The 69,531-nt window shown below is 47.0% G+C and overlaps 6 protein-coding genes and 2 long non-coding RNA genes across 11 annotated transcripts; 1 reads left to right on the top strand and 7 right to left on the bottom strand.

Moving 5' to 3' along the window:
* Positions 1-14,696: 14,696 nt before the first annotated feature.
* On the bottom strand, positions 14,697-16,873 carry LOC103635000 (cytochrome P450 71A1). Its single transcript, XM_008657573.3, has 2 exons — positions 15,592-16,873; positions 14,697-15,498 (listed from the first exon to the last, which is right to left on the bottom strand). The coding sequence occupies exons 1-2, from the start codon at positions 16,576-16,578 to the stop codon at positions 14,878-14,880; spliced, it is 1,608 nt and encodes a 535-aa protein (XP_008655795.1). The 5' UTR covers positions 16,579-16,873; the 3' UTR covers positions 14,697-14,877.
* LOC103636843 (cytochrome P450 71A1) lies at positions 16,765-24,040 on the bottom strand. Its single transcript, XM_020542861.3, has 3 exons — positions 22,896-24,040; positions 17,695-17,724; positions 16,765-17,576 (listed from the first exon to the last, which is right to left on the bottom strand). Exons 1-3 carry the CDS (start codon positions 23,919-23,921, stop codon positions 16,944-16,946), a joined length of 1,689 nt encoding a protein of 562 aa, XP_020398450.1. The 5' UTR covers positions 23,922-24,040; the 3' UTR covers positions 16,765-16,943.
* Positions 18,344-18,851, bottom strand: LOC118473090 (uncharacterized). The gene is made up of 3 exons (XR_004851929.1): positions 18,823-18,851; positions 18,611-18,733; positions 18,344-18,515 (listed from the first exon to the last, which is right to left on the bottom strand). It is a non-coding gene; the product is annotated as an uncharacterized lncRNA (long non-coding RNA).
* On the bottom strand, positions 18,906-19,444 carry LOC111589949 (uncharacterized). Its single transcript, XR_002749046.2, has 3 exons — positions 19,406-19,444; positions 19,201-19,313; positions 18,906-19,102 (listed from the first exon to the last, which is right to left on the bottom strand). It is a non-coding gene; the product is annotated as an uncharacterized lncRNA (long non-coding RNA).
* A 153-nt stretch (positions 24,041-24,193) lies between the features above and the next one.
* LOC100283666 (uncharacterized) lies at positions 24,194-27,518 on the bottom strand. The gene is given in 7 exon segments (NM_001156567.3): positions 24,194-24,616; positions 24,710-24,855; positions 24,937-25,017; positions 25,098-25,244; positions 26,896-26,995; positions 27,103-27,129; positions 27,260-27,518. Coding segments are annotated over 7 exon segments (624 nt in total). The 5' UTR covers positions 27,313-27,518; the 3' UTR covers positions 24,194-24,546.
* A 34-nt stretch (positions 27,519-27,552) lies between these two features.
* Positions 27,553-33,216, bottom strand: LOC100382473 (uncharacterized). Of its 3 annotated transcripts, none has more exons than XR_004851804.1 (9): positions 32,687-33,216; positions 32,188-32,569; positions 31,971-32,054; positions 31,798-31,863; positions 31,180-31,252; positions 30,172-30,563; positions 29,965-30,005; positions 29,169-29,316; positions 27,553-27,645 (listed from the first exon to the last, which is right to left on the bottom strand). XR_004851804.1 is itself a non-coding variant. In NM_001175213.1 (8 exons), exons 1-8 carry the CDS (start codon positions 32,908-32,910, stop codon positions 29,238-29,240), a joined length of 1,341 nt encoding a protein of 446 aa, NP_001168684.1. In that variant the 5' UTR covers positions 32,911-33,122; the 3' UTR covers positions 28,974-29,237. The 3 variants fall into 3 exon arrangements, 1 of the variants encoding a protein (NP_001168684.1); XR_556799.3 differs by lacking the exon at positions 27,553-27,645 and adding an exon at positions 28,579-28,804; NM_001175213.1 differs by lacking the exon at positions 27,553-27,645 and having other exon boundaries at positions 28,974-29,316; positions 32,687-33,122.
* An 828-nt stretch (positions 33,217-34,044) lies between these two features.
* On the top strand, positions 34,045-40,416 carry LOC103634999 (P-loop containing nucleoside triphosphate hydrolase superfamily protein). Of its 2 annotated transcripts, none has more exons than XM_008657571.4 (15): positions 34,045-34,631; positions 35,152-35,273; positions 35,357-35,445; positions 35,519-35,557; positions 35,797-35,890; positions 36,434-36,476; positions 36,586-36,686; positions 37,069-37,627; positions 37,699-37,786; positions 38,260-38,442; positions 38,557-39,125; positions 39,209-39,347; positions 39,515-39,583; positions 39,679-39,795; positions 39,926-40,416. In XM_008657571.4, exons 1-15 carry the CDS (start codon positions 34,417-34,419, stop codon positions 40,037-40,039), a joined length of 2,541 nt encoding a protein of 846 aa, XP_008655793.1. In that variant the 5' UTR covers positions 34,045-34,416; the 3' UTR covers positions 40,040-40,416. The 2 variants fall into 2 exon arrangements, 1 of the variants encoding a protein (XP_008655793.1); XR_557061.4 differs by having other exon boundaries at positions 34,190-34,631; positions 39,220-39,347.
* Positions 40,417-41,161: 745 nt separating this feature from the next.
* Positions 41,162-43,666, bottom strand: LOC101027215 (reticulon-like protein B1). Its single transcript, NM_001346553.1, has 5 exons — positions 43,295-43,666; positions 42,170-42,350; positions 41,910-42,051; positions 41,746-41,815; positions 41,162-41,646 (listed from the first exon to the last, which is right to left on the bottom strand). The coding sequence occupies exons 1-5, from the start codon at positions 43,572-43,574 to the stop codon at positions 41,480-41,482; spliced, it is 840 nt and encodes a 279-aa protein (NP_001333482.1). The 5' UTR covers positions 43,575-43,666; the 3' UTR covers positions 41,162-41,479.
* Positions 43,667-69,531: the final 25,865 nt, after the last annotated feature.

The following is a 69,531-nucleotide window of genomic DNA, read 5'->3' as shown; positions in this document are numbered from 1 at the left end:
CAAGGCAACGACGCGAGAATCCGCTCTTCGGGCGCAACCTGAACCCCGACTTCGCCCGAGCCATGAATACGCCGAGCGAAGTCGGAGGCGTCCTGGCCCGGATAGCTGACGGACTTCCTCGGACCCCCGACGCCGAGGGATACCGGCGCCTGTTCACTCAGGCAGCCAACCATCTTCTACCGCTCGCTCATCCGCCGAACGATCTGCGACACGCCATCAACAGTCGCCGAGACGCGCGAAGCTCTATCAATGCTTCGCGCGAACGGCGGCACGAGAACGAAATTCGCCGTCGAGAGGAGTATGATCGGGATCATGGCTTCCCGACCCAAAGCCAGGCCACCCGAACTGAGTCGGCAACAGCTTCAACTGGTGGAACCACCCGGGGACGGTCGAGGAGCCACCACCGCCACTCCCCTCCCCGGGACAGACGACATCCTCGACGACAGGAAGACACGTGCGGAGTATCCGCCCTTACTCCGCGCCTTAGGGCCATCCAATGGCCTCCCAACTTCAAGGTATCCAATGTCGACAAATATGAACCTAAGCAGGATCCGGGGGGCTGGTTAGCCGTCTACACCACCGCTGCTCGGGCCGCTGGGGCATCCGAGGACGTCATGACCGTGTATCTGCCCATCGTCCTCGGGCAAGACGCGCTGCAGTGGCTACGACATCTACCCCGACACTGCATCGACGACTGGGGAGACTTCAGTCGACGTTTCACCGCCAACTTCTAGTCTCTCTCCGACAAGCCAGCGCAACCATGGGACCTCAAATCCATCAAGCACCGAGGGGATGAGACTCTTAGGTCATACCTTAAAAGGTTCCAGACCATGAGAAACCGCATCCCCGAGGTCACGGAGGCGGCCGTAATCGAGGACTTCTACAGAGGATCTAACGACTCGGCTTTCGTCCGAGCCATACTGCAAAAGGCGCCGACTACCTCCGAGGAGCTGTTCCGGGAAGCCGACCTTTACATCACCGCTGACGAGCGGGCCCAGGACCTCATCGGGGGAGCAAAGCCCACACCGGCGGTACCACGACGCGACGCGAATCAGCCGCCCGACAAGCGCTGGGAGAAGAGGCCTCGCGAAGAGGTACACGCCGCCGGACCACCCGCCTCTCGCGCCCGAGGAGGACCTCGTGGAGGCGAACGCACGCTGGACGACATCCTCGACGCCCAGTGCCCGTACCACAAGGATATGCGCCACACTCTCCGCAACTGCCGGGACTTCAAGCACTCCGTCGGGCATGGCCGACCCTTCCAACCTCTACCACCTCCTCCGCCGAGAGGAGGACCAGATGAACCACGACAGCCCCATCGGCCGGAGGAGGGGGGAGGAGGAGCTTTCCCGCGTGTTGACAGGGAGGTCAACGTCATCTTCGGCGGACATGGGTCGCAGGAGAACAAGAGACAACAAAAGCTCAACGACCGCCAGATACTGGTGGCGACCACCGGCCCTCCCGCCCCGTACCGGTGGTCGGAGCACCCAATCACGTTCACTCGGGAGGATCAATGGCTCAACTTCGACCATCCAGGCAAATACCCGCTCCTCGTCGATCCGGTGATCCGAGAGAGCCGGGTGAAGAAGGTGCTAGTGGACGGGGGGAGCAGCATCAACGTCACCTTCCCCCGTACGCTTCAAGGCTTGGGAGTTCACCTCAAAGAGCTCCACGAGTCAGACACTCCTTTCTTCGGCATCGTGCCGACAGAAGGGGAGTATCCGCTGGGCCACATCTACATGCCGGTCACCTTCGGGACTCCGGATAATTACAGAACCGAATTCCTGAGGTTCGAGGTGGCGAACTTCGACTGCGGGTACAACGCCATCATCGGGAGGCCAGGGCTGGCCAAGTTCATGGCCATCCCACACTACACGTACATGATACTGAAGATGCCGGGACCACGAGGAATCATAACTGTACGCGCCGACTTCCAAGGCGCCGCAGAATGTTTCCGAGTGGCCATCCAAGCAGCCCTCACCACCAAGCCATCAGCGATTCCTTCTACACCGGCGAACTCTAAGCCTGATGAAGACCTCGCCGTGCCGGCAAACGAAGCTCAGGCCGCGACCTCTATGCGGCCGACTGAAGACACCAAGCGGATCAACCTGGGGTTCGCTGATGAGCGCAAGACGGCTATCATCAGCTCCAGTTTGAGTGACAAATAGGAAAGCGCGCTCGTCCAGTTCCTGCAAGATAACCGAGACGTATTCGCATGGCAACCTGCGGATATGCCGGGAGTCCCAAGAGAACTGGCTGAGCACAAATTGAAGGTCTATCCCCAGGCGAGGCCGATCCGGCAAAAGCTGCGTCGTTTCACGCCCGACAAGAGAGAGGCCATTCGTGCCGAGTTAGCTCGCTTGGTCGCGGCCGGATTTATTAGAGAAGTATTACACCCCGAGTGGTTAGCCAACCCTGTTCTTGTACTCAAAAAGAATAAAGTGGATTGGCGCATGTGCGTCGACTATACTGATCTCAACAAACACTGTCCGAAGGATCCCTTCGGGCTCCCGAGGATAGATCAGGTGGTGAATTCCACCGCTGGATGTTCGATGCTGTCTTTCTTAGATTGCTATTCCGGGTATCATCAGATTAGTTTGGCAAAAGAAGACGAGGAAAAAACGGCGTTCATCACCCCGTTTGGTGCTTTCTGTTATACCTCCATGCCGTTCGGCCTCAAAAACGCTGGAGCGACTTATCAGAGGGCTATTCAAACATGCTTAGCCGATCACTGGGGCAAGCGTGTGGAGGCTTACGTAGACGACGTGGTGATCAAAACTGAGAATCCAGAAAACTTCATCGAAGATTTACAGCTGGTTTTCAACAGCTTGAGAAGATATAGATGGAAGCTCAATCCTGAAAAATGCGTTTTCGGGGTACCAGCAGGAAAGTTGCTCGGATTTATCGTCAGCCACCGGGGAATTGAGGCTAATCCAGATAAGATTGAAGCTATCATGAAGATGGAAGCTCCTCGATCACAAAAGAAGGTTCAGCGACTCACAGGATGTATGGCAGCCCTGAGCAGATTCATATCCAGACTGGGAGAAAAAGGTCTGCCATTTTATAAACTGTTGAAAAAGGTGGATAAGTTTCAATGGACTTCAGAGGCACAAGAAGCTCTAGACGCACTGAAGAAATTCCTGACAACACCGCCAGTATTGAAACCGCCTCGGCGAACCACGCCGACTCAGCCGGCCGAAGATTTACTGCTATATATCTCTTGCACGACTCACGTGGTAAGCACTGCGTTGGTAGTCGAGCGAGTAGAAGAAGGGCATGCCCACCCGGTACAACATCCTGTCTACTTCATCAGTGAAGTTCTAGGCCCATCAAAGAAAAAATATCCTCAAGTTCAGAAGCTATTATATGCAGTACTTCTAACTGCCCGCAAGCTGCGTCACTACTTTGACGACCACAAAGTCATAGTAGTCACTGGTTTTCCAATAGGGGACATTCTTCACAACAAGGAAGCCATTGGCCGAATAGCCAAGTGGGCTTGCGAGTTGGGATCCCATGATATCGAGTTCCGACCTCGCACTGCCATCAAAACTCAAGCACTGGTCGATTTCGTATCAGAGTGGACAGAACAGCAAGTACCGGATAATCCAGAAACCGCAGAAGTATGGCGAATGTATTTTGATGGCTCGCTGAAACTGCAAGGAGCAGGAGCAGGAATTCTCTTCACTGCACCTGGAGGCGAGCACCTCAAGTATGCTCTCCAGCTGCTATTCCCGGCCTCTAACAACGCAGCTGAGTATGAAGCCTTGATACACGGACTAAACATCGCCATATCACTGGGCGTCAAGAGATTGATGGTATATGGAGACTCTCTGGTAGTCATTAGCCAGATAAACAAAGAATGGGATTGTTCAAGTGATTCAATGGGAAAATATTGCGCTGCCGTTCGAAAGCTGGAAGATAAGTTCGAGGGTCTAGAATTTCATCATGTGGAAAGGGATCGAAACACAGCAGCTGATACACTATCCAAGCTCGGATCCGGTCGAACTCAGGTCCCACCCGGAGTTTTCGTACAAGAAATTACACGGCCGAGTATCTCAATAGACCAAACAGAAGAGTGCAACATCGTAGATCAACCCGAGTCAGACTCTGATGACTGGAGGAGGCCGATCATTAAGTACATAAAGAACGAAGAAGAGCCAGACGACAAGAACTCAGCAGAGCGCATTGCCAGACAGTCAGCTCACTACACACTCATTGGGGAGATATTATACAGAAGGGGTGCATCAGGGGTTCTCATGAAGTGTATTCTCCCATCCACTGGGAAACAACTTCTGGAGGAAGTCCATGCAGGGCAATGTGGAATACATGCAGCCTCCAGAACGCTAGTCGGGAAGGTCTTCAGGTCAGGGTTCTATTGGCCGACAGCAAAGAGCGACGCAACCGAGTTAGTTCAGAGATGCGAAGCTTATCAATACCTGTCGAAGCAACAGCACATGCCAGCACAGCAGCTACAGACCATACCAGTAACTTGGCCTTTCGCATGCTGGGGTTTGGATATGATTGGACCTTTCAAGAAAGCTCAAGGAGGTTATACCCACATATTGGTAGCAATTGACAAATTCACTAAATGGATAGAGTTCAAGCCCATTGCTTCTTTAACCTCTGCTAAGGCCGTGGAATTCATACAGGATATAATATTCAGATTCGGGATACCAAACAGCATCATCACTGACTTAGGATCCAACTTCACCAGTTCAGAATTCTTTGACTTTTGCGAGCAAAAGAGCATTCAGATCAAATATGCATCTGTGGCGCATCCAAGAGCCAACGGGCAGGTTGAGCGAGCCAACGGAATGATATTGGAGGCACTCAGGAAAAGGGTCTTCGATAAAAACGAAAAATTCGCAGGAAAATGGATAAGAGAACTACCTTATGTCGTTTGGAGCCTGAGAACCCAACCTAGCCGAGCCCTGCATGGAAACACTCCTTTCTTCATGGTCTATGGGTCAGAGGCAGTGATACCTGCTGACCTCAAGTTTGGGGCACCAAGATTGATCTTCGAAAGCATAGCGGAAGCTGAGGCCACCAGGCTGGAGGATATTGATATACTCGAGGAAGAACGACTGAATACAGAAATCCAATCAGCACGGTACCAGCAGACTCTAAGGCGCTATCACGATAAGGCTGTGCGGCAAAGATCCTTTTCAGTAGGAGACCTCGTCCTCCGCCGAATTCTAACGGGGGAGGGACGGCACAAGCTATCACCCTTATGGGAAGGACCTTTCATAGTAGCAGAGGTCACTCGGCCCGGATCGTATCGCCTCACCCAGGCGGATGGTACAGAAGTCGGGAACTCTTGGAACATAGAGCACCTCAGAAAGTTTTACCCCTAGCTGTATTTCAAAACAGCCGGGGCGACCATGTACTCTGTAAAGTGGAAATATGTCATCAATAAAGATAGATTTCAAAGATACTCGGTTCGTTTATGATTGACTTGCATTCTTACTTAACTCGGGGTGACCACTATGCCCTACAAATGGAGCAATCGACTTAAGTCGGCAACGACTTAAGGCGGTGCAACATGCTCACGCTTACTTAACTCGGGGTGACCACTATGCCCTACAAACGGAGCAATCGACTTAAGTCGGCAACGACTTAAGGCGGTGCAACATGCTCACGCTTACTTAACTCGGGGTGACCACTATGCCCTACAAACGGAGCAATCGACTTAAGTCGGCAACGACTTAAGGCGGTGCAACATGCTCACGCTTACTTAACTCGGGGTGACCACTATGCCCTACAAACGGAGCAATCGACTTAAGTCGGCAACGACTTAAGGCGGTGCAACATGCTCACGCTTACTTAACTCGGGGTGACCACTATGCCCTACAAACGGAGCAATCGACTTAAGTCGGCAACGACTTAAGGCGGTGCAACATGCTCACGCTTACTTAACTCGGGGTGACCACTATGCCCTACAAACGGAGCAATCGACTTAAGTCGGCAACGACTTAAGGCGGTGCAACATGCTCACGCTTACTTAACTCGGGGTGACCACTATGCCCTACAAACGGAGCAATCAACTTAAGTCGGCAACGACTTAAGGCGGTGCAACATGCTCACGCTTACTTTACCTAGGGGGACCACTATACCTTACTAACGGAAATTACCGGCTAAAAGTCATTGGCAGCTTAAACCAGTACAGCATACTCGCGCTTATGCAGTTCAAGGAATGATCTCCATATCTCACAAACAAACTTCATAATCATCATGCAGCGTTACCACAAACTTGCAAACTAATAAATTCTGATACGATAAGAAAAGAAATCATAACATTCGAATGATAAGCTGATGTCCTCTAAATGAATGCTTGCTCATACTAACCGCGTGCTCATGGCACGCAAAGTGTTTCTCTATTTTCCAATATCTTTCTCAGGAATGACCGATGAAGAAGGGCGAATCGAAGAATCGGGGGTGGCATGCACATCAGCTTTTATATCATCAGGAACTACCACTCCGGGTCTCCTCATCAAGATTCGCCCCGCTCGAATAGCCTTGTCCAGGGCTTTATCGCGCTGGGCTTTGAAAGTAGCAGCAGTCTCTTCGGCGGTTTTAGCGGCCAGCTGAGCAGTTTCTAACTCCCGGGCAGTGGTTTTCTTGGAAGCTCGGAGTTCCTTGATGGTGGCATCCTTTGCTGATAGCAACCGTGTAAGGCGGGCCACTTCGTCTGAAGACTCTTGCAGTTGACGGCGCTGATTGTCAAGCTCCTCCATCGTAAAACGGTGGCTCCTCTCCAAGATGGTCAGCGAGTTACTGGAATCTCGGTACAATCTGTCCAAGTTGTCGCGAGAAGCAGCAAGGATACTTTTTTCTTCCTACAAGCAAAAATCAAACTCATTCAGAATCCAAGAGCATGATAAGGCGAAGTACAGGTCCGTAAGCTACCTTCTCAGAGTTAAGCTGAGCATGAAGAGAAGAGCTCAGAGCGTTGGCATCATCCAAAGCCGCAGAGACTTGACTCAACTCGATCTGACTTTGAGAATACTTTTCCTCGAAATCAGCGCATTGTCGAGCCATTTCAGCTTGATCTTGAGAGTGTTTTTCTTCAAGAACTGTGATCTGCCGAGTCATCCCTATCAGGAGGTATTCAAACAAAATAAGGTCAGAAGGTAAAACAACCTACGGACAAGAACAAAGAAGGAAAAGAAAGGACAATGACCAGCATTGGCGGCCTCTAACTCAGATACACGACGATGAAGCAACACTGGATTCCAACGCTCGAGAGATGACGCCACTTCTGGGGTAGAAGCACCCTGTGATTTCAGTTGACTGGCCAATCCATTCACCAAAGCCTGACGAGAAGAACAGATGAGCATAATGACAGCAATTTATGCAACATAGAGATCAAATTAAAGCACGGCACAGCACCTGGAGGTTGGAAAAGAACGAAGGGATCCCCAAGTCAGGAGAAATCAGCTGATAATCAGGTGTCAGACCACCACCCGAAGCAGCTTGAAGTAGACCAGCAGGAACGAGCTCAGTACATTCAGCAGAGTCTAACACCAGACCAGTGGGGATGCTGCCCTCTAAAGCGACCCCCTGATCTGGAGCTTGAGCCACTACCATGCCGCCAGAGTGTGGAGGTGAACCCACGTGAACATCCATGGAAGTGCAGGAGGGAGACCTCGCTCGGACACCCTCGGGGGCTGGGTCAAGGTTGGCACTACCCACTTGAGCCGGGTCACCCCCGGCGACACCCTCGGGGGCTGGGTAGTGGCCTACGCTCCTCACCCGAGCTGAGTCCTCCCCGGCAACACCCTCGGGGGCTGGGCACATGTCAGCACTATTCAAAGGATCCAAGCTCTCTGCCGTGACCACCTCTAAGGTCGACGGGCCTTCAGCTACTTCCACAGGATCAGGACGATCCAAGTCATCATCCCGGCCCTCGAGATCGTGCTCTAAGGTCGACGAGGCACGGGACGACCTCAACCCAGCGTCTGGCACGGCTGCACAAGTTTCTGTTGCATCAGCGTCTGCAGGTTCCAACAGCAAGTTCTCAGGGACCATATCCTCTAGAGCTTGATCAAAATTGGCCATGGACAGTTCTTGCAGACCAATAAGAGCAGACAAGGCAGGAGAAGGAACCCCACTACTACCACCGCTAGCAACGAACTGCCGACTGTTTTTCCGAGTTAATGGAGTTTCGTTCTCTTCCTCTTCATCTTCCACAGCAACAGCACAAACAGCACCCTCATTAGGGTCAGCAGCAGGCGGAGCACACCCATTGGGATCAATGTCAGCTAGGCCAGTTGCAGTCATTTCTTCAGCAGCAGGAGCTAAGGTGCTGGCATCCTCATCAAAGCTAGACACTCGCCGGAGGCGTCTTCTTTTCTTCTTCTGCTCATCAGCAGAAGGCTCGGGCTGACTGGTTCGGCTGGGGCGCCTCGGGCGAGTACTGACAGGTTTCGAGACGTCCAAGGCCACATCAACCTCTGGAAGCGGCACCACCGCCAATGTACCATCAGGAACAGTATCAGATGAATCCTCAGCTAGCAGATCGAGCATGTCATTTATGTCTGCGTCACTAGGGTTCAGGGGCACTTCAAAATAAATCTGCCGTTCATCATCAGGTATCTCCCCGAGCGAAGCAACTAAGGAACGGACCTCCTCGGCAGAAGGTTGCACTCTAAGACCCAAGTTGCTATCTGTCACGGGCGGATTGGACACAAGAAGAGTGAAATCTTTGGGAGAAGGCAAGTTCCAAGCCGAGTATGCTACTGGAGCTCCAACGTTTGAAACTTTACCCCTGAGGATCATCTCGAGTCGGCTCACCAAATCAACAGAAGGAATTCTCCTATTGGTAACTCGGGTTGAGTCGGCCAGCCCTCGGTAAAGATATGCCGGATAGGCCCTGTCCTTCAGCGGCTGAATGTTCTTGAAAACAAAATCTGTGACCACGGCTTCGGCAGTCAGACCTCTCTCTTTCAGTAATCCAACTTCAGTAAGCAACACGCCCGCTTCGGCTACTTCTTGGTCCGTGGGAGGTTCAGTCCAACTCGGAGTACGAACGTCTGCCTGTCTTCCCGAGCGGGAAGGGAGAGAATTTCCATAATTATCCATTATAAACCACTCCAGACGCCAACCTTTAATGCTGTCTTTAAGGGGTATCTCGAGATACTCAGTCTTCCGCCCCCGACGCATCTCTAAGCTGGCACCTCCGACCAATTGATGTTGCCCCCCGGCCATCCCAGGACGGCAGTGATACAGATACTTCCATAAGCCAAAATGCGGCAGCACGCCAAGATAAGCTTCGCAAAGGTGAACGAAAATAGAGATTTGGAGAATGGAGTTAGGGTTCAAGTGAGTCAGGTTGATATGATAAAAATCAAGGATGCCACGGAAAAAAGGAGATATGGGAAGGCCGAGGCCGCGAAGAAGGAAAGGAGTGTAAACCACTGATTCGTGGGTATCTTCGGTTGGGACAGTAGTCCCATGGCAAGAGCGCCAAGAACAGAGTTCCCGTGGAGGGAGAACCCCGAGGGAAACAAGGCGGAGAAGCTCAACTTCAGAAATCACGGACATATGGTTACCTGCGAAGGGTAACTGACTGTTGGGATCGATGGCGGGGATCACTGCAGCAGACGAGTTCGCGGTCTTCCTTTTGGGCGCCATCTTGCTTCTCGCTGGCGAAACAGAGCAGGAGGCGAGTGGCAGAGAAGACTCAGATGCGGAAATGCAAGAACTAGGGCACGGAAAGCAAAGGCGGCTGAAAGCGCGACACTTAAGGGATATTCTTGAGCCAGATACCTTTTCAAAAGTGCCCAGTCATCACCCGGCGGTCATCTCCGAAATCCCAGCATGCCACGTGGATATCTAACAGTTATTTCCAAGAAAGCCGATGTGCCACCTCATCACTCGGCCATTTTCCTCAAAGAAACTTGAAGAAGCTGGCTATCACTTGGCGCTGCCTCTAAAACGCCGACCACGTGTTCAATCGCTCGGCATTACTTCTAAAATGCCGACGCCGACCTTCAATCACTCGGCGCTGCCTCTAAAACGCCGACAATGTGTTCAATCGCTCGGCATTACTTCTAAAATGCCGACGCCGACCTTCAATCACTCGGCGCTGCCTCTAAAACGCCGACCACGCGTTCAATCGCTCGGCATTACTTCTAGAATGCCGACGCCGACCTTCAATCACTCGGCGCTGCCTCTAAAAACGCCGACAATGTGTTCAATCGCTCGGCATTACTTCTAAAATGCCAGCGCCGACCTTCAAATCACTTGGCGCTGCCTCTAAAAACGCCGACCATATGTTCAAACGCTCAGCATTACTTCTAAAATGCTGATGCCGATATTCTATCACTCGGTGTTATTTCTAAAATGCTGGCCCCGTATTTTGTCGCTTGGCATTATTTCTAAAATGCCGATGCCGACCTCCTATAATTCGGCATTGCCTCTAAAACGCTGGTCTTGTGTTCGATTGCTCAGTGCTACTTCTAAAACGCTGATGTCAATCTTCACATCGCTCGGCGCTGTTTCTACTATATCAAAAGAACCAGTTCAGCATTCAGCAAAAGCAGTGGCAAGTCATCAAAAAGAGGGGATAAAACGATATACTTCATTAAACGGAAGTTGACGAACTTACAAACCAACTCTTTATGAGTTGGTACTTCCCTAATTCTACTCTACATTACTACTACTACTAAACTACAATATACTACTCTACATTACCACTACTACTAAATTACACTAATTACTACTACATTATTCTAGCTATACTAAACTATACTAATATCTAAGAAGACCAGTGGCGTCTAGCCACTGGCCCTGCCCCTGCCGCCGCCGCCGCCCTTGGTGCTGCCCCTGCTGCTGCCCTTGGTGCTGCCCCTGCTGCTGCCGCCCTTGGTGCTGTCCCTGCTGCCGTCGCCGCCGCCCCTGCCACTGTCGTCGCCGTCGTCGTCGTCATCGTCGTCGTCGTCGTCGTCTTCACCCTCGTCGCCGCCGTCCGAGTCCTCCTCATCCGAGGAGTACTCCGACTCATCCGAGCCATCGAGCCCGGCGCGCTCGACGGCTCGGATGTACGTCCAGACCTCCGCGGCTATCCCCTGGGAGTCGTCCGAATCATCAGACGACGCCGGGGGAGAGACGAGAGCCGGAGACCCCTCGGGCTCGGAGGAGAACTCCTCCTCCGAGTATTCCGAGTCACCAAACTCCTCCGATGGAGGAGTCGGTTCACGCTTGCGCTTGTTGTTCTTGCTCATGGTTGAAGCTTTGGGAGAGAAGAAAGGGAAGAGGCAGTAAGGAGCAGCGAAGAGATATGAAGAAACCAGAGAAGCAAAGGAGTTATTTATAGAAGGGAAAGGCAACCGCTCGCTTCTAACCGCGGTCACTGAACAGTCGCAAGGCATTCAATAAGCACTTCCACCCACCCGAAGACACGTCAGACGGTGGACGCCGTTTTATGCAACACTACACCCATTGGGACTCCAGTCAACAGCGCAAAGGATATGATTACACTAGCCGTCCCATCGCATTACTACTCAGAGGCAACCGGCTAAAACACTCAGCGTACCAAGCCGTCCCTTGCCCACACCCATTGGGGGGGGACGCCCAGGAATTATCAGTATATTTTTCAAACGGTCACATCCGTGCAGGGCATGCAGTGAATACCTCGAGACAAAAATGAGATATCAACAAGAGTTAGAGGGAAGCCAAATATAGCCAGTAGAGTGCAAAATATGGTCGACAGAAATGACTTGAAGGCTAGACAGAGAACGTCCATCAACTGTCCAATCAGTCACAGAGCAAATAAATTACACTACCTAGCGAGATATGGATGGATTGCGAACTCGGCTGCAAAAGACAAAATACATGCTGACCTCTGAAGCATAATACTAATGACATAGCGCAGATGACATCATGCCAATTTTTTACAAGCAGAAAGGATAATTTTCAGCAAAAAGGACACAGAAGGAAGACCTTCGAGTGGATTATCCTCAAAAATCCACTTGAAGGTCGGGGGCTACACCCATTGGGTGCACCTTCGGTGCACCCCATGGATTATCATTCTAAATCAATATAGTGCCGACCTCTAAGGCGTGGAACAAGATTGGAAAGATCAATCCTCAACTGAGATACAGGAACGCGAATGGAGATAACCTTTGGAGAAGACCTTTGAGTAGATTATCTTCTAAAATCTACTCAAAGGTCGGGGGCTACACCCATTGGGTGCACCTCCGGTGCACCCAATGAAGTCTAGAGTCTGACAATCCGAAATGTCGACCTCTAAGGCACAAGCACAAAGCTAGACTTTGGTCGAACAAGTGATCAGAGCAAAAGAAAACAGCAGGGAATCATTTTTGGACCTTGGATCTTTGAGTTGATTACCTCCAAATCAACCCAAAGATCGGGGGCTTGTGGGAGATAGATATCCCCCGGGTCCACTAAAAGAGTAAAGGACCTCACGAAAGGCCCAAGGGCCCAATAAATCGTAAGGTCATTCTTTCGTGGGCCTGGGGAGAAACAACCGGCAAAACAGAACGACATGAAGCCGAATTGGTGCAAACCCGGACGGCCCACAGCGTCGAGCGAATGGCTGCAACAGAGATCCGACTTTCCCGCACTGGAGTCTCCATGCAACGAAGCCATGCGAGGATAAGTCGGCGAGGGTTACGTAGGGATAATCTCAAGAGGTTCACTATCTTTTAGCTACTTGTTGTTATCTTACCCACGTGTACTGCCCCACGGTCGAGTATATAAGGCCTAGGGGGCACCCCTTCAGATCGATCGACTCGGTTCTACTTAGCCACCCACAAAAACTCTCTGCGCCCTCTATCCAGAGAATCCTCTTGTAACCACGCTCATATACTCACCAGGACGTAGGGTGTTACGCACCTCTAAGCGGCCCGAACCTGAAAATCTTGTCCATAGTCCCTCGTGCGATCGGCACGAACCATTTTGCTACAGTCGTCGACACCGTCCTACTCCTAAAAACACCTTGAGGGGTAACCCCGGGTGTGCGGTCGGACCCAAAACACCGACATAGCCCGAGTCCGAGCCCTGGGGTCGGGCGGAGCGGAGTTCGCCGTCTTCCGGGTCTTAGCCCGAGTCCGAGCCCTGGGGTCGGGCGGAGCGGAGTTCGCCGTGGCGCCTTTGGCAAGGCCTGACTGCCTGTCAGACTTACTCTGTCGAGTGGCACTGCAGTCGGAGTGGCGCAGGCGGCGCTGTCCTTCTGTCAGACTGGCCAGTGGAGCGGTGGAGTGACGGCGGTCACCTCGGCTCTGCCGGGGGCGCGTGTCAGGATAGAGGTGTCAGGCCACCTTTGCGTTAAATGCCCCTGCAATTTGGTCAGTCGGTGTGGTGATTTAGTCAAGGTTGCTTCTGAGCGAAGCCAAGGCCTTGGGCGAGCCGGTGATGTGTCCGCCATAAAAAGGGGGCCTCGGGCGAGACGGAAGTCTCTCGAGGTCGGCTGCCTTTGGCCGAGGCTAGGCTCGGGTGAAGCGTGATCGAGTCACTCGTGTGGACTGATCCCTGACTTAATCGCGCCCATCAGGCCTTTGCAGCTTTATGCTGATGGGGGTTACCAGCTGAGAATTAGGCGCCTTGAGGGTACCCCTAATTATGGTCCCCGACAATAACATAGATCATGTAGCATGTCATGCTACAGGACTTAGAGCATCTCCAACAATATGACCTATAAAAATGCCCTATAATTTAAAAATAAATATATTTTGTAGAATTTAGGGCACCAACAAAACACCTCGCTCCAACAGCAAAGCCTCAAATCTAGATTATATGGGCAGCCCAATACGGTATAGTATATTTGAGGAACTTGAGACGGTGTCCTATAATTTTTGACCAAATTTTATGAAATGAGACACTGTTGGAGTAGTTTTTCCTGTGTAAAGCATCATATTTCAATTTGAGGGACTAGTTTGAGTCATTGTTGGAGATGCTCTTATAATAGAAGTTGATTGGTGAACGGTCACTCGCGAGAGATAGGTCATGGTTATACTGTCCTTGCAATCACCTGATGTTTTTTTAGATAATGGACTAGAATCCGGCTTTCACCTCTTTCGAGTGTAAGGCCAAGTTCACACAACATGAAACAAATACAACAGCTCACAAAAACAGGATAAAACTGTAAGCCTAAAAGACTTAATAGCTCCCCTACTCCTCACCGACTCAAACTCACTTAAAAAGTGACTTATTACAACTCAATCCTGTTTGAAAACCGCCAACCCTGATAAGCAAAAAATTGCATGGCCATCGACTCCAGATGACGACAAGCTTTTCTTAAAAGATCCGCTACTTCTTCACTTTTCTGTAGTTGCGTCCATAGTTGAGCCAATGAGTTCATCTGCATATAAGTCAACATATGTATTTTATTAAATATTAAATTATTTCTACTTATCTAAATAGCTCAGCACAGTACTGAGACACCTGCAATCACCTGATGTGGATTTGGATAATAAATGGAGACCAAGTGGGAAGTGGTTTTTTATGAGGCAATCAGGCATGGTGGCCCTGGGTGCTTTGTTACTTGTACCGCGTGAGCATGTCCTTTGGCCTTGTGTGGCGTTCGACTTTATCCTTACTCTAAGAAAGGATTTCTGAACATTGTTTTTGTTAACGTGGACCTTCGGTCAGGGTCTTTCTCCCCAACAGGATGTTCCAAGGCTAATCGGTATGGAGGGCCCACCCAGGGTAGTATGACAATGACACATGGGACCTAATTTAAGAAGTCTTAATATAAAGATAGTCCCAATATGATAGCTTAACAGATAACTACTACTCTCAATGATTTTCGCACTGCTTTATGCACACGAAGTACATATTATATATATAAGAGGATGTTACATCAACTTCACATGTGCACATGATGTTCCGTTTGAAGACATGGTGATCTTATTACTAAGGAGACCATGGCTTCGCAGTCAAGTGCAAGGTCGTCTTGAGCCGCACCGAAAGACCCTTGAGCTCGTCCATCTCTACCTTGGACGGCCCGCCGGCCGGCAGCTCCCAGTCAAAGTGGTACAGTAGGCTCGCCAGCGCCAGCTCCATGGCCGGCGCGGCGAACCCGACACCAGGGCACCCTCTCCTCCCCGCGCCGAACGGCACGAACCTGAAGTGATGGCCGAGCAGGTAGTCCGTCGCCTTCATGTCGTCGTCCGCGAAGCGCTCCGGCAAGAACTCGTCCGCGCGCTCCCACGCCGCAGGGTCCCGCGCGATGGCCCAGGCGTTGACAAGGACGCGGGTGCGCGCCGGGACGCGGTAGCCAAGGAGCTCCGTGTCCTCCGTCGTCTCGCGGGGCAGCAGGAGCGGCACCGGCGCGTGCAGCCGGAGCGTCTCCTTGATGACGCGCCTGTGGTAGCGCAGCTGCTCGAGGTGGTCCTCGGTGACGCCGCCGCCGCCGGCGACGGCCGCTCGGATCTCGTCCTGGAGCCTGCGAATCTCGTCCGGGTGGTTGATGAGCTCCGCCATGGCCCATACCAGCGTCGTGTACGTCGTGTCCGTGGCGGCGGAAAACATGTTCTGTATGTACACGCGCGCAGTCCATCTTCAGATTCGTAGCAGTCGTTGGTTGTTAAGAACATGAACATGTATGCGCGCATATGCGTCGTGTACCAAGATAATGCCCTTGATGGAGTCGTCGTCAAACAGGACTCCACGAGCGTCGTCGCCATCGTGCTCCGCCTCGTTCACGTCCAAGAGCACGTCGACGAAGTCCCGGTGATCATCGCCATCACCACCTTCACGGTGTCGTCCGGCACGGCGCCTCTGGCGGTGGTCCGCAATGACCCGCTCGAGGAAGGCGTCCATCTCCGCGGACGTGCGCGCCGCTTTGGCGTGTAGGCCCGTCAGCGTGTCGACCCACGCCAGCCACGGCAGCAGCTCCCCCACGGTCACCGTCCCAAGCAGCGCCTCGAAGTCGTCGAACAGCTTCGTGAGATTCTCGCCGGCGGCGCCGCCGCCTCCGTCGAGCCCGTAGGTCCGGACGTCGGCGACGCCGAGCGCGGCGCGGGAGATGATGCCGCTGCTGTAGGATATGAGGGCGGCGTTGAGGTTGACGGCGGCGGCGGCGGCGCGGGTGCGGCTGACGCGGGCGACCATCGCGGCGGCCTCCTGCTCCCGCGCGCGGCGGAAGAAGAGGACGCGGCGGTGGCTGAGGAGGTGGAGCACGGAGACGCGGCGCGCCTGGCGCCAGCGCTCTCCGTAGGGGGCGAAGGCCATGTCGCGGCCGTACAGGAGGCGCTCCGCCATGCGTAGCCTGGGGCGGCTCGCGTAGGCCAGGTCGCGGACCTTCATGACCTCCTGCGCCGCGGCCGCCGAGGAGGCCACCACCGTGGGCACGCGGCCCATGCGCAGGAGCACGACCGAGCCGTGCGAGGCCGCCATCGCCTGGAGGCGACGGTGCGGCAGGGAGCCGAGGAGGAGGGGCAGGTGGCCGAGGAGGGGAAGCCCCGGCGGCGACGGTGGCAGTCGGCGCCGGCCATCGTCGTCCCCACTGGACGGAGAACCACCCTTTGTCGTCCTTGTGGCGAGGACGAGGATGAGCCGGGAGAGGAGAGCGACCAGCAGCAGTGCAACAAGCGGTGAGAGTGAGACGTCCATGTCTGCAAGTGCGCTAGGGTCGCATCGCTCGCACCACAACCGTTGTGTGGATCACACGCCGGCCGGCCGGCCGGCCGGATATTTGTTAAAAATGAGCATGCATGTTGTTTCTTTCAGAAGATGAGAAGCGCACATTTTGCACATCACAATCATCGATCGCAAGTGGTGGCTCCAAATCAACCTCATCTACTACACACCAGAGGCTAGAGTACGTGGGGCACAATAATCAGCAGTATATTATAGACGGTCATACAAGTTAATTTCCCTTTCAGTGTAGAACCATCGAAAATTTGAATCTAGGAAATACAAACATTTTTCTAAAGAACAATCTCACTACCGACAAGACAAAGACACGCATGTTGATCTCACTGACGACACCATGGCTTAGCAACCAAACACAGGTTGGCCTTGAGGCGCACGGACAGCCCGTTCAGCTCGTCCATCTCCAGCCTCGACGGCCCTCGAGCCGGCAGCTCCCAGTCGAAGTGATAGAGCAAGCTCGCCAGCGCCAGCTCCATGGTCGGCACAGAGAATCCCACCCCAGGGCACCCTCTCCTCCCGGCGCCAAACGGCACGAACCTGAAGTCCTGCCCGAGCAACAAGTAGTCCGCCGCCTTGAGGTCGTCGCCGCCGGCAAACCGCTCCGGCACGAACTCGTCGGCGCGCTCCCACGCCGCGGCGTCCCGCGCGATGGCCCAGGCGTTGACGATGACGCGGGTGCCCGCTGGGACGTGGTAGCCGAGCAGCTCCGTGTCCACCGTCGTCTCCCGTGGTATGAGGAGCGGCAGCGGCATGTGCAGCCGGAGCGTCTCCTTGATCACGCACCTGAGGTAGCGCAGCTCCTCGAGGTGGTCCTCGGTGACGTGGTCGTCGTCGATGCCGACGGCGGCGCGGATCTCGTCCTGGACCCTGCGCATCTCGTGTGTGTGGTTGATGAGCTCCGCCATGGCCCATACCAGCGTCGTGTAGGTCGTGTCCGTGGCGGCGGCAAACATTTTCTGTGGATGTATGTATATAAGTTGCAAAGATCGAGGCAGATGATATTTACATGCAATTCATATCATATATGTATACTATCATGAACAAACACACTGCATGCATGGCTAAACTTGATACCAGGATAATGGCCTTGATGGTCACGTCGCACTACAGTAAACGGAGCAAAGTCCGACGGCCAAAACCGTCGGACATAAGGATTAAACCGTCGGAAATAGCTTATCTCCGACGGCAAAGCCTTATCTCCGACGGCTTTAAGCCGTCGGAGATAATTCGTCGGAAATAGGGTAATGTCCGACGGCAGCCGTCGGACATAACCTATCTCCGACGGCTGCGTGCGCCCGTCGGAAATAGTAAATCCCAACCGTTTTACCGGCCAGCCAGTGGGCCCCACAACCTTAAGTCCGACGGCCCAGCGACAAGCCGTCGGACATAAGCATCCCTTATGTCCGACGGTATAGAATGCCGTCGGACATAAGGCATGGTTATGTCCGACGGCTACCACTAGGCCGTCGGACATAACAAATTACAGAATTTACACAAAATTCTGTTTTTTAAAAAATCTGACATTTACAAAACAAAAACAGATTCATGCACATATACACATTCACATTCACAATCACAAATATACACATTCTAATAAGTATTCACAATCACAAATATTCTCACATAAATATTAACATTCACAAATTTAACATCAACATATAAGTTCGACGGTTGTTGCAAACTGAAATTGTGTCTCACAAACAAGTGTTGCAAAGTGTTTCATAAATAAACATCACGACACATCAATCATATCCATCGTCTGGATGGTTCGAGTAGCCACCTCCTCCGGCTGGACTATGCGTGCTGAAAAGATTGTTCACCCACGAATGTGTTGGGTCGTCCTGACCAGACCCATCTCCAGGTGCGGCAACTGAAGCGGGTGGTGTCTGAAATCCCTATAACACAAGCACATGAAATAGTAACCACTCAATTGTTCATTTAAACACATAAGACATCTATGAACATGTCGCACACGCATATGTGTACATACCGTAGGGAATTGTGACGGAGGCGGAGGCGGTGGTGGAGGCGCCAACATTGGAATTGGCAGTGCAAACTCCGGAGGCGGCATCCCATATGTCGGCATAGGGACGCCCGCTTGTTGGGCTAGTTGCTACAAATTATATACAAGTCATTGTTGAGCTAATAAGATACACATCAAGTGTTTTGCAAAATAAGCTACAAAATGTTACTTCAGCTTACCGAGAGAAGAGCTTGATTTTGGGCCTGGAGGTTTGCATAATACTCGTCCCTCTTCTTCTGGTACTCGGCTTGTTGCCTCTGGTACTCAGATTGTTGCCTCTGGTACTCCAATTGTTCCCTCAAGACTGATTGATGGTACTCTGCCTGTTGACGCAACACTGTCATCTCTATGTCGTGGGCGGATGATCGTGAACGGGACGACTGTGAAGACGACGATGTGGACTGTCGTCCACGGCGTCTTAGCTCTCTGGAATCAATCGTAGAATCAAAAATACCCAACCTACAAGAGTGAACCATGCACTTAGTATAGTAACTCATGCCTCAGTTGAATCGCAAGCATATGATGCCAATTTTGTAATCCTAATTAAATAATCTCACCGTCCGTGGGCTTGTCCTCCTCCGCTAGCATATGCTGCCTGAGGGTCGATTGGCTGGCTCCTCCAATCGTACTCCTGCCCATGGCGTTGAACCATCTCCTCCCCATACGAAGCCTGGAGGCAAACAATATCAAATATAAGTGCATAACCCCTATATATGCCCTTGCAAACATTATCAAACACATAATAGAGTATCAAAAACTCACTAGACGGTCGGTGGCCGTCTGAGTGCATAACACATCAGGATTCTGAGGATCAGAACCCCTATGCCCTTGCATATACACCTCCACATCCGTGGGCGTACGACCGGATTTGACTTCCTGTACATAAAAGTTACAATGACACATTTCTATGTAATTCAAAAGTTACAACAAACTGTGACTTACCATTCGCTTAGCCAAGCGCACATGACCATCACCACCGTAGTTGTGGAACGACTCGGTCCCACGGTTTCCCCTGTTCCTTTCGGAAATGGCACGAAACTCAGGGGAAGCCCACCATCTGCACAATGCCCGATAACCGTCTGATCGGGTGGCCATCCACGGCACCGACACCTACATGAAATTTTTTAAATAAAGCAAGCAAATACATGGCTTTGTGCGATATGAGAGGCAACAACCTGTTTACCTCTAGGTATTGCTCCTCCGTCAAGTAAATTGATGACCACTCGGCCTTTGTATTTGGCATCGGTCGATCATCAGCATTTGCTCTGTACCATGCCTTTATAGCCTGAATTCGTGCATAGTACATTGCATCTGCAACGACATCGTTCGCGTTAAACTCAAACACGTAACGAGCGTTCATATCATATGATCCATCGTCCGGCAACTTGTACCGTTTCTGCAAAAACCATAGTGTTATCATAAAAGCAAACATATATGGAATAACTAAAATAGTATAAACAAGTCATACCCAGAATGCATCCCAAACTAGTGCCTGTGTGTTGCCAAACGTTCTACAGACACCATAGCGATAATGCTCCCAAGTGGTGGCGGGGACAGACTCGCCAGTAGGCAAAGTCACAAGACCAGGCCAGTGCAGACGAACAAGATTACCAAGAACCATGTTCACCTGCCTGTAGTGTCCTGTGCCTGTGAACGAGTCGTCGATCCAAGTCCTGCAAACAGAAATCAATGTAGGAATTAAAACATAACTTTCAATAACATTTAAGCAAAGATATGTCACTCACTTTCCACTAGGCTTTATCACAACCCGAGATTCGGGTGGAAGCTCTGGAGGTGGTCCAACAAAATGCAGCTTCCTCGTTCTCTTAACTCGAGAAGTTCCAGACCCAGCTGCAGAATCTCCACCAGCCCCAGAATCCCCAGCCCCAGAATCCCCACCAGCGTCGTCTCCAGCATCATCTCCCACATTATCTCCACCATCATCTTCAACATCATCTCTTGCATTCCGCACTTCATCAGCAAAGCGGACATTCCGCACTTCATCAGCAAAGCTGGAATCAAAAGCATCTAGTGCCTTCCATGCATCTGTATCAGCTGGGTGCACCATGACATTTGGATTCTCACGTACCCCTTCTTTGTGCCACCTCATGTGTCTGGCTGTATTCTTGGAGATGAACAAACGTTTCAACCGAGGTATGAGAGGCATGTAACGAAGCTGCTTACGTGCAATCTTCGTAGTCACGGTCAAACCATCGTCGTTTTCAACCTCAACGAATCTACGCTCACCACATACAATACACTTCTTCTCACCTGCGGTCTCCTTCCAGAAAAGCATACAATTATTTTCACAGACATCGATTTTTTCGTAGTCCATACCGAGGCCAGATAACAGCTTTTTAGACTGATACATGTCCTTCGGCATCTTGTGATTCTCTGGAAGTACATCACTGATCAAGTTCAAAAGTTCCTTGTAACAGTTGTTTGAGAATGCAAACTTAGACTTAATAGCCATAAGTCGAGTCACAAATACAAGGACGGTCACTTTTGTGTGCTCATGCAACGGCTCTTCGGCAGCTTTAAGGAGCTCGAAGAACTTCTGAACCTCAGGTGTAGCTGGATCCTCAAACTCGGTGGGTTGACCGGGGTTCTCCGAATCGACGGTTAGAAACTCATGGCGTACATCGTCAAGCATCTCTTCCATCATATCGTAGTCCTCCTCTTCATGTGACTGAACTTCCGATACAATACGAGGAGGTGGGTCCTCACCGTGGTGCACCCACACCTCATAGCCTGGCATATAACCGTTCTTGCAAATATGTATCGACATAGTCCTCCTGTCAAGGAAATTAATGTTCCGACACTTGCTACAAGGGCACCTAACATCGGTTCCAGTCTCTGACCGAGCAAAAGCATGGTCGAGAAAAGCATCAGTCTTGGCCACCCACTCACTTGATAGAGCACCTCTTTTCTTCCAACCTTCATACATCCATCGACGATTCTCCTCCATACTAGCTACGAGACGTTAACTTAATTAGATAAGTAATGCACGGGCCATCCGTTTTTACGAAGAAATCACGCCCCTACATCTGTAGGAAAGGATAGGTCCTAAACCCACCCAGGAGTGACCGACGAGGCCGTGTTTATGACAAGACATGTGGTCGTGCGAAATTTCGGCAGCATAACCCCGCTGTTCTCCAATCGCACGCCTAAAAATGGTGCAATTGGAGAACACAGGGGTTATGCTGCCGAAACTAAGCAGGAGCACATGCCTTTGTCATAAACACGGACTCTGTCGGTCACCCCGAGGCTGTCCAATAAAGGGACAATTCCGGCCCAACATACCTCACATGCGTCACATGTAAGGTGTGTTGGGCCGAAACGGGTGACGTCTAGGTTTCGTTAACTTAATTAGTTATGATTACTAATTAATCACACTAATACAATAGCCACTAATTAACCAAACTAATACAATAGCATTACAAAAAAACATTTCACGGGACCCTAAATCAAATAAAACAACCTTATTTCCGAGGGCTTAATAATTACCCTCGGAAATTAAGAGTTTAAATTATATAGACACCACTACATAACATTATTACGGGTGACAAATCATATAAACTGACCTTAATTCCGAGGGCATAATAATTACCGTCGGAAATTAAAAATTACAACTATCTAAACACCACTAATTAAATTTAGGACCTCGGATATAATAAAATAAACTACAAAACAATATTAATATAATATTAATAATAGATTAATACTAAATACCTTACGGCGGGCGGGCGGGGCGGGCGTCGACGGCGGGCTCGGCGTGGCGGTCGACGGCGGGCGGCCGCGGCGGGGCGGCGGATGGCGGGGCGGCGGGTGTCGGGGCGGCGGGCCTCGACGGCCGCGGCGGGGCGGCGGATGGCGGGGCGGCGTGTGTCGGGGCGGCGGGCCTCGACGGCGGCGGCGGCGAGCGTCTCCGGCGGCGGCGGCGAGCGTCTCCGGCGGCGGCGGCGAGCGTCTCCGGCGGCGGCGGCGAGCGGGCAGAGAGAGAAAGCGAGGAGCGCGCGCGCGTGAAAATGAACCGCGCCGGACCGGTACCGCGTGTTAAAAAAACTTATGTCCGACGGCCTCGTAACTAGCCGTCGGACATAAGGTTATCTCCGACGGCTTTGTCAGTAGCCGTCGGACATAACGTCTTATTTCCGAGAGCCCCTGTTGGCCGTCGGACATAAGGTAATATCCGACGGCCTCGTAGGAAGCCGTCGGCGATAGAGGGACCGTCGGAACTTTCTTCGTTTACTGTAGTGTCGTCAAACTTGACTCCACCACCGGCGTCCGCCTCGTCCTCGTTCACGTCCAACAGCACGTCGACAAAATCCCGATGGTCGTCGCCGTCACACTGGCCGCCACGGCGCCTCTGACGACGGTGGTCCGTGATGACCCGCTCCAGGAAGGCGTCCAACTCCGCGGACGTGCGCGTGGCCTTGGCGTCCAGGCCCATGAGCGCGTCGACCCACGCCAGCCAGGGCACGAACTCCCCCACGGTGACGGTCCCCAGGAGCTCCTCGAAGTCGGCGAACAGCTTCGCGAGCTTCTCGCCGCCGTCGGGCCCGTCGTAGTACCTCCCTCCTTTGTCGCCGTACGTGGCGCGGGAGATGATGCCGTTGGTGTAGGAGATGATGTGGGCGGTGAGGTTGACGACGGCGCCGTCGCGTCCACCGGCGGCGGCGCGGACGCGGGCGAGCATCGCGGCGACCTCCTGCTCCCGGGCGTGGCGGAAGGAGCTGACGCGGCGCTGGCTGAGAAGGTGGAGCACGCAGACGCGTCGGCTCTGACGCCAGTGCTCGCCGTAGGGGACGAAGGCCACGTCGCGGCCGTACACGAGGCGCTCGGCCATGCGCATCCTGGGGCGGCTCGCGAACGCCAGGTCGCGGGTCTTCATCACCTCCTGCGCCGCGGCCGCCGACGAGGCCACCACCGTCGGCACGCGGCCGAAGCGGAGGAGCATCACGGGGCCGTGCGCCTGCGCCATCGCCCACAGCTTCCGGTGCGGCAGGGGGCCCAGAAGAGGCAGGTGTCCCAGGATAGGAAGGCCCCGAGGCGACGGCGGAAGCGGCCGGCCATCGCCGACGCCGCTGGGCGGAGAAGGCTGTTTCTTCCTCCAAGTGGAGAGGAAGAAGAGCAGGGAAAGGAGGGTAACGAGCAGCAGTGCAAGGAACGGTGACACGTCCATGGTTTTCACCGACACTGCACGTATAGGTGGATGGTCCAATAATGAGACGGAAGGAAGATAATAATAGGCACGCAGTGATCTCACGATAAGCATAGGTTGCCCCCCTACTACTCCTGTTTGATGGCGACGGGGGCAGAGGTGGAGAGCAGACGATCCCGCTGGATAACTATTTCTAGACGACAGAGATTGAAAAAAACGAACACGATCCTAACCGTTTCAGAGAAGAGGGAATTGAAAAAAAAAATCCAAGAATACAGATATTTTCGAAGGAAGTCCAAGCAAGCTAGAGGCTACAAAGCAGCACCATGACCCCATGCCAATATGCCATGTACGGTCAAGACGGGTAATGTGGAGAAACCAGACTAAAAGAACAATACCAAACCAACCAACAATTGAACACTATGAAAATGGGCACTACGTTCTGTTCATGTACAAATACAGTACATATATGCAATCCATCAACAATCAAAAGCGTTACAACACTAGCATCTAGCGCAGATACGATACAACACCGAAACGGCAGTTACAAATGAGTTCTCTGCATCTACACGGGAGTCGACAATAAGCACCCGCATGCAGACTTCCAAACTATCCAGTGTCCACAAATAGCAGTTTTGCAAACTAAATACATATATGAAATGATGACACAGGCCACCCAAACAACAAGCCCTAGAGAATCAGACCAACCAACCGAGCAATTCGCAGTGCTCCATATCTTCTAGCATTCACAACCTGACGAACGCTGTTGCCTTCCAGCGCCCCCAACATCAATCGTATCAGGAAGATACCTGCAAAAGTTGGTAAAACATAGATCAAGTTACACCACAAGGCTGCCTGCATGTATGATACATATATGTGAGCTATATACTATTCAAACTTACATATCTTCTTCTGGCTCATTTTTTACAGCATTCCTCGCTATACACTCAAATGCAGCCTCTACATTGAAGCCCTCTTTAGCCGACGTCTCAAAGTAGGGGATGTTTCCCTTTGAAGCACACCATGCTTTAGCCTTCTTCTCAGAAACCTGAAAAGTGAAGAACAAAGAAATTTCACAAAAGTAGAGAATAAATCCAGTGGATAACAACTCGTGACGAGAAATACTCACAGTCCGGCTGTTACCACCATCAACATCGATCTTGTTACCAAGCACAACAAATGGGAAATTCTCTGGGTCTGATGGGCTGGCCTGCATAATGAACAGTGAGTCCTTTTTTTTCAAACACAATGGACATACAGATATAGATCGCGAATAAGCAGGTTAATTACTTGAATTAGGAATTCCTCACGCCAGTTGTTGAGCTTTTCAAATGACTTGGATACGTTGACATCATATACAAGAACACAGCAGTCAGCTCCCCTATAAAATGCCACACCAAGACTTTGAAACCGCTCCTGTCCTGCCGTATCCCATATCTAAGCTTCAGTAAAACAATGAAGTTGTAAGCTAAAATGATAATGGCTCCAAAAAATAGCAGGAGGTTGCAAATTCCATCACCTAATAAACAGATTACAAATATTAAGTCTGACTCAAAAGAAAAAGGAAAAGGTAGCATCAGTTTCATATCATAAACAGTAATTGCATAAGAAAACATTGCTACCTATGACTTAATTAGCATCCTTGACATAATAGCTATCAAGTCAATCGTTATTAACACAAGCAGGTATGTGCTCAGTTGAACCAAAACTCCTATTTATTCATATACACCACATGGGAAAAAACTATGCCTTTTTTAATGGTACAGATAATCAAGCGAAAAGATTAATGAAACATATCCCGATTTGAATAAAGGCATTGATAGTTGATAAATACCAAAGCAAAATTATGGACATAACGGCCCCTGTCCTTTTTAAAAGAACATGGTAAAGATATAGCAGCTCTCCACAGCATCATCATTATGAGCCAGACAAATCATCAGGAAATCCATGAAATTTGGGTACTGCCAAAATGGAAGTGATGAAAGGAAAACAGGTTTTTAAGGAATTGGGCGGCGTAATGATTTTAAGTACTCCCTCTATCGACAAAAGAATACAATTCTCGCTTTTCGAGGAGTCAAACAGTAGGAATTTTGAAAAAAAAAGGTAAAAACATTCATAAAACAAAATAAGTACCATTACAATAGTTATAGAATATATTTTTGTGATAATTTTTTTAGAGATATAAACACTAATATTATTTACTACAAACTTAGTCAAACTAACTCGAGATAGATTGGATACCGTAGTTGCATCTTTTTTGTGGACGGAGGGAATAGCAAACAAACTCAATAGATAGAGTGACAGATACAAACTTGTGAAAAGGAGCATCATAATTTTTTTTTACAGGGGCAATGCCCAAAAGGCACCAAGGCAGAAAGCTGCATAAAATTAATGAGTAAAACTTCATCTCTCAAAAGTCAGACGACGTCTTGGAAGGGAACTACTGCGCACATCCCTGAAATATCCTTCTTAGCTGATTGATGACTGATGTCCCAAACAGAAGCGTCACTGCGAATCAAATTACACATGTAATGGTGTAACTCAACCAAAACGCATATACGTCCAGTAATGGTTTCACTTTCGCTTTTGTTTTTAGTTAGCATCGTATGGTTCAGCGAAAAGCTAACCAGTGGAGAAATGTCTTTCGAAGCAGGCAGCTTAAACTGGAGCTAAATGGACGTAACTTCTGATGCGTACGTCCACACCACCGTAGTGGATGTAGCTAGCTTACCAGAGGAGTTACAGTGTGAACTGAACCCAGCGTGGCACGGTGTGGACTGGAACCACTCGGCATCTCCAATAAGCAACCCACACGATAGAAGGCGATGGTTGTCGATTCAGGCTCTGAGCCCAGCTAGTCGGATGGGGAACAAGCGTTATCTAGAGAGCACAAGATGACCGGACTGAAAGACTGAAACTGAACCGACCCTTCGTATCGGGCACTGCAACGATCACATTGGAGGCGCACAGGAGCACACAATCTAATCCGGGCTCGAAGCACTGTAGGTACCCCCAGCCAATTGAATAGAAACAAACCTAAACGGATGGTGCTGTAATAAGAAGGGAGACGATGTCGAAGCAAGCAGACCTGCAGTGTGAAGAGGCGGTCGTCGATCTGGACCTCCTTGGTGAGGAAATCCGCGCCGATGGTGGCCTTGTACTGGTTGCTGAACCTGTTGTTGACGTACCTGCGCGCGCGCAGGAAACCAAACCCAACCAATCGGTTCAGGCCCCGGTGAACCAACGCAAAAGCAAAGTGAAGTGAAATCGAGGGATCGGAGAGGGGCGGACTTACTGGTTCATCAGCGAGGTCTTGCCGACCCTGCGAACAAGGAGACGCACCAGGGGGTCAGTGAGGAACCGGCGCAAGCAAGCAAGCAAACGAACGAACAGGAAAAAAAAACAAAACAAAAAGAGGTCCGGTATGGAAAGGGACAGGGAGCCGGCCGCACCCGCTGTCGCCGAGGATGATGACCTTGAGGAGCATTCGCCTGCGCGTCGCCATGGGCGCGGGCGCCGGATCTGGGTCCGCGGACGCGGGCGGAATCGGAGCGGAGCGTGTGGACGAGGAGCGGGGGAAGGAGGAAGAACAGAGGGGGGGGGGGGGGGGGGGTCCAAGAGGATGGGAAATTCCGCCTCGCGTTCTGGGCGATTCGCGTCGGGATTGGTGCGCTGTTGCCTGCTGGCTTGGAAAGGTCTTGGGGTTTTTTCTCTTGTTGCCGTTGGGCGTTGGCTTGTTTCCTGCCTCTGCCTGTGCGTTGTTCATGCAAACCGCCAACCAACCAGCTCAGCTCAACACATAGGTGCGCACCACCAGAGACAGCCTGTATCCGTGTGCCTTCATTGCTATCATTGTCAGTACGTATGCTCCCCAGAGACCAGATACAAAACAAAAACAGGCATGGCCATCTCTGATGATGCGAGTAAAAAAAAGGCTACACGACCTACAGACGAGGATGGCCCGGCTCCTCCATGCAGCCGCCAACCGTGCTGCTCCCCAGTCATCCCATGTCCTTGCAAGAGATATCCAAGGTATACCACCCGACCACCGCGTATATATATGATATGAGACGAGGAGATGGCCGGTTGAGCCGGCACTCGGCAGCATGCATGCACGTACGCACGCATCCAGCTACGACGACTACGAGCTAGATCGTCGAACGCCCGGCCGCGGCCGAGTAGATCTACAACAACGCCTGTGTTTCGCTTGCAAGCAAACGTACCGTACCATACCTAGACCAATCGGTTGTTGTTTCTTCTTGTTTGTACTTGGTACCACCATTCACTGAATTTAACTTGGTATCTATTTATTTGCCTTAACAAGATGCCATTGTTTTGTCCTTGGATCCTAGAGAAGGTATATACAAGAAATCTCAGTTTACAATAAAGCTAGACATAATCTAGTATACTTATTTTGGAAGGTTTTTTTGGCTAGTGATTAAAATATTTTGCAGCTAACAGAAAGATCCATGTGAAGCCTTACAAAAAAATATTAACATAAAAATAACACTCCGTGATGTTATACCAATGGAAACACCGATCAGGATTTTTTCAATGTGTATCTTGAGCTGCACCGAGTTTTTTGAGACACACAACGTTGCAGCTTGGATGATAAGTTATTTTATCTGAGTTAAATTTACTACTTTTATTTTCTGGCTCAACAAGTTGGGATAATGTCATATCATTAGTGTAGGGCATTACATTTCGACGATGAGTATATGTTAAGGCCTAAGGCTAAGTAATTCAGAGTTACATTCTGAAAAGCAGCAGATGACAATGGACAACTCAACTTGATCAGGAATGAACCTTTTGCTGGCAATCTTCAGTTCTTCACATAGAAAAAGGTTTCCACAACTAAAAAAAAGGAGCCTTTGCTAGTGTTTCCTCTCCACAACTTATAAGCCAGGATTATGGAGCTTTCAAATTCAAATTTTAATATTCAGGAGTTGACATCACACATGCCACAAATGGACATATATTATGTAAAATATCACATCCTGTAATAAAGGGTATAGACGTGTGAAGTTTTTTTCAGACACATGTTATAGGGTTTTTTTTGCAGCTAAAAGCTTCGAGATAATCCATGCATAGTCTGGAAGAAAATCAAGAATTGATAAAATGTTTATACAACAAACAAATGGGTGAAGTAGTAAATTTAACCCAGGTAACTGCAATCACTTGCACCCTTTATACAACTTCTCTATATCATTAGTTGACATGACGTACCAAGAGGTAGAATACATCCTATTCTATAATTTATGAAGTTAACTAACGACAATTAATGGCAGGAATAACCAATACATCTCGGAATTCCGAGGATTCTAACAAAACTCGAAGTTCTAACTTAAGTATCTAGATTACCTTGCAGGAACCATTAAAGATTCCGGTGGTTTTGAAGCAGAAAAGACCATTTCTCATACCCATGGTGATTTACTTGTGCTGCACCAAATAAGATGCCCAAACCTCATCAGCTGGAGGGGGTGGTGGAACCCAGTGCCCAGGTATACGGCTGCGAGCAAGTGCAACACTTACTATTAGGGAAAATATTATATGAGATTCGCTTTAACACACCACTGCACTAATCCATTTTGAGACACTGATACTTAGGTGCTATTATATAGGATTAGAAGATATTCAAACAAAAACATGGAATGGTCATGCTAAATTAATTTTTTTCCCAGAGCAATAAGATAAAAGTAATCATAAGTGTTTTTTTTAAGTTGAACATCGATGCAATTGAACACCTAGAAGATAGGCTAGGTTTGTGTTTTACTTCAAGATCAAGAATAATATATTAGACTTGTTTGGAACAAAACATAATTATTTTACAGGAATGGGCAAAACTCCATTGGAGTTCATCATGTTTCCTCCAAATTCTATTGGAATAACTCCACTCCAAACAGGATGCATTGACTAACAAAGATGCACCTTTTTCGAGTGGAATTCCAGATGTATAGTACACTGTAGACCATAATAACGATCAATGGACGTTATTTCATAATAAACTCCTCATGAAGTTAACCTTCCTTTCATCTTGTTACGTGTAAACAAACCGACAAACCAAAACCGCACAGAAACTTCAAATACTTACAGAGCTGCTTGTTTAATGCATCTAAACTAACTTAAAAAGAAATTGCATGAACAGTAAAAGTCTTACCTTCCTCCAGGTCTGATGAAAGAATCCCACATTCTGCGGACCTACAACAGTGACAATATAAAGACAAGCTGACTGATGAGTAATCGGCCATGCCATGAAGTGGAAATTATCAGGCTATTTCTAAGGTTGTGAAGCCTAGTTCATATTTCTCTGATTTACACTGTCTTATATATTATTCATAATAAGAAATGAAGTTAGCATAATTACCTCAATGAGTGTCCCCATGTCATAGTCACTTCCATGATAATAATGGTAGAACTCAAAAGGCAGATTGCTGACAGGGTCATGATGTCCATGCCCTTTCCCCTCAAATCTATGACCTTCATCTTCATGTTCTGTTTTTTGGCTTGCCTGGTCATTTCTCTCACTCATCCCACCATCTCCCTGGTCCTCGTCTTCAGATGGTCCACTTTTAGGCTGTTCAGAACCACCTTCCTGAGAATTTGTATACTGTAGAGGCTTCCTTGACTCCTCAGCAGTCAGAATAGCATCCTTAACAGCATCAGTCCGAGCAGCAGATGCAGCTTGGCGCTCCTCTTCCTCAACTGCAGCCTTAACACGCTCGAGGTATTTATCATCCTCTTCAGGAAGAAAATGGCCTAAAACATATAGCATACAAATAAATCCATATATCCATATCTCGTATATAAACTACTGAATGGAATAAGAAAGGGAAAATCAACACCAATGCAAAGAGAAAAGTTTGCAATCTTGCAGAAACTGTGAGCATTCTGTCAATCCAAAATGTTTATGCTAGTGGGATCATACACAGGTAGGCACAGACATTTATATCGATATCGCTAAAATGGATATGCTATTCTTTTCTCTTCAGCATATGTGTTTCAGCCTTCAGCATGCAGAATGCCAGAATCTGAATAACATAGCTCAGCCTTAAGGTCAGAAAAGGATTCAATGATAAGACATCTATGTGACTTTTAGTAAAAGTCCATCATGGCAATTGTTGTTTCACTGTGTAAGTCAACTAGGAAAATAAAGTTTAGTCAGTAGTCACCATAATTTTTCCCACCACTACCCAAGCTTTCAAGGCTGAGAGAGAGTGAACAATTAAGTACTAATATATTTATTAACTGAATACAAAATAATCCAACTATTAATTATTTTCTAGGTAATACTAATACACCTCATGCATGTACATAACATATTTTGTAAAGCAGAGAATGCAAATAAAGAAATAGGAAAATAAGAATATCTTACCTTGTTTCTTCATTTTTTGAACTCTTATAGACCGAAGCTCCTGAAGTTTCTCGACCATTAGGGCAAGCTCCAGCTGGAAGTACCAGATTTGAATTGCCAATTGGGAAAATTAGCTTATTCAGGATAATGAATATTATGATGATACTATTAACTCAAAAACGTCCACAGAATCAATAGTAGATTAAAGTAAAAAAGAAATTTGAATGACTACTCAAATCTTCATGAACTGATTGCAAAATAGCTCTCCAAAAAATACAAAAAAAACAGGTGAATGATATCCCATAAGATTGGTTGCACTAAGACAATTGTAGAGATCAGAGGGTTTCTAGAGTTACAATAAAAGTAAATAAAGATCACAAGAATAGCCTGTAAGGCACAACTTAAATGTTGCAACTAAACTTATACAAACAAACAAAATAATTAGTTTGTATCAAAGTAAGGCACAACTTAAATGTTGCAGCTAAACTTAAACAAACAAACAAAATAATTGGTTTGTATCAATGTTCAGTAGTATGCGCACATGCGCTTGCACATAACTAGTAAAAGACAGTTCTCAAACACCCTAGAGAAGAAAACTTTCACAGCACAGCCTGGGCGTGAAATTTTATTCCATAGTACCTCAGATTCTAGGCGCTTTCTTTCCTCATTTGTTTTCTTTCTAGCAATCTGCTGCATGCTTTCCACCTGGTTAACAGGTACATAAGTGAATACATTAATTCTGAAGCAACAAATCTGTCCTACTGCAATGTATCTTTAATCGTGAAACAAAATTCACAGATATGAGAACGCACCCTCCGCTTTGCAATGTCCTTGGCTATTTGCTTAGCCCTCCATTCATCAGCTTCCCGGTCAACTCTATCATAATCCGCACGCTCCTATGAAACAACAAGACAAGAGATGTCATCCACAATTCACAATTCACACGGTTGGGTTTTTTTTGGCTGTTTGGAATGAAGGAACCAGAAATGTATTATGAGCTGTATAAAAGGTGACAGTGACGAGTGGCACCTTCTGAAAAAGCTCCGCAACATGCTTCCTTCTCCTCTGCCGCCACCGCTTATTTCTCTTAGATTTCTGCAGCTTCTGAGTCAACCTAACCATCGCCGACCTCTCCTCCCAGGGGCCACTTTGGCTCGTCGCAGAAGAGATAGGCCCAAGAAGATGCTGAAGCTGGTGGCAAAGGTAATTGGCTGCATCTGTTGCCATCGACTCATGAGTGTCCTGACTAATCCCCATGGACCTAGCCAGCTCAACGAAACCGAGGCGCTTGTCCTCTGAAGAATCGCCGGACCCCCACGGCAATTCCGCCGAGGACGAAGCAGATTTTCGTGTTTCTGTGGCACCATCACCAGGATTTCCGGCCGCCGCAATTTCCTCGAGCTCTTTTATTCTGACAGGCCATCAAATCCTCTCTTATGAAATGGGCGTAAATAAGCAAGCTACATGATGAGTACATGCCTACATGGTCATCAGTAGCTTTCGAGGGTTGTGGGAAATGGGAGCTCACAGCGCAGTTGATAACTCGATGGTCTGTTGCAGCTTCCTCACATGATCCCGCACATTGTCTCGCTGCCAGAAGGTAACCGCAGGCGAGGGCGAGGGCGAGGGCGGGGGCGGGGGCGGTTGCTGCCACTGCCACTGCAACGGTGGAGGCTGAGGAAGAAAGGGGGGCGGCGCCCCAAAGGCATTCGGCGGCCGGAACATACCTGGCGGCTGCTCTCGAGGAATCATCGATCGCGACCGCGGGGTGGCAAGCACGGCAGATGGCCCCCCGGACCCGGTGGTGGAAGATGTCGGGGGCGGGACTGAAACTGGCGGGGAAGTCGTGCGTTACCGAGATTGTTAAGTGGCCCAGAGGAGACGTGGCGCGGGAGTAGGACGGAGCGTCTGAACCCCAGCTACGGGAACCGCGGCGGCGGCGGGCGCGGCCAGTTGCAGTTGGAATTGGAACGGAAAGGGGGAAGAAGACGCGAGAAGCCGAGAACGGGGCTGGGGCTGGGGCTGGGTGCTCGTGCGGGGCTCCTGGCCCAAACGATGTCGTGGGCCGTCGGCCTGCTCTCTCTCTCTCTCTTTCTACCTCCAGTCCTTCTCAGGTTACGCTTACGCGTACAGTGTACATTGCTGCTAATCTGAGGGGCTTCTCTGCAAGATTGACGGGTGATTGGGGTCCACGGACGCGTTGTGATGGATATTTTTGTTTGGGCAGGCCACTTGGGTCCACGAAGCGCCCTGCATGGATGCCACGTAGCGTCTCAGCCACTCCTGCGCACACACGTAGCACCGGGTCGCAGTCCCCATGCTCCGGGCTAAAATAAAATAAGGGGTGACGTGGCCCAGCAACAGTCGTGACGAGATTGGCCTAGCCACAGTGGCCAACGTACATGTCGGATGTCGCTGCACAGGACCCTTTTGACAGATTGGCCTAGCCGTACAGTGGCTCCGCATGGGCGACGTACAGCAGCATGCGCATCAGCAAGCTGCGGCGGTGCCGGTGCGTGCACCTCTGGCCGCTGGCCGGTACGGCGGCCCCGGTGCGTGCATTACTGCATTGTGAACTGTGCGGTGCCGGCGGTGCATGGAATCGGGATGGACGTACATACACACGACACGACGCATGGTTTTCCTTTTGCACCCGGGCGACGCCGTACTACCATGGATTTTGATTCTTGAAAATTTAACAAAGTTTATGAAAGAAAAAAAAACATATTATAGACAGACAATGGAACGGGAAAATGGCCCCGGGGACCTATTCATGATTCCAACGATGCCAGGAGGTCCCGGGCGGAAGAATGCATGCGCATGCCACATCGCCTCGCCGCAGCCCGGGAAAGAAAAGGAAATGCCGTGCGTGTATCGATTCGCTACACCACACACACGTACGCAGGCCGCGTGCCGGCGCGCCATTGCACTGCACCACCAGCCTGCCTGTGCAGAGAGACGGAGGAGGAGACACACAGGGCAGCGACCAGCGAAGGACCGAGAAGCTAGCAACGGCAACGAGCAGAGGCCCGAGCCCGACACTTGCGCTCCGCTTCCCCCGCCCCCTCCGCCTCTCCCGTCTCTCCAGGCCGCCACCAACACCACACCACCACCCGTTGCCACGCTGCCGGCCGCCCACGCCTCGCGCCAGCCGATCCTTTCATTCCATCCTCCCTCCCTCCGCCCCCGCCTCCCAATTTTAGCCGCACGGCCGCCGCCGCCGCCGGCCGGCCGGAGAGCAGGAGCAGCTAGGCCGCCATGGAGGCGAAGAGCGTGGTCATGTCGGCGCTCGGGATCGGGATCGGCGTCGGCGTCGGCCTGGGCCTCGCGTCCGCGCCCTGGGCCGCCGGCGCCTCGGCCTCCTCCAGGGCCGCGGGGGTCACCGTCGACCGGGTGGAGCAGGACCTCCGCCGCCTCCTCGTCGACGGCGCCGACACCAAGGTCACCTTCGACGAGTTCCCGTACTACCTCAGGTTTAAGTTTCCTCCCGTCCCGCCTTATGTACGCGCTGCTCCCAATGATTCTGCACCAAGGAAACAACAGCGGCACGCACGTCAGTTCGTAGTTCCTTTCATGAGATGAGACTCTGCTCCAGCCTCCAGCTGCTGCGTCGTCGCCTTCCCTAGCTACTTCGGATCTGTCCCCTGCTAGTGCGATGTGCATGCTACATGATACGAGTAGACGAGCTTGCGCGTTCCCTGAATCAGAGAACAAATAAATAAAAAGTAGGAAAGGGTGCGCGTGCGTGTGATCTTCAGGCTCAGGACTCGTCAGCAAATGAACTCTGCCTCCGGTCGCTGTCGACGAACAAAACGATCAGTATACCTTGTTTCCAGTTTCTGGGTTCATAGGACAAGAGAAAGCGATAGAATTTTAGATGCAAAACAAGCAGATCTCGCAGGTGCCTTGGTGCAATAAGATGGCTGCAACCAAAGGTGGTGACAGAAATCGTTCCCTTTTCGACTCATCTTCTTCTCCGATTCCAATTCGCAGTGAGCAAACACGTGTTGTGCTGACGAGCGCTGCGTACGTCCACTTGAAGCAAGCAGATATTTCTAAGTACACCAGGAACCTTGCTCCAGCCAGCCGTACAATCCTGCTGTCAGGTCCTGCAGGTACAGTATCATCTTCGATTGGCACTCGCTCAGCCAATTTATTTCTGCATCACTGAACTAAGACCCAAGGTCCTGTTTTGAAGAGCTCTACCAGCAGATGCTTGCCAGGGCGCTTGCCCACTATTTTCAAGCAAAGTTGCTCTTGCTAGATCCTACTGATTTCCTTATAAAGGTCAGCTCCGCCAAAATGTGCTCCCTTCCTTCACAAACTATGTTGGTTTGTAACCAAGTGTCCTTCCTTACAGATCCATAGCAAATATGGCACAGGTGGCAGCACAGAGAAGGTAAGGCCTTCAAAACATTCTGACTTTCTGATGAGGTTAGCTTATCTTGTGACATGCCCATAGCGTCATCCAGATGTAGTTATTGTTACTAGAAATTACTGGTGCGTCGGCTTGTTTTTTCTTGATATGATAGCGTGCATATATCTGTGTATTGTTGCCGAGCTTGATCTTTTTGTTGCTTCACAGGTTCTCATGCCTTGATTAGTTGCTAACAGAAGAGCATTTTTTCTTCTTGTCAGACGGTTAAAAGATCAATCTCCGAGACGACGCTTGAACGTGTGTCGGGATTGCTTGGATCTCTTTCTATTCTTCCACAAAAGGAACAGCCCAAAGGTGACACCTGGGCATTTAGTAAATATTGTTTAGCTCTTCATTGTACTGTAGTATTTGGCTTGGTGCTCCAGTAGTCTACCTCAGGTTTTAAACTGTAGTGTACCTCATTTTTTAGCACATGCGTTTGACAGTTCACGTAGACCTGTAGATGGCATCTCCTTGGACAAGATGAAACATCTATCCTGGCGTGGCTATTACTCTGACTTCTCAAATTTGATAGCTCAAATAAATGGAATCATCCCATTACTGTGATTGTTAGTTATCTGAGAACCTGATTGTTTAGAGAGAGAAAAAGGTGTACATGTTTCTACTTTGACATAATCTCATCTGCTGTGTCGATTTTAAATTTTTTGCAAGGATAGATTTGGTTTCACTTAAAGTCTGTTAGTTGCTATTTATTCTGAATGGTACAGAAAAAATCCTCTTCCAGTGTAAAACTGAACTCACTTGCATGTATATTACTGAAGAATACAATAACTGAATGATTCTTATAGTTCATAAATGCATCTGCATATTTGTTAACTTACTTGGTGTTTATCTCAGGAACTATACGTAGACAAAGCAGCATGATGGATGTCAAATTAAGGTGGGAGAATAACAGACCTTTGTGCATTCTTTAAAAAATAAGCTTTAGTGAGCTTATTACAGAAACTACAATGCAGTTATTTTGTTCTCTTCTTTATGCAATTTTCCAGGAGTTCTGAGAGTATGAGCAACTTAACAAAGCTCAGAAGAAATGCATCTACTTCCTCTGATATGAGTAGCATGGCTTCGCAAGGACCTTCAACTAGTACAGGTCATAAGATGTTCTTTTGAAACACTTATAGTAGCACATGATTAAGAATTCATGTCACTGGGTAATATTCTTAGTTTTCCTGTATGCTATTTATGAGCAAACTGCAAGAATCATAACTATAGCATTAGATTGGGCCTTATTTAAAAAAAAAATCTCTTTAATATTGTGACCCATGCGCTTTTTCACAATATGTTTTTTTTCTGGAGATAACACTGCATATAGTTGAAAATAAGCAAACAAGAATATTTGAACTCAGTAAGCATGGAGGAAACATACAACTTGTTGCAGCTGTTACCTTCGTAATTCTTGCAGTCTTGCTGCATTGTTGATTTGATTTATAAATCTTTTCTGTTCTCATGGGCATGTTTTACAAAAAATGCAGCTCCTCTTAGGCGGTCAAGCAGTTGGACTTTTGATGAGAAAATTTTAGTGCAAGCATTGTACAAGGTTCTGCTTTCAGTGTCAAAGAAGTACCCAGTTGTACTCTATATAAGAGATGTTGAGAAGTTCCTTCACAAGTCCCCAAAAATGTATCTCCTGTTTGAGAAACTACTAAACAAGCTTGAAGGTCCAGTGTTAATCCTCGGATCAAGGATTGTAGATATGAACAGTGATGAGGAATCGGATGACAGATTGACTGTTCTGTTCCCATATAATATAGAAATCAAGCCACCTGAAAATGAAAACCACCTTGTAAGTTGGAACTCCCAATTAGAAGAAGACATGAAGATGATTCAGTTTCAAGATAACCGAAATCATATTATGGAAGTGCTTGCAGAAAATGATCTTGAATGTGATGATTTAGGTTCGATTTGCCTATCTGATACTATGTGCCTTAGCAAGTATATAGAGGAAATTGTGGTGTCTGCAGTTTCGTATCACTTGATGAATAACAAAGATCCAGAGTATCGAAATGGGAAATTAGTTCTATCCACAAAGAGGTTAGCAGATTAAAATAGTTTTTGTGGATCTTTTCATTTCTTCCTTGGTTTATGACTCTTCCATTGAACAGCTTGTCCCATGCATTGGAAATTTTTCAAGGCAACAAGATAAGTGATAAGGACAGCATGAAATTGGAAGCGACAGATGACGCCTTAAAGGTTTATTCAATTAATTTCCTCCTTGTCGATGTAATATTATAATTAATCAAGATATACACAGCTAGATGCACAAATTGATGAAAAATACATTGCTTACTCTTGTACTGACTTACATCACATATATATACAATTCTAAACATACACATGATGATAAAAAATTGTTACCCTTAATGCTACATTCTGATGAGTGGTTATTTGGTTTCCCTATGTGTTGAACAAGGCTACTAGATTGCCAATGATGCTATGACAAATTTTGCTGAGTGACCCATTTAAAAGATGACCAGTGGCTACAACAAAACAATGACATTCAGATTCATTTATTTAGACTTAAGAAAATAGCTAAGTTTGAATCATTTAGGCTCACCTTATATTTCTTAATATGAAGATGCCTAATTTCCTGGGTATTCTCGTTTCACTTGTCTGGAAACATTTAAAAAGTGTAAGTATTCACATACCATACATCAAATATATAGGCTGCTGAAAAGGCAACTGCTCCAACCACTGCAAAATCAGAAACAAAATCAGCAACATCACTGCCACCTGCTCGGGCTCCGGCTGCTGCTGCTGCTGCTCCCGCTAGTGCCCCTGCTCCTAGAATTGAGAGCAAAACAGAACTTGAAAAGAAGGATAATCCACCTCCAGTTGCAAAAGCACCGGTAATGTTATTCTAACTGAATCTTTCAGAAAATTGTTTTCTATGTGTGCCCTAGAGGAACTAATTTATCAATTGTCAGTCTGTAACTTGTACTTTTTTATTTTTCTTCCATTAGGAAGTAACACCCGATAATGAGTTTGAAAAGCGTATTAGACCAGAAGTGATACCTGCTAATGAAATTGGAGTTTCATTTGATGATATTGGTGCCTTGGATGATATCAAAGAATCCCTTCAAGAGCTTGTCATGCTTCCTCTAAGACGGCCTGACCTCTTCAAAGGCGGTCTTCTTAAACCCTGCAGAGGTATATTACTTTTTGGTCCTCCAGGAACAGGCAAGACTATGCTTGCCAAGGCTATAGCAAATGAAGCTCAAGCAAGTTTTATAAATGTCTCTATGTCAACTATCACATCGAAGTGGTTTGGTGAAGACGAAAAGAATGTCCGAGCATTGTTCACGTTAGCGGCTAAAGTATCACCAACCATCATTTTCGTCGATGAAGTTGATAGCATGCTTGGGCAGCGGAACAGAGCTGGAGAGCATGAGGCAATGAGGAAGATCAAGAATGAATTTATGACACACTGGGATGGCCTCTTGTCAAGACCGGATCAGAGAATTCTTGTTCTTGCTGCAACCAACCGGCCTTTCGATCTTGATGAGGCTATAATCCGTAGGTTCGAGCGAAGGTTTGTATATTTCACCCAAAATGCTAGTAACATTTATGCATCCCTCAATTTGTTCCCTGAGCTGTGTTCTCTTTAATTAACAGAATCATGGTAGGTCTGCCATCGATGGGAAGTCGGGAACTCATAATGCGGCGACTTCTGTCAAAGGAGAAAGTTGATGAAGGGCTGGACTTCAAGGAGCTAGCAACCATGACAGAAGGATATAGTGGAAGTGATCTCAAGGTCAGTAGCATGAAACATGAATGCGCACACATGCCCCCATGAAAAACAAAGGCACCATGCTCAACACCGATTTATTTTTCTGAGAATACGCAAGATAGTTGTGTATCTCTGTATTAAGAGCTAAAGTAGAGATCAATTATGCTCGACACTGAATTCTTCTTTAACAGAACCTGTGCACGACGGCAGCGTATCGCCCTGTGAGAGAGCTAATCCAGAAGGAAAGAAAGAAGGAGCTGGTAATCAAACCAAACCGCCAGCATATTAAGAATTTAACTCATGATGAATTGTGTGAATGAATTCACTATGCAATCTTTATCTTCAATCCCTTCAGGAGAAGCTGAAGTGTGAGAAAGGAGAAACTCCGTCGGATCCTCCGAAGAAGGAAAAGGAGGAGACCATCATTCTAAGGCCGCTGAACATGACAGATCTGAAAGAAGCAAAGAACCAGGTGAATCCATCCGCTTAGTCTTACCAAGTGGAATTTGAAACAATGTGGAAACAGATTAACACTTCTCAACTTGGGAAGTAAACTAATGACAGTTCAAAGTTGTTAATACTCTGTAAACTCTCAAATTCAGGTGGCTGCAAGTTTCGCTGCTGAAGGCGCCATAATGAGCGAGCTGAGGCAATGGAACGAGTTGTACGGTGAAGGCGGCTCCAGAAAGAAGCAGCAGTTGACATACTTCCTCTGAGCAATATGAAAATCAGGCGCAAAAATGTATGAACATAATTTGAGAAGTAGAGTAGAGCACAAAGCAGCCATGAGGAAATAGACCGAACATGTAATCGTGTATAAGAAGAACATGAGAAAAGGGTGCGTGTTAGGGGGACAAGGACAAGAAATCAGGCCGTAAAAGCCAGTATCTGGTGTAGGACAAGGAAGGACAGTTTTCATCTCCACCAAAATTCCAGTTTGCCTGTGCTGGTTGTTGTTGTATTACACTAATAATGGATCTGCGGTGTAGATCGCTCTTCTCTTCATCTTTTCCTGGTCGCATCATCCTTCTGTATATGTACAAACTGGTAGGTTGTGGCAACGAAAGGTTTTTAAAGCAGCTTATATATATCTTCTCCAAGACTCCAAACAAAATCTGTGAGCGTGGCAATGGATATTCTGTCTACAACTGTTCTGTTCTATTCTCATGTCTACGACCGTTTTCTGATCCGGAACATATCGAATGAAAACTCGTGCAAACCTACTAAAAAAGTTTTAAAAAATTCTAAAAAACCTACTAAAAAAGTTTTAAAAAATTCTAAAAAACCTACTAAAAAAGTTTTAAAAAATTCTAAAAAAATATGAATATACATCTGAGCTTACCTCATTTATATACAAAATTTCATGATTTATATACAAAATTTCATGGTCAAATTCATCTTACTCTAGCAATTACAAAAAAGATAAATTTTAGTATATCTGAACTATTACTGTTTGTTAAAAATTTATTTTTTTTTATAACGGCTAAAGTAAAAATGAATTTAACCATAAAATTATATATATATATATATATATATATATATATATATATATATATATATATATATATATATATATATATATATATATATATGAGGTAATCTCAGATGTACATTCATGTTTTTTCAGAATTTTTTAGACTTATTTTAGTAAGTTTGCACGAGATTTGCAAAAAACATGGTTTACATTAGATATGTTCCTTTTCTGATCACTCTGATCCTAAACAAAATAGATCGCTCGGATCCTAGATATTGAAATAAATTTTAACCCAAGAACCATGTTTCTGCCGTTTTCGTGTTGCCACTCTCAAGAAGCATGCTGTTACCTAAGCTCACCAAAAGAGCACAAAAACCATCAAATTCCAAACTGCATCGGTATCAAAAACAGTGTCTCAGGTACAGTCTTGGCATGACATCTTACAACACAGATCAAAATCAAACAGCACTACCGAAAAACCGTATGCTGTGTATGCATCGCTGATGAAGGGTAAAGCTAGCAATTCGGCTACTCCCATCAAATATCAAACAAAAAGCAGCCATACACAACACGATGCATAGGTGGCAAATTGGCGCTTCATACCCACAAGCGCTGTCTCCTGATGAGACTCAAACCGATTGCTACCATTCCCTACTGAGAGCCAAACCTCGAATCACTTCTTCTAGTGCTTCTTGTCTTTCGCGGGACCCCTTGGTACTTTGCTCAGAACCTTCTCATCGAACACGGCGTACTGCTTCTTAATCTCAACCCACCCCTTCTCGCCATAGGTGTCAATCTGATCCTCATACTTCTCATACAGGACAGGTACTGTGTGCAGCACCACAAACACTGTTTTGCATAAGAGGAAGACGATCCAGTGTCAGCCAATCAGATACATACAAGAGTGGTTAAAAACAAGGCTCTTCCTAAGTTGCTTGGATCCCTTACCAATGTAGACTAAGGTCAATAAGTTGCAGCAACTTCCAAGGACAGAAAGCAACCAAAGCCCAGCAATAACCTAAATTTTCCAATAGAGAAAAAAATGAGGCAAGTGTAGCTTGATTGCTGTACAAACCATTGTACATCATAGGCAAATGACACAGTGGGCATACCATTAGGAACTTCTTAATGTCCCGGCCAAGAGCAATTCGGCGGAGATTAGCAAAGGCCCTGTTGATCTCATAACGAGTGGATACCGCAATGTTGACAACTAAATCTTCAGGAATGACCACCTCTGGGATCTTTGGGGGAGACCTGAATTGATGGGCAGAATTTCACATCATGAAATTAGCCTATGCCCATCTAACTAGCAATGGACAAACTTGTATGTTTTATAGTTTGAGCAGTTTATGATACTGAGGTGATCTCTTACTTGTGGATAAACGATGAAGCATTAGACCAGAGAAAGAGAACACCCAGAGAGAATATGAGACCATGGCAAACAAAAGTAAGAAGATGGTAGCCAAGCAATTCAAATAGGATCCAGATTGCTGTGGCTCCACCAAGTACTCCGGCGGAGATGTTCCTGTTCCTCCACAGGAACACATCAGCAGCTGCAAAATAGAGAAGAGTAATGAGTAAGGTAGGTAAAATGACAGACGATCAGGTATTTAGGTCTCAGTGTCTCACAATTGACATTACACCAATCAAGTCTATCAATCATCAAGCTTAAGGCAGGAGAATATCAGCTCTAGACACAAACCGATGATGCTTGTTGTCATTTGGTTACATTAAAGGCATATAATCAGGCACAACAACACGCGCAAGCATCACAGTCTCCCTAAACGAAAACCTTTCATTTCAGAGTAGATAAGGTAGTATCAAACAGCTCTAACGAAAAGACATTTACTGAGATAAACATAACATGAAGGCTACCAGATATTTCTTTTGCAAACAAACTTCAAATCTCCACGGTTTCATAATCTTAATTCAAAGCAACCAAAAGGGCCCTTCAGCATTGATCCATAGACAAATATATATATCGGCTCTGATATGCGCTTGCAGATAATAGGTTCCGACTATGGTAAACACGAGAGACCAGATGTATTCAAAAGTTTAATAGCAGTATGGCAGTTACAGAAACGCCACCAGCATTCGTGTGGGGTGTGGTAGACCAGACACTGCAAAGATACTGTATGCCTCAGCTCAGACGAGCTTGGCAGTGAATAATAGCATTCACAGGCACAGCATGCAGATCGGATAAGTACCGGCGTGCAGTGACTTGCATTGGTCAGATTTGAAGCAAGCATAGAGTAACCAAGCAGACTAGTCGCCTACATTTGCCGGGATCAGGTAAGACCCCAATCTGCGGGACTGCACTGACCGATCTAAAGGACCGGTTCCTTCCTAAAGCCCTAGCTAGTCCCATCCCATAAAACGTAAGCGATCAGATCTAGTAGTCCGCAACCCACCCAAGCACCTCAGCAGATCCGATCTAGCGATTTCAAGCCAAAAGCAAGCACCAACCGGAGCGTGGGAGTGGGAAACAGAGCCATACGCTTGCCTCCACCAAGCGCCTTGTGGATGGGCTGCTCGCGGCCGAAGAGGCGGAACACCTTGGCCTTGGCCTCGGCGGCCGCCGTGGCGGTGGAGTCGGAGAATGAGGGCTGCTTGACCTCGTCGGTGGGCGGCGCCGAGGGGTGGGGCGGCTCGTCTCTGTCGGAGTCCGAGGACGAGGAGTCGCCCTTGCCGCCGCCGACGTGGAGCTTGTCGGCGAGCTTCTCCATCAGGGACTCGTGCTTGGGGCTCGCGCCGCCTTCCTGCGGCTGCTCCGCCATGCTGGAACTGGAACGGAACGAACGGGATTGGAAGAAACCCTCGCGGTGATTGCTGCGGGGGACACGACACGGGAAAGGCGGAGGAGAGGTCTGGTCGCGCTGCGAATTTGTAGGCGCGCAAGGGGTTTGCAGCTGATGGGGGACATCGAGAACGTCAGATTTGGATTGGACGGTCGAAATGGAAGGCGGGCTGGACGCCTGGACGCCGGAGTGGTACGTGGAAAGGTAGACGGAATCAACGTGGAAGGGGGCATGCCATGCCAATACCAATCACAGCACCTCACATTTACTCTCGACTGTATAGTTACAATATTAGATTGTTCGTGCGTTGTGACGGCTCACAACAATACTTATATAAATTATCCATAAAAAAATCTCAAGATTTTTTATTGATTGTCTCCACTTTCCGTATAATATTTTTTATTTAGCTAACTGATGTTGTTGTTTACTTCATCTAATATATGTTGGTACAACACGGCCAATAAAGAGAGCGATTAGAAGAAAGTTCATAACGACTGACTGAACAAATAGAGATTATAAAATGACATAATTCCACCATACAGAGATCAAATAAGAGTAAATTTGTGAGCTCAAGTTTCTAAAATAAGTCATATGACCTCAAATTTATAAAAAAGATAGATCAAAATATGGAGTGGTTCCTAAAGTCAGGCATCAATAAAAACTGGATGCGCTCCAAACAAATTATGATACTTCGTAGCAATTACTAACGTTTAAAACCAACAAATAACTTTTCCTTTTACTGTTAGAGCATCTCCAAGAGACTAGCTAAATAGCTCGTCAAGGTAAATTTTAGCTATTCGACAACAAAATAACTCTCCAGCAGACTAGCTATCTGGCTCGTCAAGCTATCCGACTCTCCAAATTAGCTCTCTCACTAGCTAAATTTGGCTAGCCACCTGACTAGCCAAACTAGATAGATAATCTGTTGGAGTGGAGATGCTACAAATAGAGTGTAATCTTTATGATAAGGTAAATAGAGAGTAAAAAATGAAGAGTCTTTTGGAGATGCTCTTAGCGTGACAAATCATTGCTGCTCCATCCAATTCAGCAACCTCAAACACCATGGAGTCAATTGCGCCAATGTGGTCTCAGAAACGACCTAATACATGCAAGATCCAAGAACACAAGGGACGAGCACCCTGTGGTAGTGCTCACATGGATCTCCAAATCCTAACACATATTTTGCAGGATCCATGAGCCATCATAAGAAGAACACAAACCACATGCAGACAATAAATAAAGTATTAACATACCCAAATTATGCTCAGACCTTAGTACAACAAAAAAACTAACGCCCAAAACAACAGAGGAACAACACAATAATTTTTGCAATGATAGAAGTATGGGTGACTCGTACATAGAAGTGGTAGAAGCATACCGAGTCGACACCGTGGTAAGGGAAAGGATATTTAGAAAAGCGATGTCGAGCCATCAAACGGGTACCATAGGCAACAAATCAGGGACCCCTCATCCCTCACCTCACCCACTTCCAAGGTTTCGTAGAGCACGAAGGGAAGGGAAGAGGCGAGCATACCTGTTCGTTGGCGGAGAAGGACACGACGAAGACCTAGACATCTGGATGCGACATAGGTAGTATAACGCTAGATATATATAGGGAGAGAGCACATAAGCGGGAAAAAAAAGTCCAGCCGGAGCAACTCCAAACCAAGAGGCACACGCACCAGGCATCGGTCTGAGAAGGGCGAGAGAATGCGAGTGCCTTCCCAGCCCTAAACCCGTTGAGGCGACACAATACCACCACCGACTCTAGCATATGCTGACTGCTGCCGCGCTATGGGTCTTGGTTGTCCAATATCTCAGACCTGGACTCATCATCGACAAGATAATCTAAGCGTGACAGGCGCCACCGTGTCCTCTCGGCGGTACGCATGGAGAAAGGCCAGGATCAATACTGACTCGCCTGTACCCGCGTCGACGAGTGTCGGTCGTCTCGCGGATGCGACCATGGGCGGGGTAGCAGGTTGGGGAGGGAAAATAGGCGAAGGTCGGAAAGACAAACATGACATCCAAGGTGCGTTCATGTTGTGAAATGTCCTCGTGGACGTGCAATAGCCACTGCGTAGGTCAGTGTCGAGACAGGTGTCAGACGAATACGGGAAGGAGGCGCCTGCTCCCACGCCCTCTGTCAAGAATGGGGTGGCGCAGAGGTAGAGGCATGAGAGGAGAGAGAAAAGAAGCAAGATAACGAACGAGGTGGCAGCAACTGAGGTGAGAACCATCATTATCGTGCAGAGGTATAGATGGCCAAATGTGTCATGTCTGGCGGGGCGGCTCAGGGGATGGCCCATTTAATAGTGTCTGGGCCAGCCCACCACGAGCATCGTGTCGTGCTTGGGCCACAGTCTTGGCCCGTAGTGCTGGCCCGACCTGGGGATGGCCCATTTAATAGTGTCTGGGCCAACCCACCATGAGCATCGTGCCGAGCTTGGGCCACAGTCTTGGCCCGTAGTGCTGGCCCGGCCCGGCACGATTATATTTTTTACTTTACAAAAAATCGTATATACATACGTACAATTTATATTCAATATTAAAAACACATGAACATGATGTTCTACTGGTTAGGCGACTTCACCCAGTACCTCCTGCCCTTTTTCCATTAGGGCGTGGGTTCGAACCGCACGTCCTGTATCGATTTTTAACATTTTACGGGCTAACGGGCCGGGCCGGCACGGTCATCAGGCTGGCATGCCATGCCTAGGCCCGGGCCGCCCATTTGGCCATCTATATATGGAGGTGTGGTTTGGGACGTAGAGGTTGATTGCGCGGAGGGGACACCTGAGCATGTTGTTCTACTGGTTAGATGACTTCTTCCATCAGGGTGTGGGTTTGAACCCCACATCTTGCACCGCTTTTAACATTTTACGTTGATTTAACCAAATGTCCGAACGGACTAACTGGTTGGTCCGACATGGTCAGCAGGCTGACGTGCCATGCATGGGCCAGAGCTGTGGCCCGCGGGTGTCGGGCCTAACAGACCTGTGTCGGCCCGCCCGTTTGGTCATCTATACGTAGAGGTGTGGTTTAGGACGTGGAGGTTGTTTACGCGAAGGGGACGATGTGCAGCAAGTTAATTTAAAATAGATGTGGGGTTATTTACAAAAAGATGACGTGAAACGACCATCGCAACTGATGCTTTAATATAGTAGAGATAGAGACAAAGATAAAGATAGAGATTTATTGTGAAATGTAAATATAACAATTACGGTACGATGTACTTTTATTGGAAGATGTTTGAAAAAAGTTCTAAGGCCCTATTTGGCAATTTTGCAAACCATAGTATTACAATACCGGTATTGACATGGTACCATATGGCCGGCGGCCTTGATGACAGACATCGTAGTGGTCGAGGGAGGAGGAGAGCGGAGGGGTTGGAGCACTACCGAAATCCAGGCCTTTGCTGAGTGCCAGGAGCTTTGCCGAGTGCTTTTTGTCGGGCACTCGGCAAAGCAGCCTTTGCCGAGAGCCGCACTCGGCAAAGTCCTGCTCTCGGTAACGAGCTCGTTTACTGAGTGTAGGACTCTCGGCACAGAAATACACTCGGCAAAGTAGTGTTTGCCGAGTGCCGAACGCTCGGCGAAGGTGGTGCTCGGCAAAGGGCCGTCAGCGGCCGTCTAGAGCTGACGTCCGTTAACCTTTGCCGAGGGCCGAGAGTTGGTACTCGGCAAAGAAGATTCTTTACCGAGTGTCAACCAGCTGACACTCGGCAAAGCTGAGAGCACCTAGAGGGGGGGTGAATAGGTGATCCTGTAAAACTTAAACTTTAATGCCACAAAACTTAGTTAGGAGTTAGCACAATAAAGCCAAGTGGCTAGATAAGAGTCTTTGCACGACACTATAACCACAAGAAGATCAAACACAGATGGACACAGTGGTTTATCCCGTGGTTCGGCCAAGTTCAACACTTGCCTACTCCACGTTGTGGCGTCCCAAAGGACGAGGGTTGCAATCAACCCCTCTCAAGTGGTCCAAAGACCCACTTGAATACCACGGTGTTTTGCTTTGTTTTACTATATCCCGTTTGCGAGGAATCTCCACAACTTGGAGCCTCTCGCCCTTACACTTTGATTTTCACAAAGAAGCACGGAGTAAGGAAGGGATGAGCAACGCACACAAGACACGAAATCAGAGTATCAAACACGCACACAAGTCGCAGCAAGAGCTCACAACACAACCCGGTGAGCTCACAACTCAAATGGAGCTCTAGTTGCTATCACAAAGAATCAAATGCGCGGAATCGAAGTCTTGGTGCTTAGGAATGCTTAGAGAATGCTTGGTGTACTCCTCCATGCGCCTAGGGGTCCCTTTGATAGCCCCAAGGCAGCTAGGAGCCGTTGAGAGCATTCCAGGAAGGCAATCCTTGCCTTCTGTCGCCTGGCGCACCGGACAGTCCGGTGCACCACCGGACACTGTCCAGTGCGGATCTCCTTCATTATTTGGCGAAGCCGACCGTTGCAGATTCCTAGCCGTTGGCGCACCGGACACTGTCCGGTGCACATCGGACAGTCCGGTGCTCCTTCTGACCGTTGGCTCTTGCCACGCGTCACGCGCGGATTCCGCGGCCGACCATTGGCCCGGCCGACTGTTGGCTCACCGGACAGTCCGGTGATTTATAGTCGTACGCCGCCGTCGAAGTCCCGAGAGCAGCCAGTTCGCCAGAGCCAACCTGGCGCACCGGACACTGTCCGGTGCACCCAGACTGAGCAGACTTTTGGCTGCTTCGAGCCACTCTTTTTCAATTGCATTTTCTCTGATTCTAACACTTAGACAAACATGTTAGTACACAAAAACCAATGTACTAAGTCTAGAATCATAGCTTTGTATTGATTTGCACCTTATCCATCATTTGACATAGTTTATCACTTAAGCACTTGTGTTGGACACTAAATCACCAAAATACTTAGAAATGGCCCAAGGGCACATTTCCCTTTCAATCTCCCCCTTTTTGGTGATTTATGCCAACACAATATAAAACAACTAAAAGAAGTGCAACATCAATGCAAATGAAAACTCAAATTTGTTTTGATTCAAATTTGGCATATATGGATCATTCTTTGCCACCACTTGGTTTGTTTTTGCAAATCAAATTCAATTTCCTATCTCTAAGTCAAACACACTTGTTGAGATATAAAGAGAGTTGTTCCAAGAGAAATTGATCAAAGATTCAAAAACTCCCCCTTTTTCCCATAATCAACCACTCTCCCCACACGAGGCCAACTTTTGACAAATAAGAGATTTTTGCCAAATCAAAAACTCTATTCTACTATTTTCAAAATTCTCAAGTGATAGCTGATCCATTTGTTGCTTTGGCCTTATTTTCTCCCCCTTTGGCATCAAGCACCAAAACGGGATCAATCTTGGCCCTTTAACCCCAGTGCCTCACCAAAATCTTCACCTTAGAGTAAAAAGGCAATAAGAGTACAAGGATGAACTTGGAATTAGTTACTATTTCATCGGAGTGCAGTGGAAGTCTTGCATGGTCCAAGTCCACCTTTTCCCTTTCAAACCTCCTTTGAGACTAAATTAAGCAAACTCAAGCACACAGTTAGTCTCAAAGGGTCAAGTTGTAGCACATCTCCCCCTAAATATGTGCAACACTTGCAAATGGGCGTGTGAGGTCCGGGGAGTGCTTGTACAACTTGAGCACCATAGATGAACAACAAAATGCTTAAGAAACATGATCAAGGCATAAAACACATGTATGCTACAAATCAATCCAGGTTCCGCGAATCTAAGACATTTAGCTCACTACGCAACCTGCAAAAGGTCTTCTCATCTAGAGGCTTGGTAAAGATATCGGCTAGCTGGTTCTCGGTGCTAACATGAAACACTTCGATATCTCCCTTTTGCTGGTGGTCTCTCAAAAAGTGATGTCGGATGTCTATGTGCTTTGTGCGGCTGTGTTCAACAGGATTATCCGCTATTCGGATAGCACTCTCATTATCACATAGGAGTGGGACTTTGCTCAGATTGTAGCCAAAGTCCCTGAGGGTTTGCCTCATCCAAAGTAGTTGCGTGCAACACTGTCCTACGGCAACGTACTCGGCCTCAGCGGTGGATAGGGCAACAGAAGTTTGTTTCTTAGAACTCCATGACACCAGGGACCTTCCTAAGAATTGGCACGTCCCCGATGTACTCTTCCTATCGACCTTACATCCAGCATAATCGGAGTCTAAGTATCCAATTAAGTCAAAGGTAGACCCCTTTGGATACCAGATCCCGAAGCAAGGCGTAGCGACTAAATATCTAAGAATTCGCTTCACCGCCACTAAGTGACATTCCCTTGGATCGGATTGAAATCTAGCACACATGCATACGCTAAGCATAATATCCGGTCTACTAGCACATAAATAAAGTAAAGACCCTATCATGGACCGGTATGCTTTTTGATCAACGGACTTACCTCCTTTGTTGAGGTCGGTGTGTCCGTCGGTTCCCATTGGAGTCTTTGCGGGCTTGGCGTCCTTCATCCCAAACCGCTTGATCAAGTCTTGCGTGTACTTCATTGGGAGATGAAGGTCCCATCCTTGAGTTGCTTCACTTGGAACCCAAGGAAATAGCTTAACTCGCCCATCATCGACATCTCAAACTTTTGAGTCATCACCCTGCTAAACTCTTCACAAGACTTTTGGTTAGTAGAACCAAATATTATGTCATCGACATAAATTTGGCACACAAAAAGATCACCATCACATGTCTTAGTAAAAAGAGTTGGATCGACTTTCCCAACCTTGAAAGCATTAGCAATTAAAAAGTCTCTAAGGCATTCATACCATGCTCTTGGGGCTTGCTTAAGTCCATAGAGCGCCTTAGAGAGCTTACACACGTGGTCGGGGTACCGTTCATCCTCGAAGCCAGGGGGTTGCTCTACGTACACCTCCTCCTTGATTGGCCCGTTGAGGAAAGCGCTCTTCACATCCATTTGGAACAACCTAAAAGAATGGTGAGCGGCATATGCTAGCAAAATACGAATGGACTCTAGCCTAGCCACAGGAGCAAAAGTCTCCTCAAAGTCCAAACCTGTGACTTGGGCATAACCTTTTGCCACAAGTCGTGCCTTGTTCCTTGTCACCACCCCGTGCTCGTCTTGTTTGTTGCGGAACACCCACTTGGTTCCCACAACATTTTGCTTGGGATGAGGCACCAGTGTCCAAACTTCATTTCTCTTGAAGTTGTTGAGCTCCTCCTGCATGGCCAACACCCAGTCTGGATCTAGCAAGGCCTCCTCTACCCTGAAAGGCTCAATAGAAGAGACAAAAGAGTAATGCTCACAAAAATTAACTAATCGAGACCGAGTAGTTACTCCCTTGCTAATGTCACCCAAAATCTGGTCGACGGGATGATCCCTTTGAATCATCGCTCGGACTTGAGTTGGAGGTGCCGGTTGTGCTTCTTCCTCCATTACATGATCATCTTGTGCTCCCCCTTGATCATACGCCTCCTCTTGATTAACCTGTTCATCGTATTGAGTTGGGGGATGCACCATTGTTGAGGAAGAAGGTTGATCTTGCTCCTTTTGTTCCAGTGGCCTCACATCTCCAATCGCCATGGTACGCATTGCGGCCGTTGGAATGTCTTCTTCATCTACATCATCAAGATCAACAACTTGCTCTCTTGGAGAGCCATTAGTCTCAACAAATACAACGTCGCTAGAGACTTCAACCAAACCCGATGATTTGTTGAAGACCCTATACGCCTTTGTATTTGAGTCATAACCTAACAAAAACCCTTCTACCGCTTTGGGAGCAAATTTGGAATTCCTACCTTTCTTCACTAGAATGTAGCATTTACTCCCAAAAACTCGGAAATACGAAACATTGGGTTTGTTACCGGTTAGTAACTCATACGAAGTCTTCTTGAGGAGGCGATGAAGGTAGACCCGATTGATGGCGTGACAAGCCGTGTTCATGGCTTCCGACCAAAAGCGCTCAGGGGTCTTGAACTCTCCAAGCATCGTCCTCGCCATGTCTATAAGCGTCCTGTTCTTCCTCTCTACCACACCATTTTGCTGTGGTGTGTAGAGAGCGGAGAACTCGTGCTTGATTCCTTCCTCCTCAAGATACTCCTCCACTTTAAGGTTCTTGAATTCGGACCCATTATCGCTCCTTATCGTCTTCACCTTGAGCTCAAACTCGTTTTGAGCTCTCCTTAGGAAGCACTTGAGGGTCCCTTGGGTTTCAGATTTATCCTGTAAAAAGAATACCCAAGTGAAGCGGGAAAAATCATCAACTATAACAAGACCATACTTACTTCCTCCTATGCTTAGATAGGCGACGGGTCCGAAGAGGTCCATATGAAGTAACTCCAGGGGTCTTGATGTTGTCAACACATTCTTGGCATGATGAGAGCTTCCCACCTATTTCCCTGCTTGACAAGCTGCACAAGGTCTATCTTTTTCGAAAGTAACATTAGTTAGACCTATCACGTGTTCTCCCTTTAGAAGCTTGTGAAGGTTCTTCATCCCCACATGTGCTAAGCGGCAATGCCACAGCCAGCCCATGCTAGTCTTAGCAATTAAGCATGCATCTAGACCGGCCTCCCCTTTTGCAAAATCAACTAAATAGAGTTTGTCGTCTAGTACACCCTTAAAAGCTAATGAGCCATCACTTCTTCTAAAGACAGACACATCTACATTTGTGAATAGACAATTATATCCCATATTACATAATTGACTTACGGATAACAAATTATATCCAAGCGACTCTACTAAGAATACATTAGAAATAGAGTGCTCATTTGAGATTGCAATCTTGCCTAAGCCTTTAACCTTGCCTTGATTCCCGTCACCGAATATGATTGAATCTTGAGAATCTTTATTCTTGACGTAGGAGGTGAACATCTTCTTCTCCCCCGTCATGTGGTTTGTGCATCCGCTGTCGATAATCCAGCTTGATCCCCCGGATGCATAAACCTGCAAGGCAAATTTAGGCTTGGGTCTTAGGTACCCAACTCTTGTTGGGTCCTACAAGGTTAGTGACAATATCCTTAGGGATCCAAATGCAAGTTTTATCTCCCTTGCATTTTGCCCCTAGTTTCCTAGCAATCACTTTCCTATCCTTTCTACAAATCGCAAATGAAGCATTGCAAGCATGATAAATTGTAGAAGGTTCATTTATTATTTTCCTAGAAACATGAACAACATTTCTTCTAGGCATGTGATTAATAACATTTCTCCTAGCTAAATTTCTATCATGCATAGTAGAAGAGCTAGAAGCAACCGTGGCATGAGTATCAAAAGCATCATAACTTCTATAAACATTTCTAGAATGTCTCCTATCATGATACATGAAGGCATGGTTCTTTTGAGCACTACTAGCCATAGGGGCCTTCCCTTTCTCCTTGGTGGAGATGGAAGCCTTATGGCTTGTTAAGTTCTTGACTTCCCTCTTGAAGCCAAGACCATCCTTAATTGAGGGGTGTCTACCAATCGTGTAGGCATCCCTTGCAAATTTTAGCTTGTCAAATTCACTCTTGCTAGTCTTAAGTTGGGCATTGAGACTAGCCACTTCATCATTTAATTTAGAAATGCAGACTAGGTGTTCACTACAAGCATCAACATTAAAATCTTTGCACCTATTGCAAATCATAACATGTTCTACACAAGATTTAGATTTATTTGCTACTTCTAGTTTAGCATTTAAATCATCATTAACACCTTTTAAAGTAGAAATGGTTTCATGACAAGTAGATAGTTCACAAGAAAGCATTTCATTCCTTTTAACTTCTAGAGCAAGAGACTTTTGTGCACTAACAAATTTATCATGCTCTTCATATAAAAGGTCATCTTGTTTTTCTAGTAATCTATTCTTATCATTCAAAGCATCAATCAATTCATTAATCTTATCAATCTTAGTTCTATCTAAGCCCTTGAATAAGCATGAATAGTCTATTTCATCATCATCACTAGACTCATCCTCACTTGAAGAAGCATAAGTAGCATTGTTTCGAGTACATACCTTCTTCTCCTTTGCCATGAGGCATGTGTGATGCTCTTTAGGGAAGAGGGATGACTTGTTGAAGGCGGTGGCGGCGAGTCCTTCGTTGTTGGAGTCGGACGAGGGGCAATCCGAATCCCACTCCTTTCCAAGATGTGTCTCGCCCTTCGCCTTTGTGTAGTTCTTCTTCTTTTCCCACTTTCCACTCTTCTTTTCCTGGTCACTATCATTATCGGGACAATTAGCGATAAAATGACCAATCTTACCACATTTGAAGCAGGAGCGCTTCCCCTTCGTCTTGTTCTTGTTGGGGTGCTCCTTGCGACCCTTTAGCGCCGTCTTGAACCGCTTGATGATAAGGGCCATTTCTTCCTCATTGAGCCCGGCCGCCTCAACTTGCGCCACCTTGCTAGGTAGCGCCTCCTTGCTCCTTGTTGCTTTGAGAGCAACGGTTTGAGGCTCGTGAATTGGGCTATTCAACGCATCATCCACGTATCTCGCTTCCTTGATCATCATCCGCCCGCTTACAAATTTCCCAAGAATTTCTTCGGGCGACATCTTGGTGTACTTAGGATTTTCACGAATATTGTTTACCAGATGTGGATCAAGTACAGTAAAGGACCTTAGCATTAGGCGGACGACGTCGTGGTCCATCCATCGCGTGCTTCCATAGCTCCTTATTTTGTTGACGAGGGTCTTGAGCCTGTTGTACATCTGGGTTGGCTCCTCCCCTCTTATCATCGTGAATCTCCCGAGTTCGCCTTCCACCAACTCCATCTTGGTGAGCATGGTGACGTCATTCCCTTCATGTGAGATCTTGAGGGTGTCCCAGATCTGCTTAGCATTGTCCAAGCCGCTCACCTTATGATACTCGTCCCTGCACAATGAGGCTAACAACACAGTAGTAGCTTGTGCATTTTTATGAATCTGTTCATTGATAAACAAAGGACTATCCGAGCTATCAAATTTCATTCCACTCTACTATTTCCCATATACTAGGATGGAGAGAGAATAAGTGACTACGCATTTTGTGACTCCAAAATCCGTAGTCCTCTCCATCAAAATGAGGAGGTTTACCAAGTGGAATGGAAAGTAAGTGAGCATTGGTACTTTGAGGAATACGAGAATAATCAAAAGAGAAGTTTGAATTAACTGTCTTCTTTTTTTCATAGTCGTTGTCGTCGTCCTTTTGGGAAGAAGAGGACTCGTCGCTGTCGTCGTAGTAGACGATCTCCTTGATGCGCCTTGTCTTCTTCTTCTTCCCATCTTTTCGTTTATGGCCCGAGCCCGAGTCGGTAGGCTTGTCATCTTTAGGCTCGTTGACAAAGGACTCCTTCTCCTTATCATTGATCACAATCCCCTTGCCCTTAGGATCCATATCTTCGGGCGATTAGTCCCTTTCTTGAAGAGAACGGCTCTGATACCAATTGAGAGCACCTAGAGGGGGGGTGAATAGGTGATCCTGTAAAACTTAAACTTTAATGCCACAAAACTTAGTTAGGAGTTAGCACAATAAAGCCAAGTGGCTAGATAAGAGTCTTTGCACGACACTATAACCACAAGAAGATCAAACACAGATGGACACAGTGGTTTATCCCGTGGTTCGGCCAAGTTCAACACTTGCCTACTCCACGTTGTGGCGTCCCAATGGACGAGGGTTGCAATCAACCCCTCTCAAGCGGTCCAAAGACCCACTTGAACACCACGGTGTTTTGCTTTGTTTTACTATATCCCGTTTGCGAGGAATCCCACAACTTGGAGCCTCTCGCCCTTACACTTTGATTTTCACAAAGAAGCACGGAGTAAGGAAGGGATGAGCAACACACACAAGACACGAAATCAGAGTATCAAACACGCACACAAGTCGCAGCAAGAGCTCACAACACAACCCGGTGAGTTCACAACTCAAATGGAGCTCTAGTTGCTATCACAAAGAATCAAATGCGCGGAATCGAAGTCTTGGTGCTTAGGAATGCTTAGAGAATGTTTGGTGTACTCCTCCATGCGCCTAGGGGTCCCTTTTATAGCCCCAAGGCAGCTAGGAGCCGTTGAGAGCATTCCAGGAAGGTAATCCTTGCCTTCTGTCGCCTGGCGCACCGGACAGTCCGGTGCACCACCGGACACTGTCCGGTGCGGATCTCCTTCCTTATTTGGCGAAGCCGACCGTTGCAGATTCCTAGCCGTTGGCGCACCGGACACAGTCCGGTGCACACCGGACAGTCCGGTGCTCCTTCTGACCGTTGGCTCTTGCCACGCGTCACGCACGGATTCCGCGGCCGACTGTTGGCTCACCGGACAGTCCGGTGCACCACCGGACAGTCCGGTGATTTATAGCCGTACGCCGCCGTCGAAGTCCCGAGAGCAGCCAGTTCGCTAGAGCCAGCCTGGCGCACCGGACACTGTCCGGTGCACCACCGGACGGTCCGGTGCACCCAGACTGAGCAGACTCTTGGCTGCTTCAAGCCACTCTTTTTCAATTGCATTTTCTCTGATTCTAACACTTAGACAAACATGTTAGTACACAAAAACCAATGTACTTAGTCTAGAATCATACATTTGTATTGGTTTGCACCTTATCCATCATTTGACATAGTTTATCACTTAAGCACTTGTGTTGGACACTAAATCACCAAAATACTTAGAAATGGCCTAAGGGCACATTTCCCTTTCAAAATCCATATTTACTGAGTGTCTTTGTTGGGCACTCGGCAAAGCATATTTTTTTTATTTTGCCAGCCAAACTTTTTGTGGTATGTTCCTACACTATGTAGACCTACATGTACCATTTTAGGACAATTATAACAGTGTTTTCAATAGCTAGTAGATTTAGTTCGTTTATTTGAATTTCTTCAGAAAATTCAGATTTGAACTGCAAGTCACTCGAAACTTGGAAAACCGTGCATGCAAAAATGATACCCATGCTATTTAACACAAGTTACGACCGATTTTAGGAGTGGACCGGAAACTTCGAGCAATATGCTCACTAAACATGGCCATGAACTTGCCATCCACATGTTTAAAAATTGTATAAAACACAAACAAAGTCAGAAAATCATGAAACTTTTCCACGTGTCATGATATCATATGTAGAGCCTGTGATAAAAATTTGAGAATGTTTCGATACAGTTGTGGCGCACTATGTGTAGAAACCTAGAAGAACTACATTAAAACTCTATGATTTCATTTGTAGTTCTTCTAGGTTTCTACACATAGTGTCTCACAACTTTCTCGAAACATTCTCATTTTTTATCACAACCTCTACATATGATATCATGACACGTGGTCAAGTTTCATAATTTTCTGACTTTGTTTGTGTTTTATACAATTTTTAAACATTTGGATGGCAAGTTCACGGCCATGTTTAGTGAGCTTGGTGCTTGAAGTTTCCGGTCCGCTCCTGAAGTCGGTCGTAACTTGTGCTAAATAGCCTGGGTATCATTTTTGCATGCACGATTTTCCAAGTTTCGAGTGACTTGCAGTTCAAATCTAAATTTTCCGAAGAAATTCAAATAAACGAACTAAATCTACTAGCTATTGAAAACACTGTTATAATTGTCCCAAAATGGTACATGTAGGTCTACATAGTGGTCTACATAGTGTAGGAACATACCACAAAAAGTTTGGCTGGCAAAATAAAAAAATAAAAATGTACTTTGTCGAGTGTCCTAAGAGGACACTCGGCAAAGCATGCTCTGCCGAGTGTCAACGTATGGACACTCGGCAAAGTCTAGTGAAATAATCTTTGCCAAGTGTCACCCAGAGGGCACTCGACAAAGTGCATTTTAAAAATAAAAAAATCTTTGTCGAGTGCCAGATCACGGCACTCGGCAAAGAACGCGTACATAGCGCCTGGTAAGTTCTTCCTTTCTCACTCTCACTCCGTCGCCGCTGCCCTCTGCTCCACGCCGCCGCGCCCGACGCCCCCACGCCACCGGCACCCGCGGCCCGACGCCGCCGCAACCCTCTGCCCCCCACGCCGCTGGCGCCCTCGGCCCCCACGCCGTCGCAACCCTCTGCCCCAACGCCGCCACGCCCGACGCCCCTCGTCACCGGCGCCCTCGGCCAACGCCGCCGCTGCCCTCTGCCCCCACGCCGCCGGTGTCCTCAAGGTTCGATATTTCTATATGATGTGATGTGATGTGAATGATATGTGAATGATATTTGTAAATATAAACTTTGCTAAATGTATAATGTGAAGTGAATGATATTTATAATTGTATAATGTAGCAGAGTAGATTGTTTATGTTTATGTTTATGTTTGTATTTGTATTTGTAATTGTTTAGGGTATTAAATAACTGTTTAGGTTTAGCTAGAATCTACAATAGTAAAATGTAGTGGTAAGAATTCTTTGGCTTGGAATGACTACCATTACTGTGAATAAAATCATATAATGTGATGGTGGATATGTTTAGTAAAATAGTTTCTATATAATGTGATGGTGGTATGGATGCCGATTAGATGTGATTGACGGCCATCGTGTCGTTTGTATATCTACGTGTCGGCAATAGTGCTGATACTTTTATTTGCAGGTTTTGGAAACCTCCCCGTGCAGGGGAGGTGCTATCGAAATTTTCTATTGATAGACTTTGGTTATATATGTTAGAGGATGGAGGACTGTGAGTGGATGTACACGAGCCGTAGAGGAAGGAACGATGTCACCCCTGAATGAATTATAAAGACCGATGATTTCGTGGAACGGGCATATGGCAAAGCTGCTAAAGGAGCAAGTCTAGCACTACCGGAATTTGGCTCTTTGCCGAGTGCCATATTCTTTGCCTAGTGTTTTTTTTCGGGCACTCGGTAAAGAAGCTCTTTGCCGAGTGCCACGCAAAAAACCTCGGTAAAAGAAAACACTCGGCGAAGAAGCTCTTTGCCAAGTGTTTTATTTTTGACACTCGGCAAAGGGTTCTTTGCCGAGTGTCACAAATACAACACTCGGCAAAGAGCTGTCTGCCGAGTGTTTTTTTCCAACACTAGTCAAAGACAATTTAAAAATCACATTTAAAGCAGTAAATTAATTTAAATGAAAAAGTTTTCAACTACAAATTTGTATAACTCATCATGATGTATAATTTATATATTGAACATTTCTTCATATGAAAAAATAAAAATAAATTTATTCATAAAACCTGTATCTCTCTCGTAGTTTATGAAACTACGAGAGAGACATATAGAATTTGTGCATATTGTTAGAACCATCATGTGAAATAAACAAATGACCAAACAACCAAAATAAATTTTGTAGATCTTGAGAAGTTATAGAAGTTTGTAGTTGACAACTTTTTCATTTGAAGTTATATTATCAACGAAAACTATGTCTGAATTTTAAAAATTTAAAATTTGAATTTTGAAAACGACCTCGAAAGAAAAAACCACCGACATGAAAGTTGTAGGTATTGAAGAGTTATGAAACTTTGTAGTTGACAATGTTTTGGTTTGAAATCATCTTGTTATGCAAAACTATGTTTGAATTTTTCAAACTATCTTAGATGGAAAAACCACCAAAATAAAAGTTGTAGGTCTTGAAATGTAATGAAACTTTGTAATTGACAACTTTTTGATTTGAAATCATCTTATCATTGAAAAATTCGTGTGAAGTTTTAAAATTTAAAATTCAAATTTGTAAACGGTCTCGGATGTAGAAACTATTAAAATAAAACTTATAGATTTCAAAAAGTTATGCAACTTTATAGTTGGTCACATTTTCAAATGAACTCATTTAGTGCCTTAAATAATCAAATTACTCTCGGTTTGTTATAGTACATGAGGAATGAAAACGTAATATAGACATAATTGGTGTTGTAGTGTAGTGTTATAGGAGGATATGCACGAGAGAGAGGTTGCGAGTTCGAATCTCACCATTTACAAAACATATAAATTTGATTCAAAATAATAGTGAAAAATGATAGGGCAATGTGTAAGGTAATAGGGTAGGGTTGGAGAGTGCTTTTCGATACTCGGCAAAGTCTTTGCCGAGTGTCCGAAAAAAAGTACTCGGCAAAGAACCATTTGCCGATAAAATATTTGTCGAGTGTTCTTTGCCAAGTGTTACACTCGGCAAAGGCTTTGCCGAGTGTAAAATAGTCTTTGCCGAGTGTCTTAGACACTCGGCAAAGAACACGATTTCGGTAGTGTAGTCCCATGCCCGTGCAGCAAATGTGCCAACCAGAAAAGAAAACCAAAGAATGCCATGGTAGAACATATTTGGAAGAATGGATTTACGTCGGGCTATACTCGGTGGATCTTTCATGGTGAAGCGCATCGTACGAGAGAGGAGGTGCTGAGACAACACGTTGAGGATTATGATGCCGATGCAGGGGTAGCAGATATGTTGAACGGCTATCACGAGGCACAGTACGCCGAAGGATGTACGGATGACGAGCCAGAGCCGACTGCAAAGGCGTTCTACGACATGTTTGACGCGGCACAGAAGCCCCTTCATGGCCAGACAAAGGTTTCTCAACTGGATGCCATTGGGCGTGTGATGGCGTTCAAGTTGCAGTACAACATGAGTCGAGACGCATTCGATGACTTGTTGACGGTTATTGGGAGCCTGCTTCCGGATGATCACATTCTGCCAAAGAGCATGTACGAGGCACAGAAACTCCTTCGTGCACTTAAGATGACGTATGAGCAGATACATGCTTGTCCGAAGGGCTGCGTGCTATTTAGGAAAGAATACGCGGAGGCAAAGTACTGTCCCAAGTGTAAATCGTCTAGGTTCATGGAGGTAGATTCTGGTGATGGACAGAATAGGCAGCTTGACATCCCCTTGACAATCCTACGATACCTTCCGTTCATACCGAGGATCCAGCGTCTATACATGACCGAGGAATCCGCGAAACAGATGACATGGCACAAAAATGGAAAACGATACAATCCTGACAAGATGGTGCACGAATCCGATGGTGAAGCATGGAAACACTTTGATGCCATTCACCGTGAGAAAGCCGAAGAGGCTCGTAATGTACGTGTTGCGCTGGCCATAGATGGGTTCAATCCCTATGGAATGAGCACTGCCCCGTACACATGTTGGCCCGTGTTTGTTATCCCAATCAATCTCCCCCTCGATGTGTGCTTTCAAAAGCAGAATATATTCATGTCGTTGATAATTCTCGGACACCCGGGGAATAAAATGGGTGTGTACTTGGAGCCTTTGATCGATGAATTGGTACGTGCTTGGGAGGAAGGGGTATGGACGTATGACCGAGCTACGAAGACAAACTTCAGAATGCATGTTTGGTACCAGTACTCCATGCATGACTTACCGGCGTATGGGCTATTCTGCGCCTGGTGTGTTCACGGTAAGTTCCCATGCCCAGTTTGCAAGGAAGCTCTTAGGTTCATTTGGTTGAAAAAGGGTGGCAAATATTCGTCCTTCGATAAACATCGATAATTTCTCCCTCCTGACCATCCATTCCGCCTAGACATCAAGAACTTTACGAAAGGTGTGGTAGTGACAGACCGCTCACCTGCAACAATGACTGGTGCCGAAATTCGTCAACAGATAGATGGGCTCGTGGCCAATACAGAAGGTGGTTTGTGGGATATGGTGAGCAGCATATGTGGACACATAAGTCGGGCTTGAATCAGCTCCCCTGTTATGACAACCTGCTCCTTCCACACAACATTGACGTGATGCACACTGAAAAGAATGTTGCCGAGGCACTTTGGGCAACAATTATGGACATTCTTGATAAGTCAAAGGATAACGTAAAGGCAAGAGTAGATCTGGCAGCGTTATGTGATAGACCAAACCAAGAGATGAAGCCACCAAGTGGTGGAAAGACATGGAGAAGGCCTAAGGCCGAATTCGTCCTAAGCAGGGCCCAGAGGAAGGAAGTACTTCAGTGGATCAAGATGTTGATGTTCCCTGATGGATATGCAGCTAACCTGAGTAGGGGGTGAACTTATCTACTATGCGAGTCTTAGGGATGAAGAGTCATGACTTCCACATATGGATTGAACGGATTCTTCCTGTGATGGTTCGAGGCTATGTCCCTGAGCATGTCTGGCTAGCGCTTTTAGAGTTGAGCTATTTCTTCTGTCAGCTTTGTGCAAAAGAGTTATCTCGGACCGTGGTTGCAGACTTGGAAAGATTGGCACCCATGTTACTGTGTAAGCTTGAGAAGATGTTTCCACCCGGCTTCTTCAATCCAATGCAGCATTTGATTCTTCATCTCCCCTATGAGGCACGAATGGGGGGGGGGGGCGTGCAGGGCGTTGGTGATATCCAATCGAGAGATGTCTAAAGACTATTCAGAAGAAATGTAGAAATAAATGCAAAATCGAGGCTTCCATTGCAGCGGCAATGAATCGAACCTTAGCATATTTCGAGGCCAACTCGAAAGCGCAAGTGGCTCGACCACCAAGACCCTGACACATGAAGAGTGGTGGCATATCATGCTATATGTATTGACCAACCTTGAAGAGGTGAAGCCATACATGGAACAATTTCTTCATGAATTCTGGCATCGATCAAGGGACCCCACTCCACGGGAATATGACACTCTTCTTAGAAAGGGTGCGAGAAATGGATTGGCCGATTTCATTTCCTGGTTCAAACGTAAGGTACATGCTTAGTTTGTCAAAGATATCCATCTATGAACTCAATTTAGCGTCTTTTAACTTACTGAAAGGGAAATTTGCCCTTGGACCATTTCTAAAGTATTTTGGTGATTAAGTGTCGAACAATTGCCTCAAGTATTAATAAGTGCAAAATGGTGGATGAAGTGCAAATCAACACAAAGGTATGATTCTAGACTTAGTACATTGGCTTTTTTTACTAACATATTTGTCTAAGGGTCTGTTTGGTTCGTGGCTAACCGTGCCACACTTTGCCTAAGGTTAGTCGTTCGAATTGAAGAACTAACCTTATGCAGAAAAGTTAGGCAAAGTGTGGCAAGTTAGGCAGCGAACCAAACATGCCCAAGTGCTAGAATCAGAGAAAATACAAAAGGAAAAAGACTTGGCTGGAGCAGACAAGACTCTACGCAGTCTGGGTACACCGGACTGTCCGGTGGTGCACCGGACAGTGTCCAGTGCGCCAGGTTGGCGTCTGGTCAATTGGTCGCTCTCAGGAATTCGTCGGCGGCGTACGACTAAAATTCACCGGACTGTCCGGTGAGCCAACAGTCGGCCGCGCCAACGGTCGGCCGTGCAATGCGCGCGTGACGCGTGGCCGAGCCAACGGTCTGATGGGGGCACCGGACTGTCCGGTGTGCACCGGACAGTGTCCGGTGCGCCAACGGCTACAATTCTGCAACGGTCGGCTGTGACATTTTAGGAAGGAGATCCACACCGGACAATGAACAGTGAATGTCCGGTGGTGCACCGGACTGTCCGGTGCGCCACCCGACAGAAGGCAAGAATTGCCTTCCTGGAATGCCTCCAACGGCTCCTAGCTGCCTTGGGGTTATAAAAAGGACCCCTAGGCGCATGGAGGAGAGAAACAAGCATTCTTTGATCATCTCTAAGCACCAAGACTTCATTCTCGCGCATTTGATTCTTTGTGATAGTGACTTGAGCTTTATTTGAGTAGAGAACTCCTCGCATTGTGTTGTGAGCTCAAGTTGTGGCTAGTGTGCGTGTTTGTGCTCTTGCTTTGAGTCTTGTGTGCGTTGCTCTTCCCTCCCTTACATCCGTGCTTCTTTGTGATCATCAATTGTAAGGGCGAGAGGCTCCAAGTTGTGGAGATTCCTCGCAAACGGGATATAGTGAAAGAAAGAAAAACACCATGGTATTCAAGTTGATCATTGGATCACTTGAAAGGGGTTGAGTGCAACCCTCGTCCATTGGGACGCCACAACGTGGAGGTAGACAAGTGTTGTACTTGTCGAACCACGGGATAACTCGCATGTCTCTTGTGATTGCTCTTTGTGTAATTGTTGTGATTCACAAGAGCTCACTTTATAGCCACTTGGTATTATCTCTCTAACACTTAACCAAGTTTTGTGGCTATAAGTTTTAAGTTATTGCAGGATCACCTATTCACCCCCCTCTAGGTGCTCTCAATTGGTATCAGAGCCGTTCTCTTCACGAAAGGGACTAATCGCCCAAAGAGATGGATCCTAAGGGAAAGGGGATGGTGGTCAACGATAAGGAGAAGGAATCCGTCTTCAACGAGCCAAGAGACGATAAGCCCACTGACTCTGGCTTGAGTCATAAGAAGAAGGACGGGAAGAAGAAGAGGCGCATCAAGAAGATAGTCTACTACGACAGCGACGAATCTTCCTCTTCCCAAAGAGACGACGACGACGAGAAAAAGAAAGCGGTTAACTCAAACTTTTCTTTTTATTATTCTCGTATTCCGACTAACTCCAATGCTCATTTACTTTCAATTCCACTTGGGAAACCTCCACACTTTGATGGAGAGGACTACAGATTTTGGAGTCACAAAATGCGTAGCCATTTGTTTTCTCTTCATCCGAGTATATGGGAGATAGTAGAAAATGGAATGCAATTTGATAGTACGGATAATCCCATGTTTATCAATGAATAAATTCACAAAAATGCACAAGCTACCACTGTTCTATTAGCATCCTTGTGCAGGGAAGAATACCATAAGGTGAGCGGCTTGGATAACGCCAAGCAGATTTGGGACACCCTCAAGATCTCGCATGAGGGGAACGACGCCACCATGATCACCAAGATGGAGTTGGTGGAAGGCGAACTGGGAAGGTTCGCGATGATCAGGGGAGAGGAGCCAACCCAAACGTACAACAGGCTCAAGACCCTGGTCAACAAGATCAGGAGGTATGGAAGCACGAGATGGACGGACCACGACGTCGTCCGACTTATGCTCAGGTCCTTCACTGTCCTTGATCCTCATCTTGTGAACTTTATTCGTGAAAATCCTAGGTACACCAAGATGACGCCCGAGGAAATACTTGGAAAGTTTGTAAGCGGGCGAATGATGATCAAGGAAGCAAGATACGTGGATGAGGCATTGAATGGACCAATGCCCATCTACGAGCCTCAAACCGTTGCTCTCAAAGCAACAAGTAGCAGGGAGGCGCTACCAAAAAAGGTGGCGCAAGTTGAGGCGGTCGGGCTAAATGAGGATGAAATGGCCCTCATTATCAAGCGCTTCAAGACTGCATTGAAGGGACGCAAGGAGTACTCAAACAAGAACAAGGCAAAGGGAAAGCGTTCCTGCTTCAAGTGCGGTAAGACAGGTCATTTTATTGCTCAATGTCCCGATAATGAAAATGACCAGGGAGACGAAAGACATGGGAAGAGAGAGAACAAGAAGGTTTACAAGAAGGCTAAGGGCGAGGCACACCTTGGCAAAGAGTGGGACTCGGATTGTTCGTCATCCGACTCCGACGACGAAGGACTCGCTGCCTCGGCCTTCAACAAATCATCGCTCTTCCCCAACAAGCGTCATACTTGCCTAATGGCAAAGGAAAAGAAGGTAAACACTAGAGAAACTCCTAAGTACTCTACTTCTAGTGATGATGAGGTTGATTACACTAGCTTGTTCAAAGGATTAGATAGAGCAAAGGTAGAAAAGATCAATGAATTGATTGATGCTCTAAATGAAAAGAATAGACTTTTAGAAAAGCAAGAGGATCTTTTATATGAAGAGCATGATAAATCTGTAAGTGTGCAAAAGTCTCTTGCTTTATAAGTTAAAAGAAATGAAATGCTATCATGTGAATTATCTACTTGTCATGAAACTATGTCTAGCCTAACATGTATCAATGATGATTTAAATGCTAAGCTAGAAGTAGCAAATAAATCTAATTCTTGTGTAGAGCAAGTTGTGATTTGTAATAGGTGTAAGGACTTCAATGTTGATGCATGTGTTGAGCACCTTACTTCCATTACAAAACTTAATGATGAAGTGGCAAGTCTTAATGCTCAACTTAAGACTTGCAAAAGTGATTTTGATAAACTAAAGTTTGCAAGGGATGACTATACTATTGGTAGACACCCCTCAATTAAGGATGGGCTTGGCTTTCGAAGGGAAGCCAAGAACTTAACAAGCCAAAGGGTTCCCATTCCCAACAAAGAGAAAGGGAAGGCCCCAATGGCTAGTAGTAGTCAAAAGAATCATGCTTTCATATACCATGATAGAAAATATACTAGGAATTTTCATTATAGTAGGAGTTATAATGCTTTTGACTCACATGCCATGATTGCTTCAAGTTCAAACTTTAATGGTAAATCTAGGAGGAATTTTGTGTCTCATGCTCCTAGGAAAGTGTATAATGGATCTACCACTGTCTTTCATGCTTGCAATACTAAGTTTGTTCTTTCATGTAAAAATGAAAAAGTGATTGCTTAAAAGGTGGGGGCCAAATGCAAGGGAGACAAGACTTGCATTTGGGTCCCTAAGGCTATTGTAACTAACCTTGTAGGACCCAACAAGAGTTGGGTACCTAAAACCCAAGCCTAATTTGCCTTGCAGGTTTATGCATCCGGGGGCTCAAGCTGGATTATCGACAGCGGATGCACAAACCACATGACGGGGGAGAAGAAGATGTTCACCTCCTATGTCAAGAACAAAGATTCCTAGGATTCAATCATATTCGGTGACGGGAATCAAGGCAAGGTTAAAGGACTAGGAAAGATAGCTATTTCATCCGAGCATTCCATATCTAATGCGTTTTTAGTTGAATCGCTCGGGTATAACTTGTTGTCCGTTAGTCAATTATGCAATATGGGTTACAATTGCTTATTTACAAATGTAGATGTGTCTGTCTTTAGAAGGAGTGACAGTTCATTAGCTTTTAAGGGTGTACTAGACGACAAACTCTATTTAGTTGATTTTTTGAAGGAGGAGGCCGATCTAGATGCATGCTTAATCGCTAAGACTAGCATGGGCTGGCTGTGGCATCGTCGTCTAGCACATGTGGGGATGAAGAACCTTCACAAACTTCTAAAGGGAGAACATGTGTTAGGTCTAACAAATGTAACTTTCGAAAAAGATAGACCTTGTGCAGCTTGTCAAGCACGTAAACAGGTGGGAAGCTCTCATCATAGCAAGAACATGATGACCACATCAAGACCTTTGGAGCTACTTCACATGGACCTCTTCGGACCCGTACGTCGCCTACCTCAGCATCGGGGGAAGTAAGTATGGTCTTATTATTGTTGATGATTTTTCCTGCTTCACTTGGGTATTGTTTTTGCAAGATAAAACAGAAACCCAAGGGACCCTAAAGCGCTTCCTAAGGAGAGCTCAAAACGAATTTGAGCTCAAGGTGAAAAAGATAAGGAGCGACAACGGGTCCGAGTTCAAGAATCTTCAAGTGGAGGAGTACCTTGAGGAGGAAGGAATCAAGCACGAGTTCTCCGCTCCCTACACACCACAACAAAATGGTGTGGTAGAGAGGAAGAACATGGCACTCATAGACATGGCAAGAACGATGCTTGGAGAATTCAAGACGGTCGAGCGGTTTTGGTCGGAAGCCGTGAACAAGGCTTGCCATGCCATAAACTGGGTCTACCTACATCGCCTCCTCAAGAAGACGTCGTACGAACTACTAACCGGTAACAAACCCAACGTTTCATATTTTCGTGTATTTGGGAGTAAATGTTACATTCTAGTGAAGACAGGTAGGAAAATCCAAATTTGCTCCCAAAGCTGTAGAAGGGTTTTTGTTAGGTTATGACTCAAATACAAAGGCGTATAGGGTCTTCAACAAATAATCGGGTTTGGTTGAAGTCTCTAGCGACGTTGTATTTGATGAAACTAATGGCTCTCCAAGAGAGCAAGTTGATCTTGATGATGTAGATAAAGATGATGTTCCAACGGACGCAATTCGCACCATCACGATTGGTGATGTGCGACCGCAGGAACACCAAGAGCAAGATCAACCTTCTTCCTCAACCATGGTGCATCCCCCAACTCAGGGCTTGTTCGGTTATTCCTAATACACATGGATTGGATGGGATTGGAAAAAATTGAGAAGAAGTTTGACTTGTTTGGGATTCAAACCCATCTAATCCCACTTAATCCACATGGATTGAGAGCTAACCGAACAAGCCCTCAAGTTGATGGACAGGTTCCTCAAGAGGAGGTGTGTGATCAAGGGGGAGCACAAGAAGATCAAGTAGGGGAGGAAGAAGCACCACGGACCCCTCCAACTCAAGTTCGAGCGACGATTCAAAGGAATCATCCCGTCGATCAGATTTTGGGTGATATAAGCAAGGGAGTAACTACTCGCTCTAGATTAGCTAATTTTTGTGAGCATTACTCTTTTGTCTCTTCTATTGAGCCTTTCAGGGTAGAAGAGGCTTTGCTAGATCCGGACTGGGTGTTGGCTATGTAGGAAGAACTCAACAACTTCAAGCGAAATGAAGTTTGGACACTGGTGCCTCGTCCCAAGCAAAACGTTGTGGGAACCAAGTGGGTGTTCCGCAACAAACAGGACGAGCACGGGGTGGTGACAAGGAATAAGGCACGACTTGTGGCAAAAGGTTATGCCCAAGTCGCAGGTTTGGACTTTGAGGAGACTTTTGCTCCTGTGGCTAGGCTAGAGTCCATTCTTATTTTGTTAGCCAATGCCGCTCACCATTCTTTCAGATTGTTCCAAATGGATGTGAAGAGCACTTTCCTCAATGGGCCAATCAAGGAGGAGGTGTACGTGGAGCAACCCCCTGGCTTTGAGGATGAACGGTACCCCAACCATGTGTGTAAGCTCTCTAAGGCGCTCTATGGACTTAAGCAAGCCCCAAGAGCATGGTATGAATGCCTTAGAGATTTTCTAATTGCTAATGCTTTCAAGGTTGGGAAAGCCGATCCAACTCTTTTCACTAAGACTTGTGACAGTGACTTATTTGTGTGCCAAATTTATGTCGATGACATAATATTTGGTTCTACTAACCAAAAGTCTTGTGAAGAGTTTAGCAGGGTGATGACTCAAAAATTTGAGATGTCGATGATGGGCGAGTTGAACTACTTCCTTGGGTTCCAAGTAAAGCAACTCAAGGATGGCACCTTCATCTCTCAGACGAAGTACACGCAAGACTTGCTCAAACGGTTCGGGATGAAGGACGCCAAGCCCGCCAAGGCTCCAATGGGAACTGACGGACATGTCGACCTCACTAAAGGAGGTAAGTCCGTTGATCAAAAGGCATACCGGTCTATGATAGGATCCTTGCTTTACTTATGTGCTAGTTGACCAAATATTATGCTTAGCGTATGCATGTGTGCTAGATTTCAATCTGATCCAAGGGAGTGCCACCTTGTGGCCGTTAAGCGAATTCTTAGATATTTAGTTGCTACGCCTTGCTTCGGGATCTGGTATCTAAAGGGGTCAACCTTTGACTTAATTGGATATTCAGACTCCGATTATGCTGGATGCAAGGTTGATAGGAAGAGTACATCAGGGATGTGCCAATTCTTAGGAAGGTCCCTGGTGTCTTGGAGTTCTAAGAAACAAACTTCCATTGCCCTATCCACCGCTGAGGCCGAGTATGTTTCCGCAGGACAGTGTTGCGCACAACTACTTTGGATGAGTGTCACACCCGACTTTAAGGAACAAAGCCAGGTGCATCTCATACAAGCGCCAAGAAGACAACATTTATAATAACAGAGTGTATAGAGATAAATGTCACAAAACATCAGAGTACTTATTACATAGCGGAAGACTTATTACAAAATAAAAGGATAAACATAAAACGAACTAAGGATCGTCGGCACCAATGTCAACTGAGAAACGCCACCTAGATCAGATCAAACTCCTCGCCTTGTGGCTCCTCCTGAACCACCTGCTCTTCTCCTGTGGGGGGGTGTGAGACAGCAAGGGTGAGCTCACACATGATCATAGCTCAACAAGTTGTGGGGAACCAGTGGACATGAACTCACAAAGGTGGGAGTTCATGTGATGTGTAAGGCTAATCAATGACAGGGGTTAAAGCTGAGCGTTGCTTTTAAGTAGTTGGTCAAAATTTTATTAGCAGTTACTAAGTGTAAGTAAATACCAAACCTTAAGTAAAGTAATAGAACAAAATTAATAATAAACCCATG

Source organism: Zea mays, chromosome 8 (assembly GCF_902167145.1).
Source record: "Zea mays cultivar B73 chromosome 8, Zm-B73-REFERENCE-NAM-5.0, whole genome shotgun sequence".
NCBI lineage: Eukaryota > Viridiplantae > Streptophyta > Magnoliopsida > Poales > Poaceae > Zea > Zea mays.
Note: the sequence above shows the minus strand (reverse complement) of the source record. Positions and strands in the feature narration are given on the sequence as shown.

Excerpts from the sequence above, each read along its gene's own strand:
- LOC103635000 (XM_008657573.3), bottom strand. The coding sequence starts at position 16,578 with ATGGACGTCTCACTCTCACCGCTTGTTGCACTGCTGCTGGTCGCTCTC. Across the intron at positions 15,499-15,591 it reads CCATCAAGGGCATTATCTTG|AACATGTTTTCCGCCGCCAC; the intron begins GTACACGACGCA and ends GTGTACATACAG.
- LOC103636843 (XM_020542861.3), bottom strand. The coding sequence starts at position 23,921 with ATGCTTATCGTGAGATCACTGCGTGCCTATTATTATCTTCCTTCCGTC. Across the intron at positions 17,725-22,895 it reads TCAAGTTTGACGACACTACA|TGCGACGTGACCATCAAGGC; the intron begins GTAAACGAAGAA and ends CGTTTACTGTAG. Across the intron at positions 17,577-17,694 it reads CCATCAAGGCCATTATCCTG|AAAATGTTTGCCGCCGCCAC; the intron begins GTATCAAGTTTA and ends ATACATCCACAG.
- LOC100382473 (NM_001175213.1), bottom strand. The coding sequence starts at position 32,910 with ATGATTCCTCGAGAGCAGCCGCCAGGTATGTTCCGGCCGCCGAATGCC. Across the intron at positions 31,864-31,970 it reads AGGACATTGCAAAGCGGAGG|GTGGAAAGCATGCAGCAGAT; the intron begins GTGCGTTCTCAT and ends CCTGTTAACCAG. Across the intron at positions 29,317-29,964 it reads TTCATCAGACCTGGAGGAAG|CCGTATACCTGGGCACTGGG; the intron begins GTAAGACTTTTA and ends ACTTGCTCGCAG.
- LOC103634999 (XM_008657571.4), top strand. The coding sequence starts at position 34,417 with ATGGAGGCGAAGAGCGTGGTCATGTCGGCGCTCGGGATCGGGATCGGC. Across the intron at positions 35,274-35,356 it reads CCTGCTGTCAGGTCCTGCAG|AGCTCTACCAGCAGATGCTT; the intron begins GTACAGTATCAT and ends CCTGTTTTGAAG. Across the intron at positions 39,348-39,514 it reads ATAGTGGAAGTGATCTCAAG|AACCTGTGCACGACGGCAGC; the intron begins GTCAGTAGCATG and ends CTTCTTTAACAG.
- LOC101027215 (NM_001346553.1), bottom strand. The coding sequence starts at position 43,574 with ATGGCGGAGCAGCCGCAGGAAGGCGGCGCGAGCCCCAAGCACGAGTCC. Across the intron at positions 42,052-42,169 it reads GCTTCATCGTTTATCCACAA|GTCTCCCCCAAAGATCCCAG; the intron begins GTAAGAGATCAC and ends CCATCAATTCAG. Across the intron at positions 41,647-41,745 it reads ATTGACCTTAGTCTACATTG|TGTTTGTGGTGCTGCACACA; the intron begins GTAAGGGATCCA and ends TATGCAAAACAG.